Source organism: Papaver somniferum, chromosome 3, assembly GCF_003573695.1.
Source record: "Papaver somniferum cultivar HN1 chromosome 3, ASM357369v1, whole genome shotgun sequence".
Lineage (NCBI taxonomy): Eukaryota > Viridiplantae > Streptophyta > Magnoliopsida > Ranunculales > Papaveraceae > Papaver > Papaver somniferum.
In genome coordinates this window covers 94748747-94820835 of record NC_039360.1, presented here as the reverse complement: position 1 = coordinate 94820835, position 72089 = coordinate 94748747, and the positions used below count along the sequence as shown (strand labels likewise).

Here is a 72089-nt window from a genome sequence, read left to right as displayed (position 1 = left end):
ACTTGGTAAAATACTAATGCGGTGAAGCTACCATTCATAACGTCTTGTAGAGTTGCTAGCATAATTAAGTCCTCATGCTAGGATATCATGTGGGGAAATAAATGACATAGACATAGAATGAGACTTCCCTGAGCGCGGAACTTCTTGATGAATGTCTATGCATATTTTGCAGGTTCTTGCTTCAACCTCGTCGAAATTACTCAAAGTACTCTGATGAAGGAATGTCCGTCAAATCTTCTGGATTAGAACTTTCTTCGTTGGAGAGATGTGTAACCAAAGGCGTTTTGTAAGTACTCATCTTTTGAGCATGGATCCACGCTCGTCTGAAGGACATGTAGTGTCCTGGATCTTCTTGATTGATTATGTGAAACTTGGTTTCTATCCAGGTTGAACTTATGTTCACTTAGAGAATGATGTAGCCATAAGTATTTCCGAGCGCTCCTTCAAGGTCTCTGATTGAGATGGAGCATGAGTATCTTCTTATCGAGTGATGCATGTGGATACGATGGTTTTCAGTGGAATTTTGTTGATGGAGGTGTCAACATCGATCAACGTTCTTCCAAATTCATTTCTTCTGAGATTGACTGTGGTAAGCAGTCCCCAGTCGTACATATCTTGGTCTGTGGTTGGAGGCTCAAGAAGTATTTTCGGAATGGACTTCTTGACACGATGTGGTTTAGTACTGTGAACATGTCTCTCCTTTGTGCCTTCGACAGATAACACAATTCATGTTCGACCAAGGATTGAACTGCCTCTTTGATAGGTTGTTCAGAGAGTGTAAGGTTTTGACTGGGAGAGGATTCTTGTGTACTCCTTCAGTCCCCAGTTGAAGCTATTGTGGATCAACATTCTCTTTGAAAATATGATTCAAAACTCCGCAGTCGCTTGTGGGATGATTGACGAACCTGTGGAAGCGGCAGTAACGAGGACTTTCCATGTCTTCTTCAGTTGGTTCTTTCTTGACATATGGTAACTTGATTGCACCATATTGGACCCATATATCCAGGAGTTCGATCACCTCTTTAATGGAAAAAGGAAAGTCAGGTGCTTCTTGATCAGGAACTCTTGTGCGTTGGTCAGAGGCTTGTGCATCTTGCTTATCCTTCCTTTGTGCTTTTGAAGGAGCTGAGGTATGCTTGCGCGGCGGTTTGGATTTCCGTTTGCTCCCTTATGCAACAGTGTTTGTGGAAGGCTGGAGGTTTTACTGCTTCTTGATCAGACGTCTGCTACCTCGAGTGTCTCGCGGTTCTTCAGCCTTTGTAGCTTTTGTTCTTTCCAATAAAGAGGGTGCAGTAGTTCCCAATCTCTTCGCCGCTTCATGAAGCTATGATAAGGTCTGTAAACGGATATTTTCCAATAATGCTCTGTAGACCGGGATCATGCCGTTGATACACAAGTCTACCAGTTGCTGCTCCGTGACATTCGGATCATGGAAATCCAACACTTGAACTCTGAACCTTTTCACATAATCGTTAGGATGTTCGTTGTTCCTTTGAAACATCCTTCCGAGATCAGAGAGGGTAATTTGCTCTGAAACGAAGAAATACTTCCTATAGAAAGCATTAACCATTTCTCCCCAACCGTTGATAGTTCCTGGTGCGATGTTGTTGTACCAGGTGTATGCTCTCCCTTTCAAGGATTTTGAAAATTCTTTGAGGCGAACAACATGGTTATGCTCATGTTCACCCAAAGCTTCCAGGAACCGAGAAACATGTTCCCGAGCATTGCCGGTTCCGTCATACAAAGTAAAGGTTGGAGAGATAACCTTTTGGAAGAGGAATCCTCTGCGTAGCAGCAGGGTATGAAGGCTGGTGACGATGGACATGCGATGTTTTGTCTTTTCCACGGTTCTCCAATAGGTTCTCCAGATCCTCGCGGGTGATGAAATTCGATGATCCCTTCGCTGATGAGTTGTCTGCAGTAGTTTTGCGGACTTCGTCGTCTTCTAATGTATGGATTGAAATTACTTCAGCATCGTCGTCTGAGGATTTCTCCTTCTCCTTTCCCTTCTCTTGAGTTTTCTCTGACATCTTGTCAGTAAGAGTTTTGAGATAATTACACAGCTCCTTCTGTGTAGCAGCCATGTCAGTCTGATTCTTTGCAAGAGTCTCCTGCGCTTTGATAAGATCAGCAATGGTAGGTGGTGGATCTCCTCTGACTTCTTCAGGGTGTCGTCCGGACAGTGGATGACCTTCAACATGAGGAGGAGTAATGTCACCACCATCAGTGTTGGAGGTCTGAATTGTCTCCGAGATATTCTGATTGTTGTTGTTGCTAGTGCTAGCACGGTTTGTGTTAGGATTCGGAACTGAACCTGACCTGAGATCAACCATCTTGTGAAATTGTGAGATTGAAACCGAGAGAATGATCTCCCACTGTGGTCGCCAATCTGTAGATGGGGAAAAACGATTTGCTGGTTTTTAAGGAATTGAGGAGACAACCGTACGTAGGATACTCCTCGAACCGAGCGAAATGTTAAACCTCACACAGATGCACCACTGCAAAAGGGGTGCTTTAGATTCGAGAGATCAATCTGTATTACTCCGGCCTAAATCAAGACAATGACCGTTTCAGAGTAAATTCGGTCACAAGAGAGGATGGGTTGATCTGTAGGAGGGAAGCTGGGAAATGTGTGGAATCAATGGTAATCAAAGATTGTGGGTGTATGAATTCTGAATATGATAAGATCTGAATGATTGAAATTGCTCATTGAGAGTAGTTGCTCAATTGATGAGTTGATGATCTCGTGTTGTCGATGAGACGTGAGATTGATGATACTATCGACGCTGATGATTCAATCATGATTCAAAGACTTATTTATATTGCTGGAATTTTAGACACCATGACCCCATGAAGTGTGATAGTTGATGGAATCAAGGAGTGGGTAAGTGGAGATCGTGTTTGAAACCAGTTGCTCAACATGTGGATACTTGGTCGATTTTCCACCCACTACCTCGTGAATTCCTTCAACTGATTGCACGACTTGCTCACATTCCATCGTGTGTTTGAACACACGTGCCATAGACCTCCAGACCAAAAACCTAAGTGATATCCCCCCAAAGTTACACAATTGACGTCTCTTGGTATGTTAGTCAATTGATGACTTCTTGGTTTGATGGGACGATGAGTCCATGTAGTTTCTAAGTTGAACATGATGTTCTGAAACTCATGAATTGAACATGTCATGAGACAGAGGTATAGTTCTTACGATGAAGTGAGCAAGTATTGCTCATTAGATGGATCGTTGAATATTGATTCTTGAACCAATATTCCTTGGTTTGAGCAAATATTTATTATCTGAGCAAGTGTTGCTCATGTGATGAATTGTTGAATATTTGATCGTCTGAGCATGTGTTGCTCATCTGATGGATTATTGGCAGCGTACCAAAAATATTAATTAGAATATTGGTCGTTGACCCGAGCATAATTAATAAAATTAATGACCATGAGGTCGTCGTAAAATTATTAAGGTTGGAATATGAAATGATGATCCTTGGATTCAGAAACCCTAATTTGATCAATTGATGATCAATTCATGGTTCGTCAGAAGTTTAACCATGGGACGAATGAGGGAGCGACTACATGGGATCGTGGATAAACTATGTAGTGTCCATATGCTCACGTGAGCAAATACAAAGAACTCCTGAATAGTTGACGATTTTTTGGTGAAAGAATGATTAAATGCTGGTTTAATCATTTATTCGAAAATGCTCGTCTGAGCCTTAGGTGAGAAAACCTAATTAATTATGACGGAGTGAGGGACTGACCATGGGGTCATGAAACCGGCCCTGGGTAGTCATGTGAACGCCGGATGATCACTTCATGAAAATCCAAAGTGTTTGGAAGAGTCTTGGACCTAATACGTGCAATTGTGCAAATTAGGTCAAAACTGTGAAACTTGATGGGACCGGCTTCTGTAAGCCAAAGAGCGAATCTTGGTCGGTCAAGATAGTGTACTCATGTCCTCAAGGCATCCGCGTCTCAGTCCTGAGAATTTTGATATTTTCTGGCATGCAATTGCGCATCCATTCGAGAAAATATGCCAAAATTAGGGTTTCGACGAAACTGAGGGAAACACCATGAGATGATGGAAAATAATTATAAAATAAGGAATAAGGAGGCGTGGGACCGCCGAGGCCAAGGCATGGTCGGCCGGTCGTGACCACGGTCCCATGGTGCCATTTTCCTTAATTTTATAATATTTTTGATGATTTTATGAAGAATTCATGCATTTTAAGAAATTTGATGAATTTAGGGAGTTTCCATGAATTGAAGGAGTTTTCATGAGTTCAAGGAAGCAAAAAATATTAAAATAAAAAAAACACGGGCATGTGGGACCGTGGGGGCGTGTCCAGCCGGCTAGGGGACCGATCCCACGAGTTTTCATAATTTTTTATATTTTTTAAGTATTTTTCATGATTTGAGGGAATTTTTCCTAATTTGAGAGAAATACCATGAAATCAAGGAATTTGATGAATTCAAGGAAAAATAAAATTAAATAATAAAACAAGGGGCATCTGGGACCGACTAGGGCATGGCCGGCCGGCTAGTGGCCCGGTCCAACAAGTTTTCATAATTTTATTTATTATTTGATGATTTGTGCAAAATACCATGAAATCAAGGAGTTTTTTCATGAAATTAGAGAAATAATAATAATAATAAAATAATGAGAAACCGTGAGGTGTGGGGCCGGCTGGGACCAAGGCATGGCCGGTTGGCCAACGGTCACTCCCCACACTTCTTTCCTTAATTTTATATTATTTTTTACGAATTTATGAAAATACCATGAAACCGAGGAGTTTCCTCGAGTCGAAGGAGATTTGATAAAATGAGAGAATTTTCATCAAATCATGGAAAATAATAAAAATGCATTAAAAATATAAAACTAGCGTGGGATTGACCACGACACGGTCGGTCGGTCGTGTGTCCGTGCTCCCAGCACCCTGGTCAATATTTTTAATTATTTATTTATTTTTCCTTATTTTGCATAGGTTCATCGTTTCGTTGTATTTTGAAATACTCGTTCGTGCGGCGACTGTTAGTGTATCGTCGTTGAATACACCTTCACCATTTGAATCGGGGCTTACGTAAAGGTAGCTCAGACGCCCGGCTGTTGATTATTTATTACTAGTTGTGGAATTCGGTGGAGAATAATTCACAAAACTGAGTAATAAGATGTTTATTATTAATTCATAAGATCAGCTAAGGATTCGACTACGCATTCGGAATAATAAAGTGAGTATTACCATTCCATGGGATCGTAGATTCGACCATAGAATCGGAGTAATTTAGATTTATCTATTACCATTTATGAGACTCGTTGTGGATTCGATCATGAAATCGGAGTAATGAGATAATATAGTTATTGATATTCTATAAGATCAAGCCGTGGATTCGATCATAGAATCAGAACAATTGTTTATTGCCATTCCATGGGACCAGTCGTGGATTCAACCATGGAATATGAGCAATTGTTATTGCCATTCCATGGGACCAGTCGTGGATTCGACCATTGAACAGGAGTAATAATAGATTATTCTGGGAATTCAGTAGTGAATGTCACGGCAGAATTAATCTTAATTAGGAATAATTAACTTTGTGGCTCTATACTAGCAGAGCAAGCTGTCTAGGAGCAGTAATTATCCCGATATGAGCTTGTCGGTAAGTCATATCCTTTATATAGTCAGGGTAAACTCGTTGTTTGTTCCTGAAGACGTTATCGCTCTATACTAGCAGAGCAAGCTGTCTAGGATCCGTCCATCTCATGATACTATATAGAAATAATCACTGAAAGTGTTCAGTATTCATTAGATATGCCATTGTCCAGTCGTGAGAATACATATCTACATGTACTTTGAGAGAAAGTACTCTCCGTTGAGAATTCGATGAGAGACCCATGTCTCAATACTCACGTCTGATTGTTGTATCAGAGCTTCGTATAATTACGAGTTTACGATTTTAGCCCTTGTCGAAAATCCACCATCTACACCAGTAACCGTCTACCCAAGTGTGTGTGACAAGCTAAGTTTTCGATCTAACGGTTGAGAAATATTAACTTGAATCTAAATCAGGTTTTCATCCAACGGTGAATATGGATTGCTTTGTAACTAAGCCAAAACCCTGATTTGAAGGCTATATAAAGGAGACATCTAGCATTGTGAAAAACTAATCCCCATACGTGTGTGTGATACTAGTGCGCTCTCTAGAGTCGATTCTCCTTTAACCTTTGGTTTTCTTCTCTAAAACCAGGTTAACGACTTAAAGACTTCATTGGGATTGTGAAGCCAGACCGATATTACTTTTATCGTAGTTGTGTGATCTAATCTTGCATCTTCTATCGTACGAGTTCAATCGATTGATTGGCTTGAGATCGTGAGAGTTCTCCGATAGGCAAGATAAAGAAGTCACAAACATCTTCGTCTCACTGTTTGTGATTCCTCGACAAACCGCCTGTGTGGTCAGTAAGGATTGTAGAGAGGTGATTGATTAATCTAGGCTATTCTTCGGGAATATAAGACCGGATTATCAATTGGTTCATGTTCACCTTGATTTCATATCTTAAGACGGAACAAAATCTAGGGTTTATCTGTGGAAGACAGATTTATCCTTTGATAGACTTTTCTGTGTGAGACAGATCTGTTTATTATCAAGTCTGTGATTTTGAGTTGCAGCAACTCTTGGTTGTGGGTGAGATCAGCTAAGGGAATCAAGTGCGTAGTATCCTGCTGGGATCAGAGGCGTAGGAGTACAATTGTACCTTGGATCGGTGGGAGACTGATTGGGGTTCAACTATAGTCCAGTCCGAAGTTAGCTTGGAGTAGGCTAGTGTCTGTAGCGGCTTAATACAGTGTGTATTCAATCTGGACTAGGTCCCGGGGTTTTTCTGCATTTGCGGTTTCCTCGTTAACAAAATTTCTGGTGTCTGTGTTATTTCTTTTCCGAATTATATTTTATATAATTGAAATAATACAGGTTGTGTTGTGCGTTCGTGATCATCAATTGGAAATCCAACCTTTGATTGTTGATTGATATTGAATGATCCTTGGACATTGGTATTTGGTACCGTCCAAGTTATTCCTTGTATTTGATAAAGACTCGCTATTGTTTTTAGCTTGAGTAAAAATCAAATCAAGAGAGAGATATTAACTCCTTGAGATACTTTTATCTAGATTGAGTCTGACTGTCTAGTTGATTCTCTAGTAAAGTATTTCGGAGTTAGTCCATACAGATTGCTAATCGAAATATTGGGTGGTGTTGTTAGACCCCCGCCTTTTCAATTGGTATCAGAGTAGGCAAACACGTTTAAGACCTAACAAGTCCGTGTTTGTAGCGATCTGACTCTATGAAAAGTAGTGCTATCTCAATAAATGCACCACCAGATCCAGGGATTTCAGAATTCTCTTCCATGACTGATTTAATAAAATCTGTAGAACAAATTCTATCTAAACCTCCACCAGGTTTAAAATCCCTTGAAGTATTTTCAGGGCTTGAAACTTGAGATCTTATCTCTTGATGTTGAGTTATACCTCCAGAAAGAGCAAGAATCTCTTGACAGGCTAAATCAAGTTATGATGAATAATATTCATGTTGAGGTTGATATTGATTTACTAATCAGTGAGAGCAATGCTCCTCCTCTGCGTAATCAAATTAGTTGTGATAAACTAAACGAATTACAAGAGGAGTTTAAATCTCAGTCATCTGAGTGTATCACCTCAAAGCATGAATTGATTCGTTGCCCAATTCATGATGCTTCCTATCAAGATAGTAGTATTGACTTCTTTTATGAATAATTTAGGATGTCTCTTTTTATCAAAATAATTTCCCTTCGCATTACTAAAAACTATATACAGAAACTGTTTTTTATAAGTTGGAAAACAAGAAATCAGAAACACAAATCTTTTTGGGTTCTCTTGAAGTTCTTTGATAGACTTATAAAAACAGTTCCTTGGGTGTTTCTCAACACTACAAGATTTAAGAGTTGTTGGAAAGAAACTCTTTCTTGGTGCCATGGTGAGCAAGACATTGTTCACCTCAACACAACTTGTTTGTGTTGAAAGTGCATCCTCACCAAGAAATGCCCTGCTATGTATACGATGAGGGAAGCACAACAACTGGGGTGCACATATTATATTCCGTAAGGCTGTAGAACTCAAACTTTTTCTAAAAAGGTATGTCTATAAACTTGAGCAAGTTTTATGTTTTTATTACTTGTTTGAGTACTTATAATGATCCATGTACCTTGATTATCGTTCATTTCTACCTAACTTGATCTGTGTTTAAGGTTCTTAAATGTTTAGGTTCGAAAACATGAGTTCGGGATGTTTGGACTTCATGGTACACATACCAAGTATGCATAACATCATCCAGGGGTGTAAGTTTGCAAACCCAGTCTGCAAAATGGAAAATTCGTTTGCAAACCCGTGTGCATACTTGCATGTAGACGTCGATATTCGGTAAACTTGTTCTGGCCGTACCTTACTCGTCCGAACTTGGATTGACCTCATTATTTTTGCATTCTCTTTCTATTAGAATTCTCTTCAAAATGGAGATGAGAAACCTTGAATTTGGATGAGTTAAGATTGGTATTTGTCCTATCTCTTGTTTTTGAGTATTTTGCTCAATTTCCTTACTTGTTCCACTTCTCTTGGAATTGGGCACTTGGATTCTTGGAGTACTACTCTTCTAAGCCAATTTGTAGTTTTTAAAAGAATGTTGTTGGTGAATCACAAAGAAGGGAGTTGAAGAATGGGCAGTAGTACGCATTACTATGGAATTCTTGAATGTTCACAATCATTTCATGTGAACTATGGTGCATGGTCGTTAATGACTTTGTATGATCTTATTTTTTAATAAAATCTTATTATACGCATTTGGTAGCTATTCCTGGTATAAATCCGGGCGAAAAAGATTGATTCTACCCCCTAAGGAGAAATCATCTTATATGTGCATTACGAGTTTGTCTTGATGCCTAGGAAACTTCTTATGAGAATTTATTCTTATTTTTGAGAAGGATTACTAGAGTTTGGAATAGCCTTTATTGTGATTTCATAGTGCTATGTCCAACGATTTCATCTTCATGTTTTTAGATTTATTGGTTTAAATTCTAAAAATATTTGGAGGATGATGTTTTTGCAGTATCTAATCTTTATGATTTGTTATATTGCAACTTGTTATGGGATATGTATTGTTTGCGTCCGTGAACTTGAAGGTCCCATATGCTGTCAAAAGTAAAGTCATTCATGAATTGGTATTTGTATTGATGAAAGGACGAATGGACTTTTGACAAATACAAAAGTTATGCCTATGCAGTCATTTACTTGATGGAAAATAGGATAAAATCTTTTGTGTGACAAGGATAAAATCTATTATGTCGTTATGCAAATAGTGATGGAAAATAGAATAGATCCTTGTATTGTTATCCACAGTATTGATTTTCATTGATCCATTTTGTTATGTTTTACCGTGAAGGCTCCATTGTGTATCTTATGTTGAGCACCTTACAACTATGTCGATTAATATTGGCCTTGTTGGTTGTTCCATGAGATGTTATATGTTGAGCATTCTTGAACTAAATTAATCATCTTGATTGGTTATTTAGTTATTTGCTCCGAAAGTCTTCTTTTGTCGAGCAAAATCCTTTGACAATTAAATTTATTGCTTCGGTGATTAGTTTGGTTGTGTATTCCAATTAGATTAATTATAGGTTCTCTTGTAATTAATCTAGTTTAGTTTTTCATATATTCCACAAGTTCTTGTGTTGAGTATATGAACAGCTATACTAATCATGTTCTATTGGTTGATGTAGTCGTATATTCTGTAAGGTTTTCCTTATGTTGAGTATTTGAATGATTAAGGTAGTCATCTCCGTGTGGTTATCTTAGTCGTAGCTCCGTGAGTTTTCTTATGTTGAGCACAATCAATTAAATTGATCACTTTTGTGGTTTGATTTAGTTGCGTATTCCGATTAAATTAATCATGGGTTTACTTGTGATTAATTTGGTTGAGTTTTGGATAGAGAAAATCATTTCCATGGTTTTTGGTGTCCAATTAAAAAATCCTTCTTTTCTTTCGAAATTAAGGTCACTCTTGTTTTTCTCTCGGGAATGACATCAAATGGGGGAGGGTTCTTTTGAACTTGTGCTTAATGGTAATATCTTGCGGGGTGTGCGGCTGTGGAATTTTATAGGGGTTATCTTGTATCTTAAAACTCCTTGATGAATGCATTTATCTTCGGCTTTATGATTGCATCTAAATTAATTTGGTATGTATTTTTCTTTTAGTCTATGAAATGTCTCTTGTGGAAATTTCATTATAATCCCGTTCTTGTACCTTTGCCAATTTTATTGACAAAAAGGGGGAGAAATAATGTAGTTCACACTACAAATACATACGGTTTTCGGATCATTGTGTAAGGGGGAGTGGTTTCCATGATCGAGATAGAGTATTGACTAAAGGGGAGTGATACATATCACCGTAGTATTACTGTTAAAGTCGTGATACAATTGGACTTTGATATTACATAATAATACTATAACACTGTATAATAATGATCGAGAATCTCGATTTGTCTCATTGTTATAGCTACGGATCTTCAACAACGGTGATGCTAAACTTACAACCTTTGGGATCATTGGAGTACTTGGAAGGACGAAGATTTCAGGGAACGTTGAAGATTAGACTATGGAATAGGTGCCACTAAAGTTTATCTTTTTTGTATTCCATATGTATTAATAGTTTTGCCACTAAAATTGACAAAGGGGGATATTGTTAGAGAATAGATCGGTCGACCTCGCATGCGTTGCTATCTAAAGCATGTTTGTCAATGTTAGTGATCAAAACTATGAGTCTTGATTTCTAGCCTACATAGCTAAGTCTTGGACTAGGATAGAAAAGTGTAGTTGAGCTCAACGACTTCATGGCGATTCATCATACAACGACGAAGATCTATACAAGGAACAGTGGAACTTCATCAAAAAAAAGGTATGTGGAGACTTGAACTTACCTATCACTCAAAAGTCGATCTATTCTATCTCCTACTTCTTATGAGACAAAAGTTGTATGCTATATAGACTAGATCATACACATTTTACATTTTGAGTGAGAATTCATTGCTTATATTTTATCTCGAAATCGTGTGTTGGTTAAGCGTTTCGCTTTGATCAAGTTTATCTTCACCTAGTGACGAAAGTCATGAAAAGTTTCAATCACTTAGAGAATTTCTCTGACGTGAATCGGTCCGTGAATAACGGCTACATAGCATCCTCTGAGAATGGCTCAATGATTGAAATGAGAGTTTAGATTACATAACCATGTATTCCTTGAACCGAAGTTTTCAAACTTTGTTGATCAATAAAAATCAAGAGGATTGTGGAATTGGATTGCCAAGTCCGCGAACCCAGTCCGCAGACTCAGTCCGTGAACTGTCGGAAGTTCTCGACCGGGAATTTCTGCTGGATTTTCCAAAACTCGTTTGTGTGCTAAGTCCGCGAACCCAGTCCGCGAACTGGAGGAAGTTCTCTTTCCGAGAATTTCTGCTGAGTTTGGAAAACTCAACCGATTAACTTAAGTCCGCGAACTTGTTTGTGAACTTAAGAGGTTATGATCTAGAGATGTGCTCTGAACATGAAACATTAAATTACTAAGGAATACTTTATGCAAACCGTGGCTATAATGTTCATGAGCCGATTCAATCGAATCGAATTATCTTTGTTTCAATTGTGTCTTGTGTAGTTACATAAGATCTCATAGCAATTGAACAACTCTTTAACTAGTTCATTTGAGTCAATTGAACTAGTTATGGTAAAGAAGAACAAGGTTAATATTAAATGCTCATACAGTTAACCTTTTGGGTTACTATGTTGAACCAACATACACGTACACGTTTGGGCATGGTTTTCACAAACCCAGTAAACATCTACCCAAGTGTGTGTGACAAGCTAAGTTTTCGATCTAACGGTTGAGAAATATTAGCTTGAATCTAAATCAGGTTTTCATCTAACGGTGAATAAGGATTTCTTTGTAACTAAGGAAAAACCCTGATTTGAAGGCTATATAAAGGAGACATCTAGCATTGTGCAAAACTAATACCCACACGTCTGTGTGATACTAGTACGCTCGCTAGAGTCGATTCTCCTTTAACCTTTGGTTTTCTTCTCTAAAACCAGGTTAACGACTTAAAGACTTCATTGGGATTGTGAAGCCAGACCGATACTAATTTTATCGTAGTTGTGTGATCTGATCTTGCATTTTCTATCGTACGAGTACAATCGATTGATTGGCTTGAGATCGTGAGTGTTCTCCGATAGGCAAGATAAAGAAGTCACAAACATCTTCGTCTCACTATTTGTGATTCCTCGACAAACCGCCTGTGTAGTCAGGAAGGATTGTAGAGAGGTGACTGATTAATCTAGGTTGTTCTTCGGGAATATAAGACCGGATTATCAATTGGTTCATGTTCACCTTGATATTATATCTTAAGACGGAACAAAACCTAGGGCTTATCTGTGGGAGACAGATTTATCCTTTGATAGACTTTTCTGTGTGAGACAGATCTGTTTATTATCAAGTCTCTGATTTTGGGTTGCAGCAACTCTTGGTTGTGGGTGAGATCAGCTAAGGGAATCAAGTGCGTAGTATCTTGCTGGGATCAGAGGCGTAGGAGTAGAACTGTACCTTGGATCGGTGGGAGACTGATTGGGGTTCAACTATAGTCCAGTCCGAAGTTAGCTTGGAGTAGGCTAGTGTCTGTAGAGGCTTAATACAATGTGTATTCAACCTGGACTAGGTCCCGGGGTTTTTCTGCATTTGCGATTTCCTCGTTAACAAAATTTCTGGTGTATGTGTTATTTCTTTTCCGAATTATATTTTTTATAATTGAAATAATACAGGTTGTGCGTTCGTGATCATCAATTGGAAATCCAGCCTTTGGTTGTTGATTGATATTGATTGATCCTTGGACATTGGTCTTTGGTACCGTCCAAGTTATTCCATGTATTTGATAAAGACTCGCTATTGTTTTTAGCTTGAGTAAAAATCAAATCAAGAGAGAGATATTAACTCCTTGAGATACTTTTATCAAGATTGAGTCTGAGTGTCTAGTTGATTCTCTAGTAAAGTATTTCGGAGTTAGTCCATACAGATTGCTAATCGAAATATTGGGTGGTGTTTTTAGATCCCCGCTTTTTCATGTGTTATTTCTTTTCCGCATTATATTTTATATAATTGAAATAATACAGGTTGTGCGTTCGTGATCATCAATTGGAAATCCAACCTTTGGTTGTTGATTGATATTGATTGATCCTTGGACATTGGTCTTTGGTATCGTCCAAGTTATTCCTTTTATTTGATAAAGACTCGTTATTGATTTTAGCTTGAGTAAAAATCAAATCAAGAGAGAGATATTAACTCCTTGAGATACTTTTATCTAGATTGAGTCTGACTGTCTAGTTGATTTTCTAGCAAAGTATTTCGGAGTTAGTCCATACAGATTGCTAAGCGAAATATTGGGTAGTGTTGTTTGACCCCCGCTTTTTCAATTGGTATCAGAGCAGGCAAACACGCTAAGACCTTATCAGTCTGTGTTTGTAGCGATCTGACTCTATGGAAAGAGGTGCTATCTCTATTAACGTACCACCAGTCTTCGATGACTCCAATTAATCATGGTGGAAAATTTCTATGCGAGCTTTTCTTCAATCGCATGATTTTCAATCATGGGTATATGTGGTTAGTGGCCATGATGCTCCCGTTGTGGCAGTCGGTGATGTAAACGTTCCCAAACCTATTGGTGAATACTCCGCTGTTGAGATAACTGCTGCAAAGCAAAATTACGACGGTTTGAATGCTATCATACATGCCATTACCCCAAATCTACAGCATCATGTGACAAACTGCACTAGATCTAAAGATGCTTGGGATATCTTAGAAACCGTATTTGAAGGCAACTCCAGTGAAAAGGATGCTAGGCTTCAAAACCTTAGTTCCGATTGGGAGAACCTTTGTATGGAAGATGAAGAAACATTTGATGAGTTTAATCAAAAAGTGTCTGAAATTTTTAATGCATCTTTTGCATTGGGTAAGACTATTCTTGAAAAGGACATTGTGATGAAAATTCTCAGATCGCTGCCATCTAGATATGAGTCTAAGAAGCATGCCATCGTTGAGGGGAATAACCTCAATAATCTTTCTAGAAACACCTTGGTTGGAAAGCTTAAGATCTTTGACCATGAGCATACATCCAAAGTCGGTAAGGATGTTGCCTTTAAAGCACAGAAGAACACTAAATTACTGGTCAAAGGTAAGAGTGTTCATGTCTCTGAGGATGATCAGTCTGAGGATGATTTTTCGGATGAAGATCTTGACAAATCAGTCTCCTTGATCACAAGACAGTTTAGGGATCTTCTGTTGAAGAGAAGTAAACGGTTTTCAAGAGACAAACCTAAGTCATCATGCAAACCTCACGGTCGCGTACCTCCTTAAAACAGGGATGCTGACGAGGCTGATGATGAGGACATGCCTCAGTGCTTTAAGTGTAAGGGTTTTGGCCGTTTTGCTAACGAATGCCCAAATCGTAGAAAATACACTGGGAACAAAGGTCTAGCTGTAACACTTGATGAAATGTATGAAACCTATGATTCCGATAAAGATAGGAAATCAAATGTAGGGCTTCTTTGTGAAAACATCGATTTTGATACTTGTAGCAATACATATATCAACCTCAATGGGTTCGGAGAAGAGGGAAACCCAATCAAGCTGGAAGATTCCTTGAATCCGATAACTGGAAACCCTTTTAGTGATGTTTCAGGATCAAATGTATGTCTGTCTGCTTGCACATCTCAGATGCATGAATACTATCCAAGTTTGACGTTCTCGTTTTGTTCGATGAAGGGACACGAACTATCAAGGTGTTACAAATACAAGCACCAAATAAGGCACGCCAACAAACTTCAACGAAGAGCAGATCGATTAACAAGGAAGTTGAAACTTGCTCAGAAGACCGCGAGGTATGTAGGATCTTATCTTTGTCTAAGAAGTTGGTTTCCAAGGATAGAATAAGACCATTTGAAAAGAAAATATGGTCAAATCGTTTTGATAGACAAAGATCAGAGGATTCCTCCCATGAGGAAAAAGATGGACAAATCGTTGTTCATCGCAACACAACTTGATTGTGTTGTTGGGAAAATCTTGTCTCATGTGCCTGTTCGAAAAGAGACAAGATTGAGTGTTGATCCAGGATTCAGAAGAGTTTTTCCTTCTTTTCTTAGTTTTGTTATTTTTTGTCTATCAAATAAAAGAAAGGGTTATTATCGACAATTCTACTCTTCATAGGGTTTTAGAGTTGGGCGTATACGAACCTGTCAATAGGTTTCGAACCCTACATTCCTTTTTCCTCTTGACATCCTATATAAGACTGTTTGTTGAGTTAAGTCATTCAATCACACAAATCCAGTTGTTTATAACTTTTATCAAAGCACTATGTCGTCAGATGGAAAGGATGTCAACATGATTGTTAAGTCTTCAATCAAGGAAATAGAAAAATCTCATGTTTCTAAGTCCCTGAAAAGAAAAAGAAGGAATACAAGAAAACCAATGGTTGTTCCTTCTAACTCTCAGAAGTTTTCCGATGTTCTTGATGAGTTAAAGGAAATAAGAAGGGAGATTTATGAAATAAAGACGTTCGTGTATAAATCTTTGGAAATTCAGAGGACCCTAATTCGACCTCTTCAGCCAAGACAGTTCGTGGGTATTTCCGTGAACCTTATGTCCCGATGGTTGTCGATAACAAGGAGTTCGGGAATGATGAAGAATTTCTCAAAGGAATTGTTGCCTAGTATATCTTCTTTTTGGTTTTAGTTGGAAGAATAACTAGTGCTTTGAATAGCGATGATTGTGACTACACATAGCTATTTTTGTTTTCATTTTCTTATGATATTTTTTAGCTTTATTGGTTTTTAAATTCTAAAAATAGTTGGAGGATGATGTTATTGCAGTATTGATCGTTTTGTGATATTGGAATTTGATTATGGGATATGTATTGTTTGCGTCCATGAACTTGAAGGTCCCATATGCCGTCAAAAGTAAAGTCGTTTATGAATTAGTATTCGTATTAATGAAAGCACGGATGGACTTTTGACATTTACAAAATTTATGCCTATGCAATCATGTATTTGATGGAAAATAGGATAAAATCTTTTGTTTGACAAGGATAAAGTCTATTATGTCGTTATGATGGAAAATAGAATAGATCCTTGTATGTTATCCACGGTATTGATCTTCATTGATCCATTTTGTTATGTTTTACCTTGAAGGATCCATTGTGTGTCTAATGTTGAGCACGATACAACTAAGTCGATTATTCTTATTGGCTTTGTTGGTTGTTCCATAAGATGCTTTATAAACTAAATTAATCATCTTGGTTGGTTATTTAGTTATTTGCTCCGAAAGTCTTCTTTTGTCGAGCAAATCTTTTGACAATTAAATTGATTACTTTTGTGATTAGTTTGGTTGTTTGTATTCCAATTAGATTAATTATAAGTTTTATTGTAATTATTCTAGTTGAGTTTTCATATATTTCACAAGTTCTTGTGTTGAGTATATGAACGGCTATACAAATCATGTTCTATTGGTTGATGTAGTCGTATATTCCGTAAGGTTTTCCTTATGTTGAGTATGTGAACGATTAAGTTAGTCGTCGTCGTATGATTACCTTAGTCGTAGCTCCATAAGTTTACTTATGTTGAGCACCTTCAATTAAATTGATCACTTTTGTGGTTTGATTTAGTTGCGTATTCCAATTAAATTAACCATGAGTTTTATTGTGATTAATTTGGTTGAGTTTTGGATATAGAAAATCATTTCTATGGATTTTGGTGTCCAATTTAAAAATCCTTATTTTCTTTCGAAATTAAGGTCGCTCTTTTTGTTCTTTTGGGAATGGCATCAAATGGGGGAGAGTTCTTTTGAACTTGTGCTTAATGGTAATATCTTGCGGGGTGTGCGGCTGTGGAATTTTATAGGGGTTATCTTGTATCTTAAAACTCCTTGATGAATGCATTTAGCTTCGGCTTTATGATTGCATCTAAATTAAGTTGGTATGTATTTTTCTTTTAGTCTATGAAATGTCTCTTGTGGAAATTTCATTATGATCCCGTTCTTGTACCTTTGCCAATTTTATTGACAAAAAGGGGGAGAAATATTGTAGTTCACACTAGAAATACATATGGTTTTTGGATCATTGTGTAAGGGGGAGTGGTTTCCATGATCGATATGGAGTATTGACTAAGGGGTAGTGATACATATCACCATAGTGTTATTGTTAAAGTCGTGATACAATTGGACTTTGATGTTACATAATAATACTATGACACTGTATAATAATGATCAAGAATCTCGATTTCTCTCATTGTTATAGCTACAGATCTTCAACAATGGTGATGCTAAACTTACAACCTTTGGGATCATTGGAGTACTTGGAAGGACGAAGATTTCAGGGAACATTGAAGATTAGACTATGGAATAGAAGCCACTAAATTTTATCTTTTTTATACTCCATATGTATTAATAGTTTTGTCACTAAAATTGACAAAGGGGGAGATTGTTAGAGCATAGCTCGGTCGACCTCGCATGCGTTGCTATCTCAAGCATGTTTGTCAATATTAGTGATCAAAACTATGAGTCTTGATTTCTAGCCTACATAGCTAAGTCTCGCACTAGGATAGGAAAGTGTAGTTGAGCTCAAGGACTTCATGGCGATTCATCATACAACGACGAAGATCTACTCAAGGAACCGTGGAACTTCATCAACAAAAAGGTATGTGGAGACTTGAACTTATCTATCACTCAAAAGTCTATCTCTTCTATCTCCTACTTCTTATGAGACAAAAGTCGTATGCTATATATACTGGATCATACGCATTTGATATTTCGAGCAGGGTATATCTTGCCTATCTATATCTCGAAATCATGTGTTGGTAAAGCGTTTCGCTTTGATCAAGTGCGTGAAAAGTTTCAATTACTTTGAGAATTGCTCTGACGCGAAACGGTCTGTGAATAACGGCTATATAACGTCCTCTGAGAATATCTCAATGATTGGAATGAGAGTTTAGATTACATAACCATGTATTCTTTAATCCGAAGTTTTCGAACTTTGTTGAATGAGATAAACCGGAGGAATTGGCTTTGCCAAGTCCGCGAACCCAGTCCGTGAACTCAGTCCGCGAACTGTCGGAAGTTCTTGTACCGAGAATTTCTGCTGGGATTTTCCAAAAACTCGTTTGCCTGTAAGTCCGCGAACTGGCGAAAGTCTCTTTGCCTTGATTTTCTGCTGAGTTTGGAAAACTCCACCGGTTGTCTTAAGTCCGCGAACTTATTTGTGTGCTTAAGAGGTTATGATCTAAAGATGTGCTCTGAACAAGAAACATAAATTACTAAGGAATGCTTTATGCAAACCGTGGCTATAAAGTTCATGAGCCGATTCAATCGAATCGAATCATCTTTGTTTCAATTGTGTCTTGTGTAGTACATAATATCTCATAGCAATTGAACAACTCTTTAACTAGTTCATTTGAGTCAATTGAACTATTTATGGTGAAGAAGAACAAGGTTAATATGAAATACTCATATGGTTAACCTTTTGGGTTACTATTTTGAACCAACATACACGTACACATTTGGGCATGGTTTTCACAAACCCAGTAAACGTCTACCCAAGTGTGTTTGACAAGCTAAGTTTTCGATCTAACGGTTGAGAAATATTAGCTTGAATCTAAATCAGGTTTTCATCTAACGGTGAATATGGATTGCTTTGTAACTAAGGCAAAACCCTGATTTGAAGACTATATAAAGGATACATCTAGCATTGTGCAAAACTAATCCCCACACGTCTGTGTGATACTAGTGCGCTCGCTAGAGTAGATTCTCCTTTAACCTTTGGTTATCTTCTCGAAAACCAGGTTAACGACTTAAAGACTTCATTGGGATTGTGAAGCCAGACCGATACTACTTTTATCGTAGTTGTGTGATCTAATATTGCATCTTCTATCGTACAAGTACAATCTTTGATTGGATTGAGATCGTGAGATTTCTCCGATAGGCATGATAAACAAGTCACAAACATCTTCGTCTCACTGTTTGTGATTCCTCGACAAACTGCCTGTGTAGTCAGGAAGGATTGTAGAGAGGTGATTGATTAATCTAGGATGTTCTTCGGGAATATAAGACCGGATTATCAATTGTTTCATGTTCACCTTGATTTCATATCTTAAGACGGAACAAAACCTAGGGTTTATCTGTGGGAGACAAATTTATCCTTTGATAGACTTTTCTGTGTGAGACATATTTGTTTATTATCAAGTCTGCGATTTTGGGTTGCAGCAACTCTTGGTTGTGGGTGAGATCAGCTAAGGGAATCAAGTGCGCAGTATCCTGCTGGGATCAGAGGCGTAAGAGTACAACTGTACCTTGGATCGGTGGGAGACTGATTGGGGTTCAACTATAGTCCAGTCCGAAGTTAGCTTGGAGTAGGCTAGTGTCTGTAGCGGCTTAATACAGTGTGTATTCAATCTGGACTAGGTCCCGGGGTTTTTCTGCATTTGCGGTTTCCTCGTTAACAAAACTTCATGTGTCTGTGTTATTTCTTTTCCGCATTATATTTTATATAATTGAAATAATACAGGTTGTGCGTTCGTGATCATCAATTGGAAATCCAACCTTTGGTTGTTAATTGATATTGATTGATCCTTGGACATTGGTCTTTGGTACCGTCCAAGTTATTCCTTGTATTTGATAAAGACTCTCTATTGATTTTAGCTTGAGTAAAAATCAAATCAAGAGAGAGATATTAACTCCTTGGGATACTTTTATCTAGATTGAGTCTGACTGTCTAGTTGATTCTCTAACAAAGTATTTCTGAGTTAGTCTATACAGATTGCTAAGCGAAATATTGGGTGGTGCCGTTAGACCCTCGCTTTTTCATTCAGGAATATAAACATTTGAGAATATCCACTGATTTTTGTTAGAGCTTGTTGGTACATGCTATAGAAAGAGTATAATCACCTACAACAGAATCATGAACCTCCAACAAATTTTTGTTCCATAGGATAAGCGTGTCGTCAAAATCGCCAACAGATTTTGGGTGAGTCTACCCAAAATTTATCCTGCCATAAATCTGATTAATATCATAATTTGTACAGAACATCATCGTTGTTTCCTGAAGAATAGTGATTGAAACATCGGAAAGTTGTATCATTTTATTTAAAACTGCTCTCATCTCACCCTTAACATTCCAAGATAAAATTTTAAACTTATTAAAACATGGAAAACCAAGTGCTTGATACTTTTCTTGACTTATAGTTGATTTTCCTAAATTCTTCAGAGTTATGCCCAACCTTATGCATTTTCTTATTAACTTCTTAGAGCATCTCCAACGGAAGGTGTAAAAAAACCTACGTGGATTTTTTATTTAGTCCTTTTATTTATGGGGTCTACACATAGAGTAAATATAGGACCTCATATCTAAAAAACCATCTCCAACAGTGAGAATTTTAACTCTTAGAACTAAAAGAAAATTGGTTAAAAACATGACGTGGAGGTGCAACCGGAGGTGTAGATAACACTTTCTTGAACACTTTCATATTTAGTAATTGGTCACTCCTAACTTGTAGGTCCCTACTGTGGAGATGGATTTATGCTAAACGGGGGTCTACAATCCTACGCGTCACTAAAAATAAATATATCCACCCTCTGTTAAAGATGCTCTTACTAACTGTACTATCAGTGGAAGTGGTTGAGGTAGAACCTGCATCGTCAGATAAAACATCCTAAATATGCTTAAAACCTGGAAGATATAGAGGAGTTGAGGTAGAGTTTGGGCAATCATACTCATAGTCTTCCAAGTGAGTAAGGAAATAGTCGTCAAAAACCCGTTAAAGGAGTATATATGGATTTTGGATCTCTCAAAGGTTGTTCTAACAACAAAATCTTAATTTAATTCAATAATCTTTGGAGTAGATAATTGAACTTGGCATGACCTTCTAATAATATCTTAGAAAGAAAAATCTGCTTACAGTAATTTAACATCATGTCAAAACTAATACCCAAATTAAATATTCTGTTAACTTCATTAATTATTCAACGCCAAATTCGCTTGAATCAGATTCAATGGAAGAAAAGGTATTGAAGGCTTGAATATTTGACTAATTCTATTATTAAAGATCGCTTATTTCGCTTAAACTCTGCCAGTGAATGGGTGTGTACTCATGGGCAAAGGGAGACAAACTCTTATGTTGATAATTTAGCCAAATAAGTAGAATCAGTTAATAACTCTTGGTCTGTGACTCTCCCATATATGATATTGGGTAATTTGAAGGACAAAAACAATGTAGCGGTTTGGTTATATCGTTCTCCTTTCTTATCAATTTTTTTTTTTAAAAAGAAATAAAATAGAATGGTATGGGCGGGTAAAGGGAATGAGCATATAAAAGAAAGACTAAAATGAGGGATGATAAAATTAGTAATTTGGGTTTCAGAAAACTTGATAGGTAAGGGTAAAAAGGCCCAATGAAGTAGGTTTAATTACCTTGGTAGGAGGAGAAGGTTGATGAATATCAATATCCATATAAACTACTTCACTCAGACCAACTGAAATAAAAGATTTAACCAAGTCAGAGTCCAAATAGGCCTTGGGCTTTACCCGTCAGACTAACTTAGTTTTTGGGTTAGTCTTTTTGGACTTATACTTTCAGTCTATTTTTTTCTTTATTTTTGTACCATGATAACCTAGATTTCTGGAGGAAAGGTATACGTCATTCAAATCTTTATCCGAAAAATCATCTTAGCATAATAAGTCGTAACACCCGCACTTTTCGTATGACGTATGTGTAAAGATGCGTCATTCAATAAGCTGAAGCTTCATCTCAAAATTTTGTTACGCGTGTTGGTCATGTGGACCCAGAAATGAAAATACACCACTGTGGTACACCACGCAAGTGGAAGGCTGACCAAGAGCGATATTGCATCATTATTGTGAAGTATTCAAGTTGAGCATCCGGCCGAAACCGATTCTGCACCACTATGGTGCAATTTTTGAAATTCGTTATCGCTAAACCAAGTGGCCTTGGTACATGTGCATCTTCTCTCCTTTTTTTGGTTGTACAAAATGTCAATAAGACATATACAGGGAAGGGATGTTGGTTGAAGGTGCATTAAAAGGAGATGCATCCTTAAGTTATAACGCTTGGCCGGTAGATCATACATGATGCAAAGACGTCATTACGTCGTGTTTCAGAATGATGCAAAACGAGCGAAAGGTGAACGTTGCGATAATTCGCATTTACCGAGCTTGAGAACGCATACTTGCAAACTAAGTGGCCTAATGATGCAAACTCTTGTGCAATCTTGTGAAAGAACCTTTGACCTATACGAATTAGGTTTTGCTTGGTGTGGATAGGGAAAAACGATTTGCTGGTTTTTAAGGAATTGAGGAGACGACTGTACGGAGGAGACTCCTCGAACCGAGCGAAATGTTAAACCTCACACAGATGCACCGCTGCAAAGGGGGTGCTTTAGATTCGAGAGATCAATCTGTAGTACTCCGGCCTAAATCAAGACAATGACCGTTCCAGAGTAAATTCGGTCACAAGAGAGGATGGGTTGATCTGTAGGAGGGAAGATGGGAAATGTGTAAATGGTAATCAAAGATTGTGGGTGTGTGAATTCTGAATATGATAATCCCTGAATGATTGAAATTGCTCAATTGAGAGTAGTTGCTCAATTGATGAGTTGATGATCTCGTGTTGTCGATGAGACGTGAGACTGATGATACTGTTGATACTGATGATTCAATCATGATTCATAGACTTATTTATATTGCTGGAATTTTAGACTACATGACTCCATGAAGTGTGACAGTTGATGGAATCAAGGAGTGGGGAAGTGGGGATCGTGTTTGAAACCAGTTGCTCAACGTGTGGAGACTTGGTCGATTTTCCACCCACTACCTCGTGAATTCCTTCAACTGATTGCACGACTTGCTCACATTCCATCGTGTGTTTGAACACACGTTCCGTAGACCGCCATACCAAAACCCTAAGTGATATCCCCCCAAAGTGACACGATTGACGTCTCGCGGTATGTTAGTCAATTGATGACTTCGTGGTTTGATGGGACGATGAGTCCATGTAGTTGATGATTTGAACATGAAATGTTCTGAGACTCATGAGTTGAACATGTCATGAGACAGAGGTATAGTTCTTACGATGAAGTGTGCAAGTATTGCTCATTCGACGGGTCGTTGAATATTGATTGTTGAACCAATATTCCTTGGTTTGAGCAAATATTTATCATCTGAGCAAGTGTTGCTCATCTGATGGATTATTGGCAGCGTACCAAGAATATTAATTAGAATACTGGTCGTTGAACCGAGCATAATTAATAAAATTAATGACTATGAGGTCGTCGTAAAATTATTAAGGTTGGAATCTGGAATGATGATCCTTGGATTCAGAAACCCTAATTTGATCAATTGATGACCAATTCATGGTTCGTCAGAATTTTAACCATGGGACGAAGGAGGGAGCGACTATGTGGGACCGTGGATCAACCATGTAGTGTCCATATTCCCACATGAGCAAATACAAAGAACTCCTGAAGAGTTGACGATTTGTTGGGGAAAGAATGATCAAATGTTGGTTTAATCATTTATTCGAAAATGCTCGTCTGAGCCTTAGGTGAGAAAACCTAATTAATTATGACGGAGTGAGGGACCGACCATGGGGTCATGAAACCGGCCCTGGGTAGTCACGTGACCACCTGATGATCACTTCATGAAAATCCAAAGTGTTTGGAAGAGTCTTGGACCTAATACGTGCAATTGTGCAAATTAGGTCAAAACTATGAAACTTGATGGGACCGGCTTCTGTAAGCCAAAGAGCCAATCTTGGTCGGTCAAGATAGAGTGATCGTGTCCCCAAGGCGTCCGCGTCTTAGTCCTGGGAATTTTGATATTTTCTGGCGTGCAATTGAGCATCCATTCGAGAAAATATGTCAAAATTGGGGTTTCGACGAAACTGAGGAAAACACCATGAGATGATGGAAAATAATTATAAAATAAGGAATAAGGAGGCGTGGGACCGCCGAGGCCAAGGCATGGTTGGTCGGTCGTGGCCACGGTCCCGTGATGCCTTTTCCTTAATTTTATAATATTTTGATGATTTTATGAAAAATTCATGAATTTTGAGAAATTTGATGAATTTAGGGAGTTTCCATGAATTGAAGGAATTTTCAAGAGTTCAAGGAAGCAAAAATTATTAAAATAATAAAAACAAGGGCGTATGGGACCGTGGGGGCGTGGCCGGCCGGCTAGGGGCCCGGTCCCACGAGTTTTCGTAAGTTTTTTTTATATTTTTTAAGTTTTTTTAATGATTTGAGGGAATTTTTCCTAATTTGAGAGAAATACCATGAAATCAAGGAATTTGATGAATTCAAGGAAAAATAAAATAAAATAATAAAACAAGGGGCGTGTGGGACGGATAGGGCATGGCCGGCCGGCTAGTGGCCCGGTCCCACAAGTTTTCATAATTTTATTTATTATTTGATGATTTGTGCAAAATACCATGAAATCAAGGAGTTTTTTCATCAAATTAGAGAAATAATAATAATAATAAAATAATGAGGAACCGTGAGGTGTGGGGCTGGCTGGGACCAAGGCATGGCTGGTTGGCCAATGGTCAAGCTCCACACTTCTTTCCTTAATTTTATATTATTTTTTACGAATTTATGAAAATACCATGAAACCGAGGAGTTTCCTCGAGACGAAGGAGATTTAATAAAATGAGAGAATTTTCATCAAATCATGGAAAATAATAAAAATGCATTAAAAATATAAAACTGGCGTGAGATTGACCACGACACGATCGGTCGGTCGTGTGTCCGTGCTCCCAGCACCCTGGTCAATATTTTTAATTATTTATTATTTTCTTCCCTATTTTGCATAGGTTCATCGTTTCGTTGTATTTTGAAATACTCGTTCATGCGGTGCTTGTTAGTGTATCGTCGTTGAATACACTTTCACCATTTGAATCAGGACTTACTTAGAGGTAGCTCAGACACCCGGTTGTTGATTACTTATTACTAATTGTGGAATTCAATGGAGAATAATTCACAAAACTGAGTAATAAGATGTTTATTATTAATTCATAGGATTAGCTGAGGATTCAACTACGAATTCAGAATAATAAAGTGAGCATTACTATTCCATGGGATCGTAGATTCGACCATAGAATCAGAGTAATTAAGATTTATCTATTACCATTTATGAGACCAGTTGTGGATTCGATCATGAAATCCGAGTAATGAGATAATATAGTTATTGCTATTCTATGAGATCAAGTCATGTATTTGATCATAGAATCAGAACAATTATTTATTGTCATTCCATGGGACCAGTCGTGGATTCGACCGTGGAATAGGAGCAATAATAGATTATTCTTAGAATTCAGTAGTGAATGTCACGGCAGAATTAATCTTAATTAGGAATAATTAACTTTGTGGCCCTGTACTAGCAGAGCAAGCTGTCTAGGAGCATTAATTATCCCGATATGAGCTTGTCGTTAAGTCATATCCTTTATATAGTTAGGGCAAACTCATTGTTTGTTCCCGAAGACGTTATCGCTCTATACTAGCAGAGCAAGCTGTCTAGGAGCCGTCCATCTCGTGATACTCTATAGAAATAATCACTGAAAGTGTTCGGTATTCATGAGATATGTCGTTGTCCAGTCTGCATATATACATGTACTCTAAGAGAAAGTACTCTCCGTTGAGAATTCAATGAGAGACCCGTGTCTCAATACTCACGTCTGATTGTTGGATCAGAGCTTCGTATAATTATGAGTTTACGATTTTATCCCTTGTCGAAAATCCACCATCTACATTAAGTCCCCTTCTTACTGGGGAAAGTTGTGTTCCTCAGTCAGCATTAAATGGTGATTTTCGGGCCATAAATAACAATACCGGTAATTGAACTTAGTCGTAAGTTGAGACGTTACCGGATTTAGAGAGCATGAGCAAACCACGACTTGATGAAGGCTTTAATGTCATGATTGGAGTGTCGTTTGATAAGCATAAATTGGTGTTGAACCGCTGGTTTGGACGATGAGTCCGTGGTTGGTCAGGATTCGCGGGACGGGCCCAATAAGGAAGTCATTGGAAAATTAGATTTTGGAAATAAAAAATTGTATAAAAGGAATTAATCCTTTTTTTTTTAATTTCTCCACGTCCAGCTCTCCATCACCTCTCCTCCTTCACGCCAGCAGGAGAAGCTTGAAGTTCCGCTGCCACCTGATCGCCGCCGCCGTCGCCGCCAGTCGCAGTTGTCGCCGGCCAACTTCCGGCCGACCAAGTGCGTGCGTTTTTTTATTTTTTTTTGATATTTGCTGATGTTGTGACCTTCATGAGTTGTTCATGTTTTGATCATGATGAAACCATATACATGTGTGTATATATTGGTATGAGTTTTATGAAAACCCTCGATTTTTGAAAACGTGTGTTCGTTCGACCGTTAGTTTTGAAAACTTAGTCGTAAGTTGAGACGTTACCGGATTTAGAGAGCATGAGAAAACCACGACTTGATGAAGGCTTCAATGTCATGATTGGAGTGTCGTTTGATGAGCATAAATTGGTGTTGAACCACTGGTTTGGACGATGAGTCCGTGGTTGGTCAGGATTCGCGGGACGGGCCCAATAAGGAAGTCCTTGGAAAATTAGGTTTTGGAAATAAAAAATTGTATAAAAGGAATTAATCCTTTTTTTTTTTAATTTCTCCACGTCCAGCTCTCCATCACCTCTCCTCCTTCACGCCAGCAGGAGAAGCTTGAAGTTCCGTTGCCACCTGATCGCCGCCGCCGTCGCCGCCAGTCGCAGTTGTCGCCGGCCAACTTCCGGCCGACCAAGTGCGTGCGTTTTTTTTTTTTTTTATGTTTCTGATGTTGTGACCTTCATGAGTTGTTCATGTTTTGATCATGATGAAACCATATACATGTGTGTATATATTGGTATGAGTTTTATGAAAACCCTCGATTTTTGAAAACGTATGTTCGTTCGATCGTTAGTTTTGAAAACTAACTATAATCCCTGATTTAGGAGAGATTTTTTTTTAATATATGAACTTAGGTCCAGTGATAAAACTTAGTGTATGAGCTTTCATGTGTACCACGGTTTTATCATAAAAGGAGTAAATTTTCACGAAATCGAAATAATCCTTCGTTTTAAAGACAAATTACGACGACGCGAAGGAAAATTCATATGATGAACTTGTGTCCAGTGATAAAATTTTGCTTATGAGTCTTTCATGTAAATACAAAACTTTATCATATGTATGAGATGTGAGCTTTCACAGTATTTTGAAATAAACCTTCGTTTTAAAGACAAATAACGACGATACGAAGGAAAAATAGTTTTTTTTTATATGCAGCCGTGACATATATTGTGCAAAATATGATGGTATATTTTATTTGCATGAGTTTGTTTTCATTAGATAAAATCCTTGAGAATTTATGTATGCAAGTTGCATTAATTGTTGTTTTGAAAAATCAAAACGTGTGTTTTGAGGAACCTTCGAAGATAGACAATATATTTATGATGAAATATTTTATTGTTATAAACTTCATAGGTCAGTTGTGTGAATGTTCACATTATGAAAATTGTGTCCGTGATTTCATGAAAAATCAGTTTCGGAAATTAAATAAAGTTTCGTTCGTTTTTGCAGTTTTCGAAGAGACGAACGATTTTGAGGTGTTAACTCTAGCATTACTATCACTATTGTTAGTGGAAGTATAAAAGGTAAGAGTTAAGAGTTACCATTTTTGCTTGTATTTCCTTGATTTATATCTGGACGGCATACTGAAGTAGAATTTTCAGCTACTCAGCAAAGATGACCAATTCCCAAGCTGACGACGCCTCGAGGGAAGAGATGTGCGTTGATGATGGTATCTCCAGAGATGAGACATGCATGGATGAAACTTCCGTTGGGGGAGACGAAGACGAAATCCCTGGGATTAAGAATGTCCCGAACATAGATGATGCATTCTTTGAAAAAGATATTCCAGGAGCTGAGCAACATTTGAAATCCCCAGTGTATCGTCTTTTGATAAATCCCAGAACTGTTACTCAGAAGAAATTGGTGACTCCTAAGACAGTGATTCGATTTTGTCTTGAACGAGGGATCTTCACCTCATCAATCATAGAGTTTAAGCTTTCTCGACGACCTTTGGAGAAATTTGCCGGCTGGGCGAGGCATATGTTGGGTTTTCCTCATGTGAGGACTATGCTCGACCAGGCGCAGGTGACGAGAGCTATTCAAGCTTCTGGAGAGTTGTTCATTTATCATGACGCAAGTGGTATTGTGGCTCTGTTTGCTCGCTGGTGCATTCCCACTCACACTTTCATATGTAGATGGGGAGAGTTTACCATTACCTTGGAAGACGTGGCGGCTCTGATGCATCTCCCAATCACGGGCAATCTTCCTGGGGATCTTTCAGATGAGGAGACCGCCGTTTCTCATGTCTTGACAGCTGCAATGGAGAAAGCGAATAAGGCTGGTAGTAAAGGATGCTATGCTTCCTGGTTGACACACTGGTGGCCCAAAGACGAGGTTTCTGATAAACCCATCGACGGTATGTTACCCATTGCTGCTTTCTTATGTTTATGGTTGTCCGAGACGTTTTTGAAGACAGTGGAAACTTGTTGAAGCCTTTTGTGATTCCCTTTGCTATTAAGATGGCTCAAGGTGAGCAACTTCCGATAGGTAGTTTATTCTTAGGCTCCTTGTATTACAACCTGGACTCCTTGATTATAGACTCCAGTGTGTCGAACGGCTCTATGAAGATTGAGTGTTATGCCAACACGATGTTTCTTCAAGCTTTGATGTGGGAGCACTTTAAGAATTATGCACCTACTCCACGTAATGTTCTGCAAGGACCGAATACTGATGCGCGCCATACTTTCCCTGAGAAAGATAATGCTAGGATCATGCGTTGGTCCACAAAGCAGCCTCGTTCTAAAATACGCTTCATTGATGTGTTAGATGAAGAATCTGAGTTCAATTTTCGCCCGTGGGTGTCAGTCCCTGATTATGTTTCTCAGCCGATGACTTTCAATACTGGAGAAAGCACGAGTTTGACGTCTGGTGCGCATCTGAGTGATGGCGAAAGATCTTTCATGTTGAGTTGCACCCCTGGTCATTTGCTATCAGCCACGTTTGGAGAGCTTTCAGTGGAGGAGTATAATATTGATAGAGCAGCTCGACAAATGGGTATGGATCAGTGTGTTCCAACCATACGGAGAAGGAAGCCATCAGTTGAGCAACTCAGGACTCATTTGGATCATACTCACGTGGAAGGGAGTAGCTACTGGTTTCCTGGTTCTGATAGATTCGCCTATGTAACCCCAGGTTATGTAGAATTCTGGGATCAGCAACTTGGGCGTTTGCGTGGCTTTGTAAGATTTCCCAGACCTCCATTCAAGGATCTTCCTTCGGCTGAGATGATTTCCAGTCGACCAAGATTGAAGTATCTTTCTGGTGATAAACGAAAGTCGTCTCCAGGATGCTCTCAGGTATGTTTCTTCATATAATCTTCACGAAATTATAAGAACTGTATTCTGATTATATTACTGGATTTCACCACAGGACGGTCGTAATATACGACCTCGAATCGGTGTAGATTTCTCAGAGACTGAGGCGGTTATTCATGGCGGAGAAGGCACATAAAGGTTATAAGCTGTTACCTAATACCGTAAAGTCCCCAGTTGGTGCTTTGGTGAGTTTCCAATATTTTCCTCTTCTTTCTCGCCCATATTATTAGGATCTGAAACCGATATTGTTATTCCGTTGCAGATTTTGCTCCATCAAGTATTGATGGTCTTCGGTTCTCCGCCTTTGAGCAAGCAATTCCTGACTTGAGCGATGAAGGAAGCTGTAAGTATCTCTTCACATGTTCGATTATGATGCTTTATTGATGAAACGCTAATTGTTTGAGAATATGTCCAGGAGGATGTCGTTATGGAATGGAAGTGCTGCACTCGACCGTCTCTTGAGAATAGAGACACACGTGCAAGGATTTGGAGCCGAATGAAGTAATGATCCTCCCATCGTTGACACGGACAATCCCAACTCCTTGAATGCTTTGGATACCCTCAAGTAAGCATATACTCTGTACCTTCTTCATAGAAGTATAAAAGTGCTGATTTTTGAATGAATGAATGTGAATCCATGTGCGTATATGAAAACTTAGTCAAATTTCGTCGTCAGAAAATTCGGAACCCAGCTTTTTAGTAAAAATGTCGTAGAATCTTCGTCCGGAATCGGATTTTGATGATCTGCATGTGCAAATTCAAGCCCGGAAAATTTCCAAGCTTTAAAGAGAAGCTTTTTAAGTTTTGAGCACGTTCAGAGCCTGAAAAAGGCGAAATAGTAAACTTCCAGGAGACTTCCAGGACTTTTTCAGATTGCGCATCACTTGATATTTTGGCCACATCTACTTGCTCGTTCATCGGATTGTCATGAAATTTTGACATGTCGTAGAGGACATCCATACGAAGAGAATGGTATATGTCCCATCCTCAAATTCCTTGTAGATTGCTCCCAGTTCGTCTCTTAGTACAGAGCAGAGTTCAGTTTCTTCAGACGGACTCATCGTAAAACGTGTTTTCATGACTTTTATGTTATTTGCTCGTGCCTTGAATGTATTATGATGAACCTTGATGATGTTGCCTTGCTGGTATACTGTGTTTCATAATCTCCTTTGGATTCGTGACTCTAACCTCATGTAATCTTCGTATTAGGTGCTAAATACCGAAGTTGAGGATACTGGAGCCAACGATGATAACTCTAACCATTCTGGAGTTATTGATGAAGAGACAACCATCCCTGCACTTCAAGGCCATGAGAAGGTCGCTACTGATGTTATGGAAACCCAGATGGTTGTTGCCTCAGTGATAGAAGAAACCGAGACAGCAGCGGAGAATACCGAAGGAATTATTGCTTTGGTTGTGGAAGCCGCTCCAGTGACTGAGAACCGTATAATAGTGTATGAATATCCAACTGCAGGAGTTGCTTTTGATCCTCCATTTGACACTTCACTCCCATATCATGAACTGATCGGTGGATTCAACGTTCCCATTGGATATGCACGCTTGTACGAGACAATATGGAAGAAGTTTGGCCACATGATCGTTGACAGGAATCCTGGGCGTGCTTATGCTTTAACCATGCAAGTAGGCGTTATCTTGCGTGTCGTGAGTGATATGCGTGCCAGACCTAGGAATACTGTGACTCCAGATATACTCTTTGATTGGGAGTTTAACTTGGAGAATTCAGAGAGACTTGGCCTCAACGTGAAATGGCTTCGCAAGCAAATAAACGTTATCAAGGATTCATGTGAGAAGAACATACCCTTTCCCAATGATGCTGTGAAGGAGAAGGAGGACAAGATTTCCAAGCTGACCGAGGAGTTGAACAAGGAGAGGGCGGCTTTGCAAATCTTGAAGGATGCTGATGAGCGAAAGCCTTTTCTTGCTGATTTCCTTTGATTATCTCTTGAACTTCTGAACTTCTGAGAGATGTGAGGTTTATACTTGGGTTTTGATATTTAGATGGTTTTGGATTGACTGATGGTTAAGGATTTTCTTGTAGATTTGATAGAGATTTTCTTTTACGAAATATGAACTGAATTTTGATAAATTGCTGAATTCAAATACTAATTGCAAGTATTGCAAACGTTTTGGAGGAATTGAAATACAAATGAAAGAAAATCCTAAATGTTAAATCCAAACGCCATGAATGCTTCGAACGCCCAATACCTCAAATGTCCAATAATTTCAGATAAACGCCTTGAGCCAATTTTCGTGAATTACTGGCAGGGTTCTGTCATCTGTGTTGATCAATTTGTAGTATCCTCCGCCGGCCACGGACTTAGCGACCATGAATGGTCCTTCCCAATTGGAGTTCCTTGTAGAATGAAGACCGCGCTGAACTGCTTTGAGAACCAGGTCTCCTTCATGAAACTTGTTAGGCTTGGTCGATCGTGCCTTGAATATCTTCCTGATTCGGAATTCCCTGTTTGACGGAATTCCACGATTGTGGCACATATGGACACTCGCGCGGAAGAGAGTATCCAGCATAGTGTTGATCATGCTTAGCCAGGTCTTCAACAATAAACCTCTCGATGGAGTGACCGATTTGAAGAAGTTCTGAACCCAACCATTGGGTGTAATATTGCTGAGGTGAAGTTACCCACTCGTAGCTTTTGATGACTGCTAAATTGTTCATGGGGAGAAGTCCCTGGACCATAGTAGCATATCTGAATTGGTAATATTGGAGCATGAGGAGGAATAAGACTTTCCTGAGCTCGAAACCTTCTGACAAAGGTGTGCGGATTTCTCCAAGTTCCTGCGTAAGTCCCATCAGAGTTTTTACTTCTTCCAGATGCTCAAACGGTGGTGCGTCCTCTGCTTCGTCTTCTGACTCGGAATCCTTGTCGATGACAGGATGTGTTGAAGGCATCGTTATCCTTCCAGCATGAATCCAAGTTCTTCCAAGGACCATGTCGTATCCAGGGTCTTCCTGGATTATGAAAAACTTGGCCTTAGTGCAGATCAATCTTTCCGTAACTTTGAGAGTGATGAAGCCGTATGCGTCTCTGGAGATTCCTTCGTGGTCCCTGATTGCTATGGGAGCGTGGGTGGCTTCCTGTCGAGTAATACCAGCAGCTCTAAGAGTTTTCAAAGGGATGATGTTGACAGCGGTACCGACATCGACAAACGCCCTCTTGAACTCATTTCCTTTAATATGCACTGTGGTGAGCAGTCCCCAGTCATACATTTCTTTGTCGGTGGCTGAAGGTTCGGTGGTGGTTTCTTGGATCAGCAGGCGTTTTCCGGACACGATGTGGTTCAATGCAGCAAACATGTCTTTCCTTTGAGCTTTCGAAAGATACAACAACTCGCAGACATGTTCGATCAGAGATTGGACCGCTTCCCTGACAGGAGGTTCAGAGATGGTAAAAGTTCGGATTGGGAGGGTTTTTTTATGTACTCCCTAAGTCCCCAGGTTGAGCTCTCCTGATTCGACCTTTTCTTTGAATATGCGCTTCAAAATTTTGCAATCACTTGTGGGATGGCTGACGTATCTATGAAAGAGGCAATACTGAGGATTTTCCATGGCTTCTTCAGTTGGTTCCTTCTTGACATAAGGCAATTTGATTTCACCATCTTGGATCCAGGCATCGAGTAGTTCATTAACTTCTTCCATTGAACATGGAAAATCGGGTGCTTCTGGATCTTTCGTATGTTGAGGAGGGACTTTCGAATTCTCCTTCTTGTGTGCCTTTGAAGGGGTAGAGGAAGTCTGCTTGTGTTGTGGTTCTGCTTTTCGCTTACTCCCTTCTGTGACAACATTTGTTGAAGGTTGCAGGTTGTACTGCTTGTTGATCAAACGCCTGCTTCCTCGAGTGTCTTTTGAATCCTCAGTATTTGTAGACTTTGTTCTTTCCAAAAGAGCGGGTGCAGTGGTTGCCGACCTCTTCGCAGCTTCGTGAAGCTCTGAGAAAGTCTGGAATCGAAGATTCTCCAGCAAGGCCCTGTAGACCAGGATCATGCCATTGATGCACAAGTCCACCAATTATTGCTCCGTGACATTTGGGTCGTGACAATCCAGGGCTTGGACTCTGAACCTTTTCACATAATCATTGGGATTTTCACTGACCCTCTGAAACATTCTTCCAAGGTCGGAGAGGGTGACTTGTTCTGACACGAAGAAGTATTTTCTGTAGAATGCGTTAACCATTTCTCCCCAGTTGTTGATGGTCCCTGGTGTGATGTTGTTATACCAGGTGTATGCCCTGCCTTTCAGAGATTTTGAGAATTCCTTGAGACGAACGACATGATTATGTTCATGTTCTCCCAGGGCTTCGAGAAAACGAGATACATGTTCCCGAACATTGCCAGTTCCATCATACAAGGTGAAAGTTGGAGAAACGTAACCTTTGGGGAGTGGAATCCTCTACGTAGCGGCAGGATAAGGAGGTTGATGACGATGGTCATGCGATGTCTTATATTTTCCACGGTTCTCTAAGAGGTGCTCCAGATCCTCGCGAGTAATGAAGTTCGATGATCCCTTCATTGATGAGTTGTCTGCAGCAGTTTTGCGGACTTCGTCGTCTTCTACTGTATGGATTGGAATTACTTCAGGATCGTCGTCTGAGGATTTATCCTTCTCCTTTCGCTTCTCTTGAGTTTTTTCTGACATCTTGTCAATAAGAGTTTTAAGATAATTACACAGCTCCTTCTGTGCAGCAGCCATGTCAGTCTGATTCTTTGCAAGGTCTCCCGCGCTTTGATAAGATCAGCAATGGTAGGTGGTGGATCTCCTCTGACTTCTTCAGGGTGTCGTCCGGACAGTGGATGACCTTCGACGTGAGGAGGAGTAATGTCACCACCATCAGTGTTGGAGGTCGGAATTATCTCCGGGATATTCTGATTGTTGTTTTTGTTGTTGCTAGTACTAGCGTCGTTTGTGTTGGAACCTGTAACTAACCCAGACCTAAGACCAGCCATCTTGTGAAATCGTGAGATTGAAACCGAGAGATTAATCTCCCACTGTGGTCGCCAATCTGTAGATGGGTAAAAACGATTTGCTGGTTTTAAGGAAATGAGAAGACGATTGTACGGAGGAGACTCCTCGAACCGAGTGAAATGTTAAACCTCACACAGATGCACCGCTGCAAAGGGGGTGCTTTAGATTCGAGAGATCAATCTGTAGTACTTCGGCCGAAATCAAGACAATGACCGTTCCAGAGTAAATTCGGTCACAAGAGAGGATGGGTTGATCTGTAGGAGGGAATCTGGGAAATGTGTGGAATCAATGGTAATCAAAGATTTTGGGTGTGTGAATTCTGAATATGATAAGCTATGAATGATCGAAATTGCTCAATTGAGAGTAGTTGCTCAATTGATGAGTTGATGATCTCGTGTTGTCGATGAGACGTGAGACTGATGATACTGTTGATACTGATGATTCAATCATGATTCAGAGACTTATTTATATTGCTGGAATTTTAGACACCATGACTCCATGAAGTGTGACAGTTGATGGAATCAAGGAGTGGGGAAGTGGGGATCGTGTTTGAAACCAGTTGCTCAACGTGTGGAGACTTGGTCGATTTTCCACCCACTACCTCGTGAATTCCTTCAACTGATTGCACGACTTGCTCACATTCCATCGTGTGTTTGAACACACGTGTCGTAGACCGGCAGACCAAAACCCTAAGTGATATCCCCCCAAAGTGACACGATTGACGTCTCGTGGTATGTTAATCAATTGATGACTTCGTGCTTTGATGGGACGATGAGTCCATGTAGTTGATGAGTTGAACATGAAATGTTCTGAGACTCATGAGTTGAACATGTAATGAGACAGAGGTATAGTTCTTACGATGAAGTGAGCAAGTATTTCTCATTCGATGGGTCATTGAATATTGATTGTTGAACCAATATTCCTTGGTTTGAGCAAATATTTATCATCTGAGCAAGTGTTGCTCATCTGATGGATTATTTGCAGCGTACCAAGAATATTAATTAGAATACTGGTCGTTGAACCAAGCATAATTAATAAAATTAATTACCATGAGGTCGTCGTAAAATTATTAAGGTTGGAATCTGGAATGATGATCCTTGGATTCAGAAACCCTAATTTGATCAATTGATGATCAATTCATGGTTCGTCAGAATTTTAACCATGGGACGAAGGAGGGAGCGACTACATGGGACCGTGGATCAACCATGTAGTGTCCATATGCCCACGTGAGAAAATACAAAGAACTCCTGATGAGTTGACGATTTGTTGGTGAAAGAATGATCAAATGCTGGTTTAATCATTTATTCGAAAATGCTCGTCTGAGCCTGAGGTGAGAAAACCTAATTAATTATGACGGAGTGAGGGACCGACCATGGGGTCATGAAACCGGCCCTGGGTAGTCACGTGACCGCCTGATGATCACTTCATGAAAATCCAAAGTGTTTGGAAGAGTCTTGGACATAATGCGTGCAGTTGTGCAAATTAGGTCAAAAATGTGAAACTTGATGGGACCGGCTTCTGTAAGCCAAAGAGACAATCTTGGTCGGTCAAGAGAGCGTGCTCGTGTCCCCAAGGCGTCCGCGTCTCAGTCCTGCGAATTTTGATATTTTCTTGCGTGCAATTGAGCACCCATTCGAGAAAATATGCCAAAATTAGGGTTTCGACGAAACTGAGGAAAACACCATGAGATGATGGAAAATAATTATAAAATAAGGAATAAGGAGACGTGGGACCGCCGAGGCCAAAACATGGTCGGCCGGTCGTGGCCACGGTCCTGTGGTGCCTTTTCCTTAATTTTATAATATTTTGATGATTTTATGAAAAATTCATGAATTTTGAGAAATTTGATGAATTTAGGGAGTTTCCATGAATTGAAGGAGTTTTCATGAGTTCAGGGAAGCAAAAAATATTAAAATAATAAAAACAAGGGCGTCTGGGACCGTGGGGGCGTGGCCGGCCGGCTAGGAGCCCGGTCCCAAGAGTTTTGATAATTTTTTTATATTTTTTAAGTATTTTTCATGATTTGAGGGAATTTTTCCTAATTTGAGAGAAATACCATGAAATCAAGGAATTTGATGAATTCAAGGAAAAATAAAATAAAATAATAAAACAAGGGACGTGTGGGACCGGCTAGGGCATGGCCGACCGGCTAGTGGCCCGGTCCCATAAGTTTTCATAATTTTATTTATTATTTGATGATTTGTGCAAAATACCACGAAATCAATGAGTTTTTTCATGAAATTAGAGATATAATAATAATAATAATAAATATAAAATAATGAGGAACCGTGAGGTGTGGGGCCGGCTGGGACCAAGGCATGGCCGGTTGGCCAACGGTCACGCCCCACACTTTTTTCCTTAATTTTATATTATTTTTTACGATTTTATGAAAATACCATGAAACCGAGGAGTTTCCTCGAGACGAAGGAGATTTGATAAAATGAGAGAATTTTCATCAAATCATGGAAAATAATAAAAATGCATTAAAAATATAAAACTGGTGTGGGATTGACCATGACACGGTCGATCGGTCGTGTGTCCGTGCTCCCAGCACCCTGGTCAATATTTTTAATTATTTATTATTTTCTTCCCTATTTTGCATAGGTTCATCGTTTCGTTGTATTTTGAAATACTCGTTCGTGCGGTGACCGTTAGTGTATCGTCGTTGAATACACTTTCACCATTTGAATCGGGACTTACTTAGAGGTAGCTCAGACGCCCGGATGTTGATTATTTATTACTAATTGTGGAATTCAGTGGAGAATAATTCACAAACCTGAGTAATAAGATGTTTATTATTAATTCATAGGATCAGCTAAGGATTCAAATACGAATTCAGAATAATAAAGTGAGCATTACATTCCATGGGATCGTAGATTCGACCATAGAATCGGAGTAATTAAGATTTATCCATTACCATTTATGAGACCAGTTGTGGATTCGATCATGAAATCGGAGTAATGAGATAATATAGTTATTGCTATTCTATGAGATCAAGTCGTGGATTCGATCATAGAATCAGAACAATTATTTATTGCCATTCCATGGGACCAGTCGTGGATTCAACCATGGAATAGGAGCAATTGTTATTGCCATTCCATGGGACCAGTCGTGGATTCGACCATGGAATAGGAGCAATAATAGATTATTCTGGGAATTCAGTAGTGAATGTCACGACAGAATTAATCTTAATTTGGAATAATTAACTTTGTGGCTCTATACTAGCAGAGCAAGATGTCTAGGAGCATTAATTATCCCGATATGAGCTTGTCGGTAAGTCATATCCTTTATATAGTCAGGGTAAACTCATTGTTTGTTCCTGAAGACGTTATCGCCCTATACTAGCAGAGCAAGCTGTCTAGGAGCCGTCCATCTCGTGATACTATATAGAAATAATCACTGAAAGTGTTCAGTATTCATGAGATATGCCGTTGTCCAGTCGTGAGACTACATATCTATATGTACTCTGAGAGAAAGTACTCTCCGTTGAGATTTCGATGAGAGACCCGTGTCTCAATACTCACGTCTGATTGCTGGATCAGAGCTTTGTATAATTATGAGTTTACGATTTTAGCCCTTGTCGAAAATCCACCATCTACACTTGGATTTTCCCCTTACAACGCGATTTGGCTTTAATTGTTAGTCCCGAAGTGGATGAACTACATTTTATGCTTGATCCTTCGAGCCACTGAGGTGGGTACGTATGCATCCGCAATGAGTTGAAGCTTTATTTGTCCAGTACTTTTTCTCCCATATCATCTAGAAGGTGATTGTGACATGTTAATAACTCATCTAGGAACAGCAATGCGATGCAAGAGATGATTGTTACCATAGTTTATGAGGTAGTTTCAGTCAATTCCTTGCATATTCATGCTTCCTATCATGTCATTCGATGTAGGCGTGCACCAATTGCGAATTGGGCATGGGCAGAAAAGAAAGCTAACTAGTATGCAAGTTAGGGGAGCTTGCATAAACTATTTTCATCGTAGGCAGGATGCAAAAAAAGGATGGCATGAGACTGACCGATGCACCATTCGCACAATCAAGGTCAGGTGGTAGGCTTGTAAAAGGTCCTAAAAATTATCCCCGGCAACGGCGCCAAAAACTTGGCAGGCCTCAAAGGAGTGTATAAAATGAAGCGCAGAAAAACGCGGGCCTACAGTAATACCGCAAGTGCACGGTCGTCGGTTGTAGCTCGTGCAAGTACGGGTCGATCCACAGAGATCGGGAGTGTTTTGTAGTGTTTAGCTATTTGGGCTCTAAATTGTTGTTGGGCTTTGGGTACCAATGGACTTATGGGCTTAGTGGGTTTTGTACCTTTGAGCTTTGGGCTTTGATTGAGCTTTGGGCTCAATTTCACCCTAACAGTGAAGTGGTCTTTCACAGTAATTGGGCTTTGGGCTTCTGGAATGAAATGTACTGGGCTTGGTTATTGAACTGGGCTATGGGCTTGAGTGCACAGCAGAGCAGATGCAAGCAGTAGCAGCTGCAGGGGAAGGGGAGCAGCAGCAGCAACAGGGTTGCAGCAGCAGCACAAGCCAAAGAAGAAGGAAAGCAGCAGCAGTACTGCAGCAGCAACTGCACAAGGAACAGAGGGCAGGCAACAACAGGGCAAAAGCAACAGCACAAGGGCTTCTGGCTTAGCAGCAAAAGAGGAGTGTAAACAGTGGCTCTAGGCCAAATTGGAAGCAAACCAGAGAACAAAAGAATGGCAAAAACAGCAAAGATTAAACAGACTAAAAACTAAACAGCAACAAAACAGTGAACAAAAACAAAACAAAATGGAACAAAGTGAAAGTGACACAAAGGAAATTAGCCTAAGGCAGGGAAGATGGTGAAACTAACATGGTGACAATGCAAGGCCAAGGGAAGAATACAGGCATACAAATAGAATGGGAAGAGAATTAGCTTGCTATGAGCACTAATTTTCCCAATGCTCAATCAACACAATGCACCTAAGCATACAAAATGGAATGGCAAGATAATCAGCTTGCTATGAGCACTGATTTCTTCCATTACTCAATCAATTCAGTGCTTCAAAGGCTTCTAGCCTAGCATTCCACTAAACTAACAGTGAATTAAGACAACAGTTTGAGAAACATGCACAAACATTAAACATCAAGAGGAGCATCAAGCATTAACAGTGAACAACATTAACCTAACATGATAAACTAACACTAACAGGGACTAAAACAGTGAAAGATTAAATCATTAACAAAACATGAAACAGCACACACATTGAAATTAAACATCAAAACAGGAAATTATCATACAAAAATTAAACATTAGTATCAAAACAGAATTAAAAATAAGAACATTAAATTATAAAAACCCTAAAATTGAACAGTTAAAATTGATCTTGAAATTAACATTAAAATTAAAATTAAATTAAAACTGAAATTTAACCCTAATTGGTTACTTGGTTAATCCAAGAACACCTTCTACACATACAACACCCCCTCTATTTATACCCAAAAATGAAGAACCCTAATTTACGAAACCCTAATTTTCAACAGTGACCTAGGGATCGATTTTGTAACCTGATTTGATGTGATGAGACCATTCCATCTTCGACCCATGCTTCCACTTGTTCTCCTGTATCACCTCCATGCATCAATTGCTTCTCTAGCACACGTTAATCCATCAACCCATAACCTAGGGTTTAGGTTAGGTAATAAGTTGATGGGATAAAGGGCTAGAATGATGGGGGAAGCTTTCAATCACGTGTAGGATGATGACGGAGGTGGTATGGTGGTGTCAGGGTTGGTGGAGCAGGTGGCGGAGCTGGTGGTGGTGGCAGCGAGTTGGTGGAGCAGGTGGAAGGGGAAGGCTCTGCTGTGGAGAAGTGATGGAGGAGAGGTCGACTGTTTTGGGAAGAAGGGTATTAGGTATTTGGGTATTAAGGTGTGAGGCAGGGATAAAGATTTTGATGTTTCGCGAATCTTAGCCGTGGAATGTGGATCTGGTAGGTAGATCGGACGGTGATGCGGAGGCAAACGAGGAGCGACCGTCGGATGAAGGGATACAACGAAACGAACGGTGCTAGATTAGGTTAGGTGTTGTAGTGTAAGGCGGAGATATCAAACTTTGATGAACAGCAAGGGAGCAACCGTTGGATTCAACTACCATCTAATCTGAAGGCTTGGAATTTCAGCGCTGTGGTGCTTGGCAGAGACTTCAGATTTTGATGCTCTATGAAGGAGCGACCATCGGATGCTTATGAGAACTGATCTGATGGCTGAGAACGGAGGCGTTTTTGTGTGTAGAAAATGAGGTTGTGCGCACCATTCTTCGCGGCTTCCTTGCATGATTTCTCCCGGCTTTTCACTACTTTTCTGCTCTTTTTGCTCCGCAAGTCATCCAGACTTTATTTATTACCTAAAAATGCAAAATTAATTAATAAAAATATTTATTCTTGAAAACAATGAAAATACAGAATATGGGATAAAATGTAGAATTAATGCATAAAAGATGAGTTAAATGCCAACAAAAAAGGATAAATATATACAATATTTGGCACTCATCATCAGGGAATGCTTTCATCTGAATACCGAAGCGAAGTAAGGAAGCTGAAAATAGGCTTACAATGGCATACGCGTAACTCCAAGGCATACGCATTATACCTGGACAGGACTCGAAAGCTAGTGATGCGTGCAAATGCATCGGCATTAGCCTTCAAGGCTACAAACTTTCATAAAACAACGGTAATATGGAAGGGTGTGGAAGCTACGTTTGAGGCATCATGCATGCTTGCTAAGCATGTTTGCAATGTAAAATTTACGTGCACTTTCCTGGTGAACTTCGAAGATTTACATGCCAGTCACTTCACTTTGGAGTGGCGCATCAGGGAGTTTTGGCCTGCTAGGTATAGCGCCAGAGACGGAATTTTTCGGTCAGTTATATAAGTATTATTTGATTCTACAATCTGCACTGAGGAATAAGATCTTGACCAAAATTTCTTACGCTTTCTCCTTTTCAATCCTAAAAAAATCCGTCCGGATAACTCGCTTGGAATTTTCATTCAGGTTTGAATTCAAAATTGGCAGTGGTTGGATGATCAATCTCTGATTCGAAAGATCAGAGATCTCGGACACCATTATACTAGTGTTTAATTATATGGACCTAGGTATGAAATTTAAACCTTTTGAATTCCTAATCTTCATTTTCAACGTGGTTAAATCTTTCAGTCTCAATGTAATTGGATAAATCAATATGACTTCACCACTAACTTTTACAACTAAGCACATGATATCACTAGACCACTGCTGACAAGGAACACAAAAACCTTAATCTTCAAGATAATTTCAAAATTATTCTTAGGTGTTTTTAGGAATTTGGATGTGGTTTACGCATTAAATAACTCACCTTGTTACACTCAAGAACAATACTAAGATTAGCCTTGGATAGATTTCATCAACATGAATGATGGATTAAGAGAAGTTGGGAAAAATATCGCTCGGTCCTTTTTTAGGTGGTCCCAAGTCAGTTTGGTCCTTTGGGAAAACGCCTTTACCGTTTGGTTCATAATTATTTCAAAATATTAAATGGATAAAAGTACCCTTCCTTTAATTTCTACTTATTTTTTTTGTAGCAGTTCATTCTTCAAAATGAACTCCTATTAATTTCTACTTATTTTTTCAGAAATCACCTATATAAAATAGAGTTCATTCCATAAATGAACTCTATATAAAAACCTAAAAAAAACAGAGTTCATTCTAGAAAGGAACTCCATATAAAAACCTACAAAAAACAGAGTTCATTCCAGAAAAGAACTCCATATAAAAACCTAAAAAAAACAGAGTTCATTCCAGAAATGAACTCCATATAAAAACCTAAAAAAACAGAGTTCATTCCAGAAATGAACTCCAGATAAAAACCTAAAAAAACAGAGTTCATTCCAGAAATGAACTCCATATAAAACCCTAAAAAAACCAGAGTTCATTCCAGAAATGAACTCCATATAAAAACCTAAAAAAACAGAGTTCATTTATGGAATGAACTACATCTTCATCATCTTCGTCGTCTTCAACAGCAGCAGCAACATCAAAAATCGTCTTCATCATCTTCGTTTCAATCTTCATCTTCTTTTGACAGCAGCAACATCAGATCTTCATCATCATCTTCAACAGTAGCAGCAGCAAAAAATGACGAAAAACGAAAAATCATCGTCGTCTTCATCATCATCTTCATCATCATCAGCAGCAGAGACAAAAACATTCAAAAAAAGTTCATCACAATTTCGTTTTCATCGTCTCCACCATCTTCATGACACATGTCAGCTCCAATTAGAACCATGAAGTTATAAAGTTAAGAGATGAGCATGATAAATATCCTATAAAGTTAAACGAGTCAAGGTTTTTATCTTCAGATATTCTTCTTTTTTAGAGTAGTGAATGGTAACCGAAAGTTCAATAGAAAAATTATCATAGCTAAAAGGTGAGATTTCCTAGAAAAGGTTTTATTGATAAAGAATGGACCATGAATAAGGGTTTGAGAATATGAGTGTTGAGATGATGAAAATGATGGAATGGATTGGGAGGAAACATGAGGTTTAGCCATTGGTTGAGAAGGACATAGAAGAGTACTTTCTAACGTAGATGTTATGGAGAATCAGCCTTCAAATAGCTAGGGGACTGGGGTAACGAAGAAGGAGATACGATCGACTTTAGGATTAACTCTATAAAGAAGAATATGCAGATAAGAATCATAACTATTATAGTGTTTATTTACCATAAAAAGGATTCGGTTTTCTTCGAACTTTTAATGAGTTCTTCCGACATCGCCTTTTTCGCAACCTTAGTGAAAACTTATAATAGATTTGAAGCAAGACGGACTATTTATGATTCTTAAGCGGAATCGAGATGAAAAAAATCAGAAAAAGTAATTGGGGAGGTTGGGTAGAACAACTGTGATAAAACCTAAAAACCTTCCAATGAATCTGGATGTAACAATTTCCAATGGGCATGATGACAAGAAGAATCACGAGAGCTATAAGGATCTAAGAAAACTAGGAACCTAGCAACCTAATACTAAGACTAATTGGGAAATGAAAATGGCCAGGTAGCAGAGAAAAGAGGATCTCCCATTCTAGTTTTCGTCCAGATTTTCTAGTTTCTTTGGTAGATGTACTCTGGCTAACTAGTTATCATGTCTTTCATTATCTTAACTCTTTATACGCTCCCTGTCCATGTTTTTTACAAGTGGGGACGGGTTTTTGTCAAATTGTAAGGAACTCATAGTTTTCATTAAAAAATAATAATCCTATTTTATCCTTTTACATTAAGGCCATCTTCATTAAAAAAAACTTTGTCGCAACAAAATAAAGATTAGATAAAAACATAAAAATATAGAATATTCATTTTTTCCTATTGTTATCTTTTTATCTATGTTAAAGAGATGAACCCAAACCAAACAAATGACTAGGAATGTAAGGAGGTGGAACGTTATGAACCGACTTCATTCTGCTCCATCAATATTGTTATAACCACTATAATTCTTCTTCAATTGAGGCTCTTGACATGATGAAGAAGACGAATCATACAAACGAACCCAAAGAAGAAGAGTAAGCATATTTAGATATCTGTAATTTTTTGTTTTAGTTTTCTTTTGTTTAAGTTTTGGGGCCGGACCAGTTGAATTAATTTTAGGTAAAATCGACAATGTAGATGTTAAACTCTTCTTATACAAATTCTTACATCAAATACTTCTCTTATATCCCCAAAATGATTTTGAATTTGGAGATGCCACTGAGGATGATATAATGATGATTTATATGTTATAATTGTTGGGGGAGACTTACATATCCGAGCACCTATGCGCAATAGGAAAACTGCACAAGCAATAAAACACAAATGCATAAAATAAACAACTACAACTATATAGAAAACAATCACACAACATCGGTAATTACGTGGAAAAACCCCTAAAAACCACGGGCAAATCTTCCACTATAATCAATAATGGGATACACACAATTCTCCCAATTTGGGGATAACAATAACTTCAAGGTGCATATAGCACTTGGATAACAAATTTTCCTAATTACACTCACCACTAGGGTGGATCAACAATTCATTCACCTAAATAGGTAAGATTCACTATCAATTGACAATAGCAAGAATAAGAGATACTTACTACTAATGTTTGGACAAACCCTAGATTTCCCCCCTTTAAAGAGATGTGGAAATTGATCAATCAATCTTCACCACACTAACCAATATATCCTTAAACTAGAACATTTCCTCTTCCTCTTCAAGATTAACCCGAATCTCGCCAAGAAATCAACTTTAATGGTGGTTTCACCTCTCTTTCTCACTCACTCTCTCTACCTCCTTTCTTTTCTCACGACATCTCCTGATGCCTTAGTATAACCTAACATAGGCACTGCTATCTAGCTCCTCCCATTTTTTAAGGGGATACCTATTGTTGGACCCATAAGAAGGGATAAGCCCAAAAATCTCCCCCTCACGACTTATGGCGAGGTACCAGTCACCACCAAGCTCGTCCTGCTGCAGAAATACACATGCTTGTACTTTGGTAACGACTTTGTCATCATATCAGAACCATTCTCGTTTATATGGATCTTCTCAATCTGCAAGCTCGTCGAGAAATTCTTGTATCCACTGATATATAATATTGAAGTGCTTGGAATTTGAGTGAAAACTCGAATTCTTGCTGAGATGAAAGGCACTCCGGTTGCTACAGTAAACGATGGACCTTTTTTGTTTCACACTGAGTTTTCTAACAAACCTATTCATCCATATCATCTCCTTGCAACTCTATGTACCTGCACTGTACTCTGCCTTTGTAGTAGACAATGCCACACATCGTTGTAACTTGGACTGCCAAGATACAACTCCCCCTGCATAGGTAAATAAGTAACCCGATGTCGACTTGAGACTGTCTTGAGCACCTTCCCAATCTGAATATGTGTAATCCACTAACTCTGGTTTATCACCACCATAACATAAACACATATTAGAAGTACCCTTAGATACCGTAATATCCATTTACTGCTTTCCAATGCTCTATACCAGGATTGGCTAGAAATCTACTTACAACTCCAACTGCATAAGCTATATCTGTCCTTGTACACACCATGTCATACATCAAACTACCAACTGCGGATGCATAAGGAATTTTCTCCATCTTTCGTTTTTCAACATCACTTACAGGACATTGATCACGAGTTAACTTAAAATCGTTTGGAAGTAGACAACTTATCGGCTCAGCCTTGTCCATGTTGAATCTTTTCAACACCTTATCAATATAGATTTCTTACGATAGAAACAACTTCCTTCCTTTCCTATCATGAGAGATTTGCATGCCAAGAATAGGCTTTGTTGCACCCCAAGTCTTTCATAGCAAAATACCTTCTCAAATCTGACTTCCGCCTGTCAATCTTTTTCTTATCTTTGCCAACAATAAGAATGTCATCAACATATAGAAAAAGAATAAGAAAATCACCATCAACAAATTTCTATAAGAATACACAATGATCTGAAGTTGTTCTCTTGTAGTCATGTTCCTTCATGAACGATTCAAACTCCTTGTACCATCTTCTAGGAGCTTGTTTCAAATCATGTAGACTCTTTTTTAGATTGCACACTATATGCTCTTTGCTTTTGACTTAAAAACCCTCGGGTTGTGCCATATACACATCTTCCTCCAACTCACCGTGAAGAAATATCGTCTTGACATCTAGTTGTTCTATCTCAATATCCAAACTAGCTGCTAATGCCAAGACAACCCGAATAGAAGGAAATATCACCACCGGTGAGAAAATCTCGTCAAAGTTAACACCCTTTCTCTGCTCATAACCCTTCACAACTAAGCGTTTTTTATACCTTGGTTGTGAGTTAGCATCTTCAATCTTGATTCTATACACCCACTTGTTCTTCAGAATTTTATGGTTCTCTGGCTTGTCGTCATTCTCATTCAAAGAGCCCACCTCTTCTTTCGTGGGTTTCAACCACTTCTGACTTTTAGGAACATTAGAAGCTTCTTCATAAGACTCTGGTTCACCTGCATCTGTGAGCATCACATACTCATGTGGTGTATACTTTGTTGAAGATAATCTAGGCCTGCTGGATCTTCTCAACTAAGCTTCTGGTTGTTGTTGTTGCACTTCTTGCTCAACATCACCCGCTAGAACATCTTCATCATTGTGTTCTTGTTCTTCATTACCATTACCATCAATATCATCATCGCGTTGTTCAACAGAATGAACGACTGGATTTGGATCCAAGATCATATCTTCTTGAAGTTTTGGCATTTCGATCTTCTCAAAGTCTTCAACAGTTTGGTCTTCAAGGAATACTGCATCCCTACTTCTGATAACCTTCTTGTCGACTGGATCCCAAAATCTATAACCAAACTTATCTGTTGCATTGTCTAGGAACACACACTGCTTCGCTTTATCATCAAGATTTGATCTCTGATCTTTTGGGATATGAACAAATGCCCTGCAACCAAATACTCTCAAGTGATCATAAGTAGGCTCTTTGTCTCTCCAAACCTTCTCTGCTACTTCTCCATCTAGCGGAAGGTGATTGATTGATCAAGTAGACAACAGTATTCATTGCTTCACCCCAAAAATGCTTTTGCAACTTGGAAGGAGATAACATGCATCTAATTCTCTTAAGAATAGTGTGGTCCATCCTCTCTGCAACACCATTGTGTTGTGGAGTCTTCGGTACTGATTGTTCATGACGTATACCCATGCTCTTGCAATACTCTTCAAGTAGCCCAATGTACTCTCCCCCATTTTCAGAACAAAGGCACTTCAAGGTTTTACATGTTTCTCTTTCCACAATGCTGTGAAACATCTTGAACACAGGAACAACATCATCTTTGGTCTTGATCGCATATGACCAAACCTTCCTTGGGAATCATCTATGAAAGTAACAAAATAAAAAGCACCACCAAGTGTTTTGACCCCTAAAGGTCTACATACATCAAAATGAAAAAAATCAATAATACCAGAATTGCGCTTGGGTAAATCTTTATGAAAAGAAACTCTAGTTTGTTTACCAACTAAACAATGAGTGCACTTACCCAATTGTGTACCTTTGGCCTTTGCCAAAACTTGTGTTTTGGTGAGGATTTGAATTCCGTTCTCACTAAGATGACCAAGTCTTCTATGCCATAGCTCGGAGGTTGAGTCTTTATCAACATCATTCAACTCACCTTTCAACACCTTCACTTGTGTCTTATACGATGTGCCACATTTCTTGCCTCTTTCAATAACCATGGAGCCCTTGGTTAGCTTCTATTTTCCATCACCTAAGTGGTTGTTGTACCCTTCATCATCTAACACTCCTGATGACATTAGATTCAAACGAAGATCTGGTACATGTCGCACATTTCTGGGAACCAATGTGCATCCAACACTGGTCTCAACCTTCACATCACCCATTCCTACAATCTTCGAAACACCATTGTTTCCCATTCTGACTGAACCAAAATCATCATCCTTGTAGGAGATAAACACATCTTCTCGATGAATAGCATGATATGATGCACCTGAATCCACTATCCACTCTGAATCGGAAACTGCAGAACTCATACATACATCATTACAATCAGAGAAAAAAATGATATCATCTTATGATGTGACAGCTGCTACATCTTGTCTTGTTTATCATTTCCTTTACCTTTCTTATGTTCTTTCTTCGGCTTCCTGCATTCATTTGAATAATGACCTCTCAAATGACAGTTCCAGCATTCAACATCTTTTTTAGACTTTGATTTACCCCTTGACTTGCTGCGACCAACCTGTCTTCTGTTTTTTCTTCTACCTCGATTCTCTGTAACAAGAGCTTCTAAATGAGATAATTCTGATGACCTTCTTCTAAATTCTTCATTCAGCAAACTGTTTGTTGCAACAGTCATGTTCAACTTCCTGTCTGGAGCAGAGTAACTAAGAGACATCCTCGATGGCTCCCAACTGTCTGGTAAAGTATTTAACAACAAATAAGCTTGAATCTCTTTAGGAATTGTCAGATCCATAAATGTAAGTTGATTCATGATACCTTTCATTTCATTTAAGTGTTGCGCCATGGAACTTCCTTCCTTGTATACCAACTTTCGAAGCCTTTTAAATAGAAGAGTTTTTGCATAAGGAGACTGTTGATCATATATCTGCTCTAACTTTGTCTACAAAGAATATGCTAGTTTCTCACTAGCCACATGATAAAAATAGAATCATCAATCCACTGACAAATAAAACCAACTGCTTTACGGTTAGTAACACGCCAAACTTCTTCATCTGTGTTCTCAGGCCTTACTCCCTTGCTCTCTATGGACCAAACTTTACTTTATAACCAATCTTCCATCTTCGCCTTCCATATCACATAGGTCTCACCGGAAATAACCATTCTATTACTAGTGTTAGCTTCCGTCATTGCACGAGATTAGCTCAACCCAAAAGCTATGATACCACTTGTTGGGGGAGACTTACAAATCCGAGCCGCTATGCGCAATACGAAAACTGCACAAGCAATGAAACACAAATGCGGAAAATAAACAAATACGACGATATAGAAAACAATCACACAACATCGACAATTACATGGAAAAACCCCTCCAAGGTGAAGGGTAAAAAACCACGGAAAAATCTTCCACTATAATCAATAATGGGTTACACACAATTCTCCCAATTTGGGATAACAATAACTTCAAGGTGCATATAGCACTTGGATAACAAATTTGCCTAATAACACCCACCACTACGGTGAATCAACAATTCATTCACCTAAATAGGTAAGATTCACTATCAATTGACAATAGCAAGAGCAAGGTATACTTACTACTAAGGTTTGAACAAACCCTAGATTTTCCCCCTTTGAAGAGATGTGGAAATTGATCAATCAATCTTCACCACATTAACCAATAGATCCTTAGACTACAACCCTTCTTCTTCCTCTTCAAAATTAACCCAAATCTCACCAAGAAATAAACTTTAATGGTAGCTTCACCTCTCTTTGTCACTCACTCACTCTCTCTGCCTCCTTTCTTTTCTCATAACTTGAGAAGATAATCCCGTGAAAACAAAACATCTCCTGATGCCTTGTTATAACCTAACATAGGCACTGCTATCTAGCTCTTCCCATTTTTTAAGGGGATACCCACTGTTGGGCCCATAAAGAGGGATAAGCCCAACAATAATTTCTTCTTTGCAGTTTCAATTGAAGAATCTGACTCAATTGAAGAATCTATCTCTAAAACAGTTGTAGGTACAGTAATAGTAGCAATAAGAAGATCAAAATAGGATCGTTAATTTTGTTGAGGGAAAGGAGGTAATTTCTATTTGAGTATAAAAGACGGAGAAATTTATCATAAAAAAGATGATTCTTATATGAAATTATCATTATTTATACTACGATCGAATTTGGTTCTCACGGTAAAGATATCATATCGAAAATTTTGATGATTTTGTTGTTGTTGTTAATGATGAAAAAAAAATTTAATCTTCTTTTATACAAATTCATCGTACCCATTATCTTCAAATATCTCAAATAAGCCAAAGAATCACACTGACATATATAATGAATTTCTTCACCATAGGAGCGGTGTCACGTCTACGACAACCAGGAATTTTATGAAGTTTTTTTTTTTTTTTGAAAGAAACCAAAATCATTTCAACTATAGATCAATAATCATTTTCTTAATTTAAAAAATCTAATCATAATGAGAAATTTAAGATCTTTATAATAGAAAGCGCGAGTCCCATTTTGATTTTGTTTTCGTCTATCGTTTTCATTAAAGGATTTGTTTGTGTTTCATCGAGACCAAAGAGAAAGAGTTTCTACTCCACAATCTCTACCTTAGGGTCACCGTCTACACGCGAGTTGCTTGCGCGCGGCTACATATCTTCCCGAGAAGCTAAGGTACGTGCATGAGGAATGGCCAATGAGGATATTCACGTCGCCTTGAGCAACTTGTAGTTGGCTACTAGCACGGTCGTTTCTCCAACTAAAAGTCCATTGGTTGAACCGAAGCGCCTCCTAAAATATCCTCCTCACACTTATTATGCAGCAAAAACAACAGTACTGAAGGTGACTGACCAAATGACTGCAGCTTAAAAGTTGCAATTAACACTGCCCTAGAAACTGTCCAAATCATAAAGTATCAACCATAAAAAAGAAGAGTCAGATTCTGACCCTGACTCTTTACAAAAGCAAATCTCCTCCTCCTCATGCCCCCAAAACCAAAAAAAAATATCAAAACCTTAGATTTCTTCTCAAAGTAATCCAATTATCAAACAACAACTAAGATCTTCATGATACATCAAATCATCAATCTCCTTTTCACAGTTAAGATTCTCAAATTGGTACAAAATTTTGGTAATATCCTTGTCTTCCCCATATATTCCTGACCTCAACCTTGTTTCTCACTTAACGAAGAAGAATTTGGTGTGTTATCGTACACCCTACTCATTCATTCCTTTTGATCATGATTCATGTATTCCAACTGTTGGACCCACACAAGATCTAATCTTCGTTATCAAGCTCCTACTGACCAGCTAAAACTGATACCGACAATTTTTCCAAGAATCTTACTTTCTAAAACGGAGTTTGTTATACTCAAAACCGCTCAATCAGGTCATAATTAATTTAAGATGAAAAAGAATTAGATAGAAATGATCCTAGTTAATTGAATACATGTTTCTAATTCTGATATTTACAGTTTAAATTAAAAAATTACAAAAATCGGGCTCATCTGAACTACTCTCTTCTTCTAACGTTGATCCAAGAATCTGAAAAAGACCAATTTGACCCATTCCCGGTGGCAATTTGCGCAATACGTTCTGACGGCGAGAGTGACCAGCTCGATTGATGATCGAACTGATAATCCGAAGATGATTCAGTTGAGTTGAAAATTGATGAATTTCCGCAATTCCATTCTGGGAAACCGAATGCACTCGTTGGTGAATCCTTTTGAGTTTGGATAGGTAATGAAACAGTGTCTGCACCGGCAATAAATGGATGATTTAGAAGCATCTCAGCCGTCCATCTCTTTAATGGGTCTCTAACAAAACATCTTCTTAAAAAATCCTTGCCATCTTCAGAAATTCCATTAGGTATCTCTGGCAATTCATCTTTGAAACCAATTCTGTATAATAAAGCACTAATGTCTGAATTTTCATTAAACCCCCAAGCTGGTTTTCCAGTAATCATCTCTGAAATTATACATCCAAGTGCCCATATATCAGATGCTGATTCAATCTCGTTCCTTGAAACTGATTCTGGCGACATATAAAGTGGGGTTCCTCTCAAACCAGGGACTTCTTCGTCTTTTTCGGAATTCGTGTCTGATTTTTTCGCTAACCCGAAATCAGCGATTTTTAATTCGGAAAATCCATTAGCAGAACAGCAGAGTAAGATATTCTGTAATTTCATATCACAATGAACAAACCCTTTCTGATGGATGCTCAAAAGCCCTTGAAGAATTGATTTCGAGTAAAATCGAACATGAGATTCTGATATTGAACCACCTGAATTTTTGAGTAGTTGAGCTAAATTACCTCCCGAAGCAAATTCTAGAAACAGATTGTATAATCTGTCACCATCGTTTTCAACAGTAAACCCATCTCCATAACAATTAAGAATTTGAGGACAATCCTTGAATTCGGTAAGAATTTCTTTCTCTTTCTGGAGCAAAGATGATTGAGAAGCTAATGAAGACTTGACGGCCATTAATGGTGGAAAATCACAGTAGTTTTTTCTTGGAGTTGCTAAATACACCGAACTAAAACTTCCTTTACCAATAACTTCTCCTCTATCCCACTCCATTCTAATCAATTTCTGCTATTAAGAATTTTCAATTGGGGTTGTTCTTCTGTTGAGTAGTCTTTATAAGTTTTCTCTGTTTCTATTTCAGAGAACAGAGCAAACTGCTAAACTGAGCTCTTTGGAAGGACTTCTATAAATAGAATGATTTTTTAGGGCATGAACTATGATGACAGCTTGAGCACGTGAGATGCGAGGATATTTCTTACTTGGTTTTCAAGTTTTCCTGGAGTATTATTTTGTGGTGGTTACATGGGGGTATTTTTGGGTCCTATATAAATCACATTGCAAATACTTCACACTAACAAGTACTCCCTCCGTTACTTTTTAATAGGCTGATTTGGTTTTTAGAGAAAATTAAGGAAATTAAGTGAATTAATCATTGAAAGTGGTCCTCACGACACTTGTCAATAAAAGAAGTGAAGTGAAGTGGTCCTCATGACACTTGTCAATAAAAGAAGTGAAGTGGAATGGTCCCCCATGACACTTGTCATCAAAAGAAGTGAACTGCAAGTGGTCCCAAAAAATTAAAGTAACATTTGACTTTCCCAATTTAGAAACTGGCCTATTTTTTTGAAATTTTTATTTATAAAAACTGGCCTATTAAAAAGTAACGGAGGGAGTATATGAATAGGGAAAATATGAATATTTATTGGTTGATAGCGATTTGGTAGGTTCCATAAAAGAACGACTGGCAATGGTTTCCAAATTCCAACAGTACAAGGCATTTGTTATATAGGCCGCTAGTGTATTTTGCAAGATTCTTTGTGCTCCCGATTCTTAAACGCCCATCTGTTAGACAAAGATGTGTGTAAATTTTCAGATTCAATAGAAGACCGAGTTAGGCCGATTCCTATACAAATGGGAAACATCACATTTTGTCATATATGCACCCATGATGGGTATGCCAAAGTGCCAAACGTATATGTCAATTATAACATATAGGCATACACGACAGACTTTCCAACGAACGATAGACTAGATGGTCAAACATCGCTCGCTGGTCATTCCAGCGCCAGCGCTAGTCATTACATCGCTCGCTGTTGGATCGAGACAAGAGAGAGGAGAGCACAAACGCGGAAGCACCCAAACGACTACATTGATTATCAATTCGGTATATTAATTCTCATGACTCAACAACCTATTTATAGTTTAACATACTTGACGACTACTCAAAAACACTTTCCTAATATAAACCAAACTCCAAATAAAGAACTCTTCTAGAACTAAACAACTTGTTCCTCAAGATACCTCGACTTCCAAATATAGTCTTGGTTTATTATTTCCAACATCCTCCCTTAAACCAAGACTGTCATTACTCTAAGCTTTCCACACACTGATCAAGCCTCACTTCAATTGAAACTTCCTTGAGAAAACATTCTCAACAATCCTTTGTAACCGATAAATGGTTCACTCTTCATTCCCTTTATTTCTTCAGTAGAATGTGGTCATTTAGAAAACAAGCCACCTTGCATATCACTCCGTCTCCTTTAGACCGATGATGGGAAATCACATTCCGTTGTCCCGATACTTTATGACACTAAAGCTTCATATAAACATTCCCTAACAAGCTCCAGAATCACAATATTCAACTTGCTAGCCGAACAAGCTCCGGAATCGCTATGGAGAGAACTCTATGAGTTGCGATCTTTCATTTGCTCATACTTGAAGAAACCAAGTCCACTTCTCTTCACAGGAGGAACACACACTCCTACTTCTTCTCTTCACAGGAGGAACACACACTCCTATCATACGCCTTACTTATACAACTCATGTTGCAATCAAAGAACAAAAGAACTAGCACAAAGGATAAGAAATGAAGCCAAAAATTATACCGATACTTCTCTTTCTTCACAACTTTGTTGTTCTTTCTTCTTCTCTTCTCAAATGCCACACTGGAATTGCTTCAATGCCTTCACCACAGGCATATGATCTTCTTGTTATATTAATGATACAAAGTTTGCCACACAATTCAGAATTATCACTCTTCTGAATTTGTAACAAATTTGCCTAACTTCCGTGCATAATTTGAATTTACAACTAACCTCTTATCAATAGTCTTGTTATAACTCCGAATCACCACAATCATTTTCATCACCATGTTTGAGTTTAAACTCCAACGTAATACCTTCCTCCCTTAAGCTCAAACTACGCCAAACTGATACTTTACCAAACATGAAAACATACCCATCATAGTACGTGCTGAGATTATTAGTCCCACATTGTTGGGCACTCTAGGATCTTGCGGTTTATAATTATTTAGGGTCTCTCCACTAATTTCCAATTGGTTTTGAGTTGGATGCCCGTATTCTAACATGGTATCAGAGCGGGCTATTTGTGACGAGTCTTTGACCGCGCCCTTACTCCGCGTCACCTGATTTAATTGTCCACGTGTTAGACCCAACGAGGCTACACGTGAGGGGGCTTGTTGAGATTATTAGTCCCAAATTGTCTGGGCAACTAATATCCTGCGGTTTATAATCTCTTAGGGCCTCTCCACTCATTTCCAATTGGTTTTGAGTTGGATGCCCGTAGACTTTAATTTGGTATCAGAGCTAGGCCCGTGTGTGAGTAGGCCCAACGGTCACCGCACAGCGTAGGTCCACATGTTAGACCCAACGAGGCTACACGTGAGGGTGTGTGTGAAGGATAATAGTCCCACACTGTTAATGTCCCCTTAATAAACTTAAAATATAACATGGAAGGGCCACTCCACTCATTTCCAATTGGTTTTGAGTTGGATGCCCGCAGACTTTAATTTTGGTTTTGAGTTGGATGTTTTGAGTTGGATGCCCGTACTCTAACATGGTATCAGAGCCAGGCCCCTCTCAACGCTACCCGTGTGTCTGTGGTTTTCTTATCCCCGCACGTGTGCGTCTGTGGCTTCCGTGCCACTCCGTATCCCTACCAGTGTGTGTCTGTGGCTTCAGTTCCACTGCGTTTGTGTATCCCTAGTCGTTGAGGGGGGATGTTAAATAGTACCACATCGCCTAGGGCATCCTACGTCTCGCGCTTAATAAGCCTTGGGAAATCCTAACCTTGCAAGCCGGTTTTCGAGGTTAGTTAGGCCCATGGATTTCTAACATGGTATCAGAGCAGGCTATTTGTGTCGAGTCATTTGACCGCACCTTTACTCCGCGTCACCCGAATTATTGTCCACGTGTTAGACCCAACGAGGCTACAGTGAGGGGGCGTGCTGAGATCATTAGTCCCACATTGTTGGGCACTCTAGGATCCCGCGGTTTATAATTCTTTAGGGCCTCTCCACTCATTGCCAATTGGTTTTGAGTTGGATGCCCGTATTCTAACAGTACGTAACATTACCTTCTTTTTTCCGACACTCGTGTCACATTCTTCATTTCTGTAATTTTTCACGAGCAGCTAAGGTGCAATTTACACCCAACAGATTGTCGCTCCTATAACAACTGACCCTTTCTTCATCAAACGCCAGTCCATCTTAAGAACATCCAACATCCGTTGATAACAAAACGTTGCTCCTATTCTGATCTAGTCATAATCAACTTGCTAGAGTTCTCTCTTCCACCTCGGCAATAGTAATCCATATTTTCCATCAAAGGAAATCAATGGCGTCAAGCTTATTTTCCGTCACTGCTTCTCGATCTCAAAACATCACCGATCCTCAAACTCAAACTAGTTCAGTTCCGTTCATCATCAGAAAACTTAGCTCAAATCTCTTCCATGTCTCCTTCTTGAATTCGATTCCATTAATTTCCATTACCACCATAATCACCGAGCACCATCACAGACTCGAAATAACAGAGAACAAACAGTTACTTCTTCTCCTTCGAACATCACTTCAAAAATACTTTCAACAATTCACGGATAAGGCAACAATAAACAATATCCAAACTCCATCATATGCTGCAGCCGAACCCTGTTCTCGTCACCATTGTCAACACCTACTGCCAATAACGGCAGCAACAACCTTGATTCCCTGTCCTTGTACAGCTCGAGCATCCTTGCTGCCTTCAACTCCACTAACAACAACTAACAGTCCTCAATTGTGATCATTGTGATCAATAAAGGCAGCATGGACCTTGTAAATCTCGCCCCATAAGCTTTCTTCATTCTCTTGCTCAAATTTACAAATCTGCTACAACACTTGATTCACACAGATTTGGAACTAAACCAATCACCAAAACTTGCAACGACAACTTACAACTCATTTTCCTGACCACATTACTGCCTTAATCAAGTTCAGTTCCATTCCGAACTTCATAACACCTTAGAACTTCAACCAGCAATCCAACGACAGACCCAATAATTCTCCAACAATCTCCTCTGAATATTGTTTATACTTCTTGAACCCTAACACGGCTTCACAACAGCACATCTTACGTCTTCTTTCCAGCAAAAAGAAAACGCCACTTTATCAGAAATTTGCGCAGCAACATCTCTTTCAATGAAAACAATACTCTACCACCGAAAAACTTATGAATTTTCTCCAGCTCTTTCTCCTTATCCTCTCTCTTCCTCTCACCTTGCTCTGATACCAATTGTTGGACCGAGACAAGAGAGAGGAGAGCACAAACGCGGAAGCACACAAACGACTACATTGATAATCAATTCGGTGTACTAATTCTCATGGCTCAACATCCTATTTATAGTTTAACAAACTTGACGACAACTCAAAACACTTTCCTAACATAAACCAAACTCTAAATAAAGAACTCTTCTAGAACTAAACAACTTGTTTCTCAAGATACCTCGACTTCCAAATATAGTCTTGGTTTATTATTTCCAACACTCGCTGATCTGATCATCGCTTATCAGTTCCTCATCCAATGGCTACCATTTTTTCCTCTATAAATACCTAATTTCAAACTCATTTCAACTCACACCAGAATTTCTAAATCTCTATAGAATTTCTCAATCTCCAATTCTTTTCATCACTCTTCCAATTCCTCAGAGAGTTTTTAATCGTGCAAATGTGCAAAGTGAAATTAGGAGAAGTCAATTTAGGAGGCGAAAACCAAAATTCACCACTGCAGAAGATGAATGTATTTGAAGGAATTATATTTCTTTTACTGAGACTTTATTCGGAGATGCATTTCATCCCCAAAATCAATCGTCATGTTTCAGAGTTGAGTCAGCGCTTCACTAAAATCAATCAAGAAGTTACTAGGTACGTTGTTTTACTTCTGCAAGAAGGTCCAAATTTGAGGAATGGTGAAACCATGATAGAACTTCAACAAAGATGTCATGTGGAATATCGTCGCATCTACGAAAAAGGCTTCCAATTTGGAAGTTGTTTCGAGATTTTAAGATATTTTCCCAAATATTGTCCAATATTTATGTTTTAATTTCTCAATTGTCCACTTAAGTTCTTATGTTTTAATTTCTTAATTGACTAAGTATTAAGTTTTCGTATTTATTTAAACTATTAAATGTATCTCAAATGTAAGATTGGATTAAGAATAGAATTAAGCTTAATTTTCAACGATACTCGTTAAATTTTCAAATTCATTAAACTTCGATATAATCATTAATAGTCATTTTACATGACATAAAACTAAACAATAATAATTTGAAATATAGACTTTAAAAATAAAAATTTGGGACAATGTTCTTTATCTTGTTAATCTTTTTCATTTCACCAAACTTCCAATCAATGCGTTCATGAACGAAGTTTCCTTTGTTTATCTTCTTCTTTGGCTTCAAATTTGTTTTGCCTTGATTTTCCTTTCCTTGAACTTTTCTTTGCCTTTTCTTAGTTGCGGTTTTGACTTGGTTAATATCCAAAACTCGAAGACTTCTTTGCTTCTTACCTATTTATTTATAACTATCACATATGTTCTTAACGGCACCTTCAAGCACTACTCCGGAAAAATCAAGTTGTGTTGACTAATCAAGTTGGGTTTGAAACTATGTCATTTGGGAAAATTCGAAAAACTAAATTAGATCGAGAAACAGAGAAATAGAGAATAGATTAAGAAAGAGAAAATTTGAGAAAATTGTTTACAAAATTTTTTTGGGGTAAGTTCTGAGTTTGAAATACCTATTTATAGCGATAAAGAACTAGCCGATGGCGTTAGAGTCAATAACGAGCGATATTCATGGCAACGCTGGCGATAAAGACTTTATCATTGGCATTATTGTCAATATCGTTCGCTAGAATCTCCGTCGCTCAGTGGTTTTCACATAGTGGCGCAACTCATTTTCCATGCCACCTGGTATGCCAAACAACATTTTTTTGGCATGCGCATAAGAATATTCCTTAGTGTGACACCTCTGGGAAGGACTATCAATGGGGTACAATGTTTGGGTTCGTTGGATATTTAAAAATGCTTGAAAATAAATTAGTTTTGTGTTTTTATTTAGGAGTGGAGTGCGTGGCTAGAGGTGTAAATTGGGACAGGCCAGCACGTTTAAAGCACATCACAACACGTTAAAATTCGAGCACTACACGGCACAACACGTGACCGTCCCAGCACGGGCACAACACGTTTGTTCAATGTGTTGTGTTGTGCCAGAAAAATAGGCACACCGACACAGCACAGCACGCGACACGTGTTAGCACACGGCACAGCACAGTACGCGAAGAAATCACGCCACGTCATGCGTAAAATACTACACAATACACCACATTTGAAGCGTATTTCACAAAAAAATCATTGTTTTAGCCAATTTATGACATTTTGTTTTCGTTATGCTAATTTATTTTAATAACAATACATGTACTAACTAAAATATCTCAAAAATATTTATTTTGGAGAACATAAAATAAGTGTGCTAGCACATCCCAGCACGGCACAACACGTTTATTTTTCTGCCACAACACAGCACGCACGCCATTTAGCACAGCACAACACTGTCATCACAGCACGTCTGAATCTCTGGCACAACCCAGCACATCACGCTAAGCACGTGACTTCGTGGGACGGGTTGTTCCGGGACGGAACGTTTTACACCTCTATGCGTGGCAATGTCCCGTCATTTTTTAACTTCAGTCTACAAAGTACTAATAACAGTTTTACTGAAATAAAGTACAATTTTAACTCTGCAAAGGTGTGACTCTTGTTAAACATCATGGATATATATGCTGAGGATCAACAAACTTATAATTAGTTACAAACCCTGTGTAAATAACGAAGATCAATTTTAGAATTAAGCTTCAAGGTTTCAGTTTTTTCACTTCTCTTGGTATCATGTAAACTCTCATTATTAGCGAACTAGCCAAAGCCACTGATCAGATCCCCCTACTTTTAGACATTTCCGAACCTTCTTGGGGAATTATTCCTTTTAGGTTTGAAGTCATGTGGTTCTTGGAGAGTGGATATACTGTAAAACTTTGTTTTTACAAACTCTTGGAAGATTGGTGGCTTTCTTTCTGTTTAGCAGGTATGTCGAACGTTGTGCTTCAACTGAAACTGAAAAAATTACAAGAGAAGTTGAAAGTTTGTAACAAGGAGATATTTGGCTACACAAACATAAAGTTGAATTATATTCTCTCTGGAATTCATACTCTATATGGGCTGGCTGAAGACAACATCCTCTCAAATGAGGAGTGGAAGTACAACTGCAAAATAATGCTGACTTTGAGAAGATTTCAAAAATGGAAGAGACCTCTTGGAGAATCAAATCAAACACTAAATGGTTACAATAAGGAGATAGGACTACCTCTTTTTTCATAAGTATTGCTTCATCTAAGAGAAGACACAACAGAATCAGGCAACTCTGCATTGGAAGTGAATTGGTGTCTGAGAGAGAAAACCTGCAGGAGCATATAGTAGATTATTACAAGACCCTTTTTACCGGGGAGGATATTATAAGATCAGATTTAGAGGGTATAATATCTAACAATATCACATTTATGGAGGCCGCAATTTTGGATGTAGATTTGACTGAAGAGGAGGTTTTTTATGTCATAAGGGATTTAGGCAATGACAAGGCCCCTAGACCAGACGGTTTCCTTACAATCTTTCTCCAGAAGTGTTGGCATTTCATCAAGGAAGATATCATGGGTACTGTGAATGAATTTTTCACCTCACGTACCATTAAATCATAAACGTAATTCTACTTTTGTACCTAAAATGAACCATATTGAGGCTATTAAAGATTGTAGACTTATCTTCCTATTGACTAACTAGTGTCTACAAGATCATTGCAAAAGTTTTAGTTATGAGGCTTAAACTTGTTATGGATAAACTTATATCTCCAGTACATAGTGCATATATTCTGGGAAACAAATTATTGATGGTACCTTAATTGCAAATGAACTGGTAGATTCCAGACTTAGGTCTGAGAATGCTGGAACTGTGAGTAAATTTAATCTTGGGAAGGATTTTGACATAAATAATTGGAGATATCTTGAATATGTGTTAGATCAAATGGGTTTCAACAGGAAATGGTATAAGTGGTTGAAATTTTGTTACTCTACTTCATGTTTTTCAGTACTTATAAGTGGATCCTGTTTTGGATACTTCAATAGTTCAAGAGGTGTCGGACAAGGTTGTCCAATCTCTTTTCTTTTGTTTAATATTGCAATGGAGAGTTTCTCAAGATTCATGGATAGAGATGCCGATCAAAGCTTGTTTAGCGGTTTCTATATCTCTCCATCAAGCATATTGTTAACCAACTTTTTTATGCAGATGATACTATATTTTTTGTAGATCACAAAAAAGAGGAGTTGCATAAATTTTTTTCAGCTTTACATTATTTCGAGTTCATTGTTGGTTTGAAGGTGTACTCTTCTAAAACCAGGCTTATTGTTGTTGTAGATGTACCAGATTTACCTGTTTGGGCTAAATAATTGAGTTGCTTTATTGATAGCTTACCTTTTATGGACATACGGACGCCGCTTTGTGCCAAGTATGGCTCAAAAGGAATTTAGGGTCCAATCATAGAGAAGTTTGATGCTAGATTATCCATTTTGAGAAGGATATATTTATCTAAGTAAGGTGAACTTGCACTTTTAAAATGTATCTTATCCTCTTTACCTACTTATTATTCTCATTCTTCAAGGCTCTTATTTCTGTCATTAAGACTCTCGAGAAGAAGATGCGTAACTTTCTGTGGGAATACAAGGAAGGTGAAAAGATTTCACGCTTAGTTAATTTGGACCTGGTCCGTGCTACTAAAGAAAAAGGTGGGCTAGGTGTATGTAATATTAGATCAATTAACTTAGGCATGTTAGCTAAATGGGGTTGGAGATTTGGTGTCGAGAATAATAAGCAGCGGTACAAGATTATAGTAGATAAATACGGGTATGATTTCTCATGTTGGCTATCTGGAAAAGAAAATCAAACTTATGGAGTTTATTGTTGGCGTGTTATTGCTAATTCAGCGGTGTCGATCGGTGAAAGCTTCACTCATTTTCTACATTCAGGCAAGGAGACTGCATTCTGGAATGATATCTGGTGTGGCCAAATCCCATTAGCCATTGTCTGTCCTAAACTTTACAAGTTGTCTAGAAACACAAATATTAAGTTCGCAGACGCGATATCTTTTGAGGGAGCTGGAAGTTTAAATTCAAACATGTTCAAATATTTTCAGAGGCTTATGAATATGCTGCTCTTCTTCCTCTTATAGGAAATACTCCTCCAACTCTAGATAGCATGTCACATATTAGGAGATGGTCACTTCATTCTTCAGGTGTGTTTTACGTTAAAACTATATATGCAAAATTGTTGGAGTTAGCTGGATTGGATAATTTTCCATCTCTATTCATTTGGAAGGCACCAATACCTCCTAAGATAAATCTCTTTGTTTTGAGATTAATTCATGGCAAGTTAAACACAAAAGATGTGCTGCAACACAAAGGAATTGAGCTACATAGCTCTTGTGTACTGTGTAGAGATGATTTGGAAAACCAAGGTTGTCTTTTCTTACACTGAAAGGTTGCGTGCAGAGTACGTTAAATGTTGTTGCTAAGTAATTACTATGCTTGGGTCACTCCTATAATGGTAATGATGTTAACAATTTGTTGCGTTTGGGTCACTCCTAGTCTGACAGAAATCTTCTGGTCCTTATGGAAGGAACGTAATAGTCATGCCTTTGATATCAACCATACCTTGAAGAAAGATGATGATCTAATTAATGAAGCAAAGACAACAATCTTTCTTTGGGTTGCAGCTGCTGGGAAAAGAGTCCAAGTTAACTTTTCCATTTTGGTGATCAAAGATCGGGATAATTTATTCTCGTAATGTGATTTTCTTCCTATCTTTTTCCACCTTTGGAAGCCCTATGCATGTTCTACCTCTATAATACATCTCTCTTTTCCGATCAAAAAAAAAAAAAACTCCCATTACTACGTCCTTGATTTGATTAGGGAAGTACATATAATCTTTGATTTCAATTATTTTATTTAGGTCTTCCAATGTATCACGGAGCATCAATTCACTGTCCCATTGTACTTTGGAAAATTGATTCAAAAAAGTCATATTATTGTTAAAAGAATTGAAACATTCTTAAAGCCAACATTATAATATTTCTCTGAGTGCGTTTTCAGTCTCCTATTGTAGTTGTAAGAAATCTAGCATCCCGCATTTAACATTCAAAACAATTAACAAAGAACTAATATAACTAAAGAGAAACATAGTAACAGGACACAAGTATGTACGTGTTTCGACATGATTACATATGTCTATAGGAGAAAGAATATTTGTTCTTATTAAGTTTATGAAGATTACAAGTTGCTAGGTTAAGGGAAAATATTTTGATCTGGAATCTTCAGGACTCTAGGATATCTGGGATGTGACATAGGCTGGACTTAACCACAGTTAGGTAACCAAATTTTTGAATCCCTCCCGCATCTTTCAAAAATATTCCAATATATATATTTTTTCCAAATTTCGTTTGCACAGTTTAGTCATTAGTAGGTTACTAATTTGTGTGAGAGATAGACACGAAGAGCATTGTGTATGATAGTATGTTGAACGACCTAAACTAGTTTCATTTCTTGCTCAATTCTACTACTAGTTTGGTCTTCAAATCAATAAATTCTAAATTTACTACTGCCTACTCAAAATCCATTCTTTTTCTCTTTTACTTCAACCAAATAAAAAAAAATCATCATATGGTTACCCTCCCAAATCATTAAATTTATAAATTACAACAACCGAAGATGGGTATCACGGTCGAATCTTCCGAGGTTGGATTGAATTGCTAGCAAAGGTTTTATCTACATCATTTTTGCATTAGGTTGTCTTTTTAGTCTTCTGAAACCAACTTCCTTCAACTGGGTCACTCCCAAATTGACACAAGTTGGTGAAGTAACCCACCCTGATAATTATGATGAACTCTAACGAGGTAAAACATGAATATAATCTACTATGTCCTGCCATTGTATGATACATTTATATGTACTAGATGATATGCATATACTAAGTACTCATTAAACACCATACCCTCTCTTCTCACTTACATACAAACAACACATCAGTACTAAAATAAAACTTTTCCGGCTAATTTCTAATATCATTGACTTGAAACTCTTGCAGATGTAAATGCTTTTCAATGTAAGAAAGAAGGTATTATTATTTTCAATGTCATCATATATGGTATTTATTACGATGATCTGGAGATGGAATCAGGTGGTTAGAGACCGAGACATCTTATTGAAACTTTCAGTGCTTCTATAGCCATGAAGGTGTAAGAAAGAGGACACTAGGTTTAATACCTAGGAACCTATATATATGTCAGCATACCACAAACAGAGCATTGCAGTTACCCAATTTTCACCAAAAATTTGAGATTAAATCCAAAATTGATGGAAGAGAAGTTGTCATACGAGATACAAATACAACAACTCGTTAAACATAATCTTTCGAGGATGTAGATTAAAGACCTTGGCACCAGGAATCTGAGAATCCATTTATTTGGTAAAACTGAATATATGAAAGTTAGTTTACAAATTCGGTTAGTTAACTGGAGTTAAATCCACAGTTAGCTGATGTCACATCTCGATAATCCTAGAGTACTGCTAGTTCATTTTTCATCTCACATTCTTTTCCTAGGTTAAGCTATGATTCTTTCAAGAACACTTCTCAGTTTAATTTCTCCTCACTCTCTATCTTTTTAAGAATGTACCTACTCTTCATAGCTTAACCTAGTATTCATTGACGATGTGCTTATACAACTATGTTATAGTGTCAAACATGTATATCAATGTCGGTGCGCCTCCATCGGGTGGTGTGGCCCGATCTCCCCATTGTGTTGTTCCCAGTATACTCTCTACATCTCCCAACGTAGTGATTGTCGCGACGCGAACTTGGAGTGTCTTGCAAGTCTTCACTTATCGAGACCCACACCGTTCTGGTCTTCTGATCACTTTACGAGTGCCTTGTCAGTGACACTTAATGTTTGGTCTCCCATTTCAAATTCAACCGATCTTCTTATTTTCTTTCCACGTGTCGTGTTTCTGGATCATTGTGGTAGATACCTTGATTGTCGTGTTGGACCTTCAAGGAAGATCTAGTGCTTTTTATCTTTTTATCTTTTTTTTTTTTGAAGCATTGGTGCTTTTTATCCTACCTCGATGACTCGGCTCTTCAGATGCTGCTATATGTCATATTTTACCATTACACCTTTATTACACCAAAAAAATAAAAAAAAAATAAATAAAAAAAAAGAATTTGTAATGCACCCGTTGTATGAGAAGCTCCCGCGAATGGGGTGACGGTCAAGGTATCGATGGCGATCCAAGGAAATTAGAGTTAAACAGTAGGCGATGCCATGGTCCCACGGAAGAAGCTACTCAATGAACTGGTCGTATGTTTGAGTATGATTTTAATATTGGATAGGTATCTCTGCTACATTATGACTGCAGAAAGATATTGTCATGGCATGAGCTTCACACTTGGAGTTTTTCTTGAATATATAATAAACTATTAGGTAGGTGTTAAAAATCAAAATAAATCTGGTACCAAATGAGCTGGTAGTTAGGGCTTGGTGTACTTAAACAATTTTGGTAGTCGATCATATCTCGTGGGGATGCAAATCAAGAGAATAAAATCCGCTCAAAATTAAGTAGGAGCAGTGGAAGATCTTGATAGATGTATGCTTAATATGTCTGCGATACTGAGGCCTACATCCATGCCATGTCTTTACATCAATTCATTGGCCTTCTTAAACTGAGGTAGCCCCTTTGGCGACTCTGAATACAATGGACACCACAAACAATTTCAACAAAGAAAAAGAAAAAGCTTGTCTTAGGAGGAGAACATACAGACACATATTCTCTCTCTCATAAGAATAAGGAATCGGTGTTAACTCAGTCTTCATCTAGTCGAATTCCTGAAAGCAAATTTTAATCTGATCAGTTTTTTAATATCTTGCATGTTTTAATCTTGTCTGTTTAATCTTAATTTCATTTTAATTTGATCCAATTTGTTCTTATGTTTGTCTAATAGGTTGACGCTGCACTTGGACGGACACCTAGAGGTCGGAGTGGTTTTGCCTGACAATATGTGTTTCATCTTCTTATACCCTGCTTTGATGAGATACGTGAAGATCTGGATTTAATCTGTCTGAATATTTACACCTTTTCTCACTTAATCTATTTGTTTATCCTTGATTATATTCTCTCTCTGTCCCTTCCTCGACTTGTTTATCTCTGAAAACTTTCTCTCTCACGCTAATGGATTCAATTAAATTATGCAGCCGTAATAACTATAATCTTTTATTCATTTGCTGCAAATTTGACAGACTTTTGAACAAGTGTCCAACATTCACCCATCATCAATACGGTGAACTCCTTTATTCTTTAGGTATCATTCTAGTTTTCTCCTCCTCTTTATTACCCATCTCTCTCTGCTCTTTTCATGACATAAAAAACCAACACTCGCTTCAACCCCAAGGTATAATAGAAAGCACAGTACTTTATGCAAGGCTCAATGCCTTAAAGTTACCTGAGATATCTGCTGAAGATCTGATTCAAGGGGCGGCTCAGTGGACATTCTGCTTTCTAGGAAAGGTTTATTCTTCTAAAACTTATACAGTCACTGAGCTAGATAAGGAGTTAAAAAAGTTATGGATCAAAAGTAAAGACATCTTCATTAAAAAAAAAGAGGATGGTTCTTTTATGATAAAGTTTTACACGTCAGAAGAATATGAGACGGTTCTCAAGTTCCGTCCTTGGTTCATAGAGGGTGATTTTCTAGCTTTGGTACCATGGAGCCCTTCAATTTCAAGGCACACAGTTGATCTAACAAAAGTCCTTCTTTGGCTTCGTTTATATAACATGCAACTGGAGTTTGCATATCCACCAATTGTGCAAGGAATTGATGCTGCTATGGAAGAAGTGAAAGAGTTGGATCCACCGGATTGCATAGTTCCAAAGGGCAAGGTACAAAAGGTGTTAGTACTGGTTGATGTAAGAGATCCTTTGAGAAGAGGATTCTGGCTCAAAAATGCAGTAAGTGAAGATGTATGGCTACGTATCTTTTATAAAAAGCAGCCTTTCAACCTTTGTGGATACTGCTATACTATTGACCACAAAGATAATGAGTGTGATATGATTGCAAATTTTCTACTCCAACAACAAAGGGGTTATCTATCACCAAGCTCTATCATGGATCCTCCCTCTTGGATTTATCCTGACAATCGGGGTGTTAGAGTGACTGCTAATCATCCTCAAGTTCAACCTACGCTGGAGTCTAAGCATCAACTGGAAGATAACATGCATACAGAGGATTAAAATTAGCATGCAATCATCCCAATAGTGCTAAATGAAGTAAAAAATCCACATGCGGACAAGGCTAGTGATGACAATCAATCTTCTAGGAGGATGTTGACAACTGCTCAAGGCCATCACAACTCAGCTCAGTGTATCACACAGATAGTTGACTCGGTGGTCCCTGCTATTCCAGTCACAACAGTTGAATGCAATCCACAAGGTATGTTACAAGTTATTAATAGAGCAAGAGAAAGAGAGGACATGTCTGAGAGAGACGGTAAAAGGATACGAATGGAAAAATGAGGTCCTAGCTCAGTCCCTGATTCTCATCTAAATGTTCAAATCGATAACCTACAATCTAGTCAAGGTGGGAATCATCAAGATCACTTTATCTTTGATACTTTGAATCGTAATCCAGGAAATCATATGGCCCTTCTTAAATCCTATTTGGCTATGGGTGAGTTTGATCTGTCAATGGATGATTTTAATGCTGAAAACATAGATCCAGATAATATTGGAAATCCTAGAGTTTTTAAAGAACCAATTCAATCCCTCTTTCGCCACTTTGAAATGAATCAAACAAGCTATCAACCCTCTAGCTCCAATAATTCAACAGCAGGAAACATCCGTGTGCTTTTATATGATCAATCACCAACTGTTAATTCTCATCAATCTTATCATGGAACAGTGTCAGAACAAAATTATGCCAGATCCCTCAGAGGCAAAGCTCCAAGTATGGCTCAAAAGGTATTATACAATCTTCTATCTCAAAACTCAAATTTCAACCTTGTTAATTTTTTCATTTTCAGTTATCTAAATATCAATCCTCAGTACTACCTCATTGCTTGTTTGAAAATGAAATTACTAGCTTGGAATGTTAAAGGTTATGCAGCTAAGGACACTAGAGATTATCTAGGAGAAATTATTAAGAAGCATAATCCTGATCTAATTTTTCTATCAGAAACAAAAATTAGCGCTGAAAAAGCTAAAAAAAATTCTCAGAGATACTCTTATCCAAATGCTTGGTATGTTAGCTCAGTAGGTCTTTCAGGAGGTCTAGTAGTTCTTTGGAAAAATGGTTTTCCTTGTGAAGTAGTTTGCAGTGCAGATAATATGATTCATCTGTTAATTCAATCCAACCCGTCTAAAGAAGAATGGCTTCTATCATGTGTGTATGGATCATCTCATTCTGATTTGAAAAAATTACAATGGGATTTTTTGAAAGATCTCAGTGATAATGTTTTTCAACCATGGATGATTTTGGGGGATCTTAATGTCCATTTACATAACAAAGGACAGAGATCTAATAATAATTCTTTGGATAATTAGGTAAGGAATGTCATAGATTCAGCGGGTTTAATGGACTTAGGATTTATTGGCTCAAATTATACGTGGTCAAATAGGACTGATGGTGAAGGTTATAGAAGAGCTAGAATTTATTTTGCTCTTCATAATGCTTCATGGAAAATACAATATCCTAACTCTCAATTACATCATCTTCCTTTTAGAGCTTCGGATCACTGCCCTATTCTTCTTTATACTGAGGAACATTTTCATAAACCAACAAGAGCCTGGAAATTCTACAAATGTTGGTTAAGGGATCTGAATACTATAATTAACTCATGGAATAATCAAGACTCAAATTAAGTTTAAATGACAAACTCAATCATACAAGAAGGAAATTAGCAAAAATGGTGCAGAGAGGACTTTGGGAAGATAAGTGATCATTTGAAGTACTATGAAAGTAACTTATCTCAACTTCAGTCTCTTCCTTATAGTCCTGCCACTAGTCGCCAAATTCAGGAAACTATATATAGTTTAAAGCATTGGGAAAAAATAGAATCCGAATTCTGGCATCAAAAATCAGGGGATCCCTGGGTTAGGGATGAAGATAATAATACAACGTACTTTCATGTTAAAGCCAATAGAAGAAGATCACGGAATAACATTACCGCTCTTAGAGATCCTTCAGAAAGATGGTGCCATAATAGACAAGATCTAGAAAACCTGCTAAACCAATAATTTTCATCTATATCTACATCTACAGCTCCAAAGTTTCAGGAATCTTCTTTTCATATGATTCAACAACTGGTATCTCAGGAAGATAATGAAAAACTGTTAACTGTTCCAGACAAAGAAGAAGTGTATAACACTTTGATGAGTATGTCTAGTTGGTCATCTCCTGGACAAGACGGCTTCCCTGCAGGATTTTATCAATCCCAATGGAATGTGGTAGGAGATGATATCACTCACATGGTGCAGCATTTCTTTGCTACAAAAAGACTACCAGATTCAATTAATCAAACAATTATCTGTTTGATCCCTAAGACCCAACATCGTGCAACCCCTTCAGATTATAGGCCAATTGGTCTATGCAATTGCTCCTATAAAATAATATCTTAGTTAATTGTCATCAGAATGAAGTCTCTCATGGATAAGATTATTTCACCAGCTCAGGTGGCATATGTTCCTAAAAGACTAATCAATGATAACATTATCCTGGCTCAGGAGTTAATTCACTCAATGAAGAAATCGAAGAAGAAAGCTCCTTTAGTGGCTATTAAGCTAGACATGTCGAAAGCCTTCGACAGAGTAGAATGGACTTTCATCGATAATATGCTTCTTCATTTGGGTTTCTGTGAGGAATAGAGACAAATTGTGCATCAATGTATTTCCACATCTTCGATTTCCATACGACTGAATGGTAGTCCCTGTAAATATTACATTCCAACAAGAGGATTAAGACAGGGAGACCCATTGTCTCCCTATATTTTCATTCTATCTATGGAAAATCTCTCAAAGTCTTTGGAGGCAGCCCAAAATACTGGCAAAATTCAAGGCATAAGTACATCACAGTCTTCGACGCCAATAAATCATCTTTTATTCGCAGATGATTGCTTAATGTTTTTTCAAGCCTCAGATTCAGGTCTCCAAATTATTAAAGATATCTTAGAACATTTTGGAAGCATTTCTGGCCAGATGATTAATTACTCAAAATCATCAGCCTTCATCTATGGAGATGTTACTAAGGAAGTTAAATTAGAAATTATTCACAAGTTAGGAGTCAAAAAGTTATGTTCTTCAGAGAAGTATTTAGGTTTCCCTATACTTTTGGGTAAATCTAAAACTAATTCTTTTAAATCCATTAAAGAGGCCTACGGAAATCGCTTTCAAGGATGGAACTCAAAAATTCTTAATCAGGCAGCTAGGACTACTCTGATTGAAACGGTTTTGAATTCCATCCCTGCTCACTACATGAGCAATTTCAAAATTCCGAAAAATACTTTGCAGCAGTTAGACTCTCTCCAAAGGAATTTCTGGTGAGGTCATAAAGATAACAAGGGAATAAATTTTATTTCTTGGGATTATTTATGTGTGTCTAAAGAACATGGTGGTTTGGCTTTCCGTAATCTTGAGAAATATAACTTAGCTCTGATTACAAAACTAGCTTGGCGTCTTTATATAGAGTCTGATAAGCAGTGGGTTATAAATATGAAGAACAAATATGCTCCTCATTGTAACTTTCTGCATCTACAACAACCACATAATAACTCCTCCTGGGTACGGAAAGGAATAGAAAAAGGGTTAGAAGTTGTGAGAAAATATTATCAATGGGAAATAAGATGTGGAACAAAAGCTTTAGTATGGTATGATAAGTGGATTACAGGTTTGGATGGTCCTTCAATTCCAAGAGAAGATTACAGGGAACCATCTAGGATTGTTAAGGTCTCTGACCTTATACTAGTTAATCCAAGAAGGTGGAATACACAATTAGTTAAGGATCTCTTTCCACAGGATATTGTAGAATTAGTTCTCAAGATGCATATACCTCAATATGGAGAAGACAAAATGATTTGGACCCCAAATAGAACTGGAGAATTTACAGTGAAATCGGCTTACAAAATTCTAACTCCCACCATATAATAGCAACCAACAGGTCCATCAAATTGTTTGGAAAAAACTGTGGAAAACACAAGTTCCACACAAAGTAAAACTATTCATATGGAAATGTTTAAAGAACATAGTGCCTACCAGATTGAAAATTAGTGGTTACAAAACAAATATAGAAACTCTTTGCCCTTTCTGTGAAACACAAGTTGAATCTCTGCAACACTTATTAATTGAATGTGATCATGCTAAAAGAATCTGGTTGGCAATGAATGTAAATATATCAGGGATGCAGTCACAGCACACTGAGATAATATCTTGGATATCGAGTTGGTTTACCTCTAATCAAACAGGCTCTCAGGAGAACCAACTATGGATCTCAACATTAATGTGTACAGCTTGGCATATCTGGAAAAACAGATGTGCTAAGGTTTACAATACCAAGGTCCTGAATTGCCGGCTTATATGTTCATATATTACTCAAATGGTAAACCAATGCATGCTAGAGGTTTTAAGTCAGTCTAAATTACAGACAGAAGAAACTCCACCTGAATGGTGCCCGCCTTCTTTTAACGGTTTCAAAATAAACATGGATGCTTCATTTGATTATAATAATAAGGATGTAGGAATTGGTCTAATTCTCAGAGATCATGCAGGAACAGCAAGAGCCATCAGGCGCAGATACTCAAATGGAGGACTAGATCCAGAGCAAGTGGAATGCTGGGCAATGAAACAGGCAGTTCTTTGGGCCAACGAATTTAATCTCCGCAGCGTTATCTTTGAATCTGATTGTAAAAATGTAATTACATCTATCAGTGATGCCAAGCCAACAGTCCACTTGACGAACCAAGGCTATGTAGATGAAATTAGGAAACTACTTAAGAACTTTATGTTTTCTGAAGTAAGTCATGTTTAAAGACTAGCAAACAATATAGCTCATGTAATAGCTACTGATGCTAGAGCTAGGAAATCTTCCTTTGATTTTGAATGTAGCATCCCTAAACCGTATGAAAATCTTGTTAGGGGTGAAAGGAAGGTTAACAAAAAATTATGTAATATTATCGGCTAATGAAGATGTTTTCTTTCTTTGTTTCGAAAAAAACAAAGAAAAAGAAAAAATAAATTAAAAGCACCTAAATCTCAGAAACATCTT

The 72089-nt window shown here is 38.2% G+C and overlaps 1 protein-coding gene across 1 annotated transcript; it reads right to left on the bottom strand.

Annotated features, from left to right (window-relative positions):
- Positions 1-51345: 51345 nt before the first annotated feature.
- Positions 51346-52413, bottom strand: LOC113359757 (mitogen-activated protein kinase kinase kinase 17-like). Its single transcript, XM_026603340.1, has one exon. The coding sequence runs from the start codon at positions 52411-52413 to the stop codon at positions 51346-51348; it is 1068 nt and encodes a 355-aa protein (XP_026459125.1).
- Positions 52414-72089: the final 19676 nt, after the last annotated feature.

What these genes read in the sequence shown, in the direction of transcription:
- LOC113359757 (XM_026603340.1), bottom strand. Translation starts at nt 52,413, where the DNA reads ATGGAGTGGGATAGAGGAGAAGTTATTGGTAAAGGAAGTTTTAGTTCG.